Here is a 72089-nt window from a genome sequence, read left to right as displayed (position 1 = left end):
GAAGCTGTTAAAGATGTACCATTTCACTTCAAATCTAAGGTAGCGGAACATTCCTTTTCAGAAAAACATGATCTGACTACCGAGGATATAAAAATTCAACGTCAAACTTCTAATCCATGGAAATTGGATGTTGCTGAGAGCCTAGAAATTTTTAAACAACCCCCTTCGTCTTTACTCAATCGAGATCAAGGTAACGGATACACATGGCTTTTCCAAACATTACCCGTACGCAAATGATCATCTTCACACACCTAAGTTACCTAATTTTTACCTGCCTTTTCGGTACATAAAGCGGTACAGAGGGTATTTTCTTCATTCTGATACAATACACTGAAGAAGGCTGCAAGTCGTAGCCGAAATACGTATCTGTAACAGAAAAGTGCAATTTTGCATTTTGTTCATCATAGTGGAATTAAAACGGAAGACAACGGTTAACGGAAGATATGCGGAAGCCACGTTGCTAGGCACCGACTCGCTTGTTTACATTAGGAAAAACTGAAATCTGAAGTGAAAATTCAAACGCACAAATGAGAGTTTTCGAACATTTTCCTTTGGTCATCTGCACATTGGCAGAAAATTTGAAGTTTTGTTAGTAAACGATTAAAGTTTCGCGAGTGTTTTTGCAGTGGTGTGTGAAAAAAGTGCATTTGAAAAAGTGCAATGAAAACGAGAATAAGTGTTTCGAAAAGAAACCCCAAGTGAAGAGAGGCGATATTTTCGCACAAAATAGGAGCTACAGATGGCATTCCGTCAAAAACTCGGATTGATTGTATAGAAAAATATTCTAGCTTCCTTAAGTAGCAGTTTCGTGGCACACCAGCAAGGTTAGTGTGTTGAAAAACGTATTTTTATATTTGCTCATGTCAGATATATGGTTAGGCAGGAGAGGGGTGTGTTTGGCGCTGCAGCTATGTTGTGGCTCGCATGTATAATGTCCTTAAAGTGTTTAATATAACATTCCACTAAGTCGCTCAAAACAGTGCTTTTGTTAAAGTATTAGAAGAGAGTCAATTACGGTTTTAAACAGGACATTTCATTTTAACATTTTTCCTTTTTGCTCAGCATACCGAAAGGAAACATAAGAAATGGTTTTAAAAGCATGGCGGACATGTGGATCTAAAGCAGATATTAGGCTACGTTATGATGCTTATTGGTTACTTCACTAGGCAACTCGGCGACAAGATCGGAACTCTAGTGATAGAAGAACTCACTCTCTTCTAGTATCTGCTCGCGATCATTCAAGAGCACACGCTAATAGGCGGATAGATGTCTAAATCTTACAATGAATATCAATCACGGCCCGCTGCAATTGGACTTTAGACTATCAGCACCGGTGCGTAAGCAAATGCGTGCGTATTACGATAAACGATAATAGTAGACGTGCCCGTATTCATCTCATTAGTCAGTATGTCACATTATTTAATTGATAACTCGACTTATAGTGACTGGATTGTGCTTAAATAGGTATCATCATCTTTGCTACGTACCTAAGAAGAAGTACAGTTAAAAATTTTGCTTGTAAAATGTAAAATGCTCCCGTTTGAGCGAAGCGAACAGTCGAGTACAACGTGCCCTTATTCATCCTACCATTTAAGCTAATGCGTTGAATAGAGATAGCAGATACTGCTCTAACTAACGTGTTCAAATGGGTGAGATGAATAGAGGAGCTAAGATGAATTAGGGAGCAGTAACCCTAATATATTTGATCCCCGTTTTCGCACTGGTCGTTGGTAAATAGGTTACCAAAATAATAATCTGTTTTCACACCGGTAGTTGTTATTATAGCTGTTGGCGTTTATCTGCTAAAATCGATCGAAATAATCGAAAGCTTTGAGATTTCATTACTTAAATGTTAGCCTTCGTAGTAGCTTCCACAGCTAAAAATCTTCCGGCATTGGCAAATTCAGAACCAATAAAATTCCGCTTCTTGCTAGCATTTTTGCCCTTGGATTTCATTATTGGAAGATCCTGCTGGTTCGACAACGTCAATATTTCCAGTTCCATTAAAAAGCCTGCAAATTCAAAATATTGTGGAACGAATTGTGGTCATATCTGTTGCAGTTTCGCGAATGAACGACAAATCAGGCCGCGTTCCCTCATACATTACGTGTAGATTGGTTTTTTGATTTGTTCCATCAATCGGATCCTGGGGCACATCATGTTCAGCTTGTCATAATGCTACATCTTCCAATTCAATCCAAGCTGCTTCGATGCACTCATTTTTACTTCCACGCAGGAAACATACAGCATAATCAAAAGTATGTGTTACTGAATTCTAACAAATTGCAACAAACGTCAAAATAATTGGTGTGAATCGAGGCTTGAAAATATATTTTCATTAAAACAACAATAAACTTCTCATTTCAATAATTCTGTTTTAATTTCAGTAAACTTTGAATAAATGTTATTTGATTCGATCAATTAATTTTTTGTCTCCCAACCAAAAATTTTATTTTTTGAGCTCAATCCATAATTTTATTTAAAATAAAAATCTTCCACGAAATGAATCAAAATTCTCGCAGAACACTTCTACATAACATTTATCGCGAGACCCTATTTTTTACATTTTCCTTTACTTTGCTTCCTTTCTGCGAATAGCAACGTTGGCGTCGGTTGTAAGAAGTTATCAAATATACGCACTCGCAATTAACAGAAACGATAAATTTCCATTTCCCAACCTGTTTATCAACCGCCGGCGCGGTGTCGTGTTATGATGGCGGTTAGCAAATCGCTATTACCCACGCTCCGGTGCTGTTGGTCAAGCAGTGTTTTAGTGGGTGACATTTCTGGCGCGTCTGCACTTGTAGTGAGTGATTCTGACGGCGAGACTTTCCGAGACCCTAACTCTACAGCTCCAGTGGGACAAACGAACATAACACAGCATATCGTTGAAAAGATCATTTCGTCTTTTAAATTTTTAGTGTCGAAAGTCCCGAAAACTAGTTATTTTACTAAATATGGCTTTGTGTTGTATTTGACCATTTGGCCAGACCTGTAACTTTTAACCGATCACTTAAAAAGTGTATTCATTTTTTAGGCAGAATTTCGGTGCGTAAAGCGAATGTTGCGCCGCGTAATGCAGCATACTGAGGAGTTCGCCCGGTTCTTCCCAGGCTCCGTACTATGTTGAGAATATTTTAAACGCTCTCAACTATTTTAATCATAGTACGGGTCGAATGACACTATCGAATTGGGGTTCCCTATTTGGTCGGTTGAAACAACCACTACCGATACTACACAGTTTATCTAGGCTGCTGGGAGGAAGAAGCTGATATTGAAGGACAGCTTCCATAGATGGCCGAACAGCCGGCCAGGCGGCGTACACTATCACTCAAAATCTCCTGAACCAATCATTGGGATCATCCATAAATGACGTAGCATTATATGGGGGAGGGGGAGTTTTGCATTTTGTGATGATGTGTGACGACGGGGGGGGGGGTTAGGGGGTCATGTCAGGCTACGTAGCTTTTTTAAAGGGGAATAACTAACATCGTTTTTTATTTAAAAAAAAATACGGGGACAGGGGGGAGAGTTACCGTCAAGCTACGTAATTACCAGGGAGGTATTTAGAGGTTTGTAACGAAATGCTACGATGGGGGAGGGGGGTGTTAAAAATTACTCAATAAATGTTACGTCATTTATGGATGGTCCCATTCTATAATTTCGCAGTTTCCGGGGCAATGATGTGAAGAATCATTCCCCAGAGAAGCTTTTAACAAAAATTGTGTTACCTTTTAACATATTAACCGAAAAGCTTCAAAGTGCTATTGTGTTTAAAACGATTAGTCCAGCAGATTTTGAGTTAGGATGTACAACGCAAAACAAGTTTTCGACGAAGCGTCTCCGTAGATTCACTGTCACTCGCTCAATTTTCAGTATTATGCAAACGAAAATGACCGATTGCGACATTATTATAAGGAAATTTAATGACTATACTAACACTGTATCACCACACAAATTAAAAAAAAAAATAAAAACACTATCTTCACAACAAATTTTAAAAATGTGTCTTTTTTACCAGATTACCCTTTTATACTTTTATCTTCTCCCCCAAAAAAATATGAGTGATAGTGGTTTACTATCGATTTCCTATAATGTTTGGCCAATATTTATTTCATCATTTCGGTCCCACTCCACCTTCAACAAACCACTCCACATGGAAGCACAATATGCTGCACATGAAACATGATAAGAGGGAGCCTGTTTATACATACTATCGGGTTTGCTTTCATTCAATTTAACCTTACCACCTGAATTGATGATTGAACAAAGTGCTCAACACACAATAAAACAATCTCGAAGGCAACTCAAGTTACATATTAAAACGCTCTTCTTCCCCTATCCACAGGAGTCGGCAAATCATGCCTGTTGCTTCAATTCACCGATAAGCGCTTCCAACCGGTGCATGATCTGACGATCGGTGTTGAATTTGGAGCTCGGATGATCACCATCGATGGCAAGCAGATCAAGCTGCAGATCTGGGACACGGCCGGCCAGGAAGCGTTCCGCTCGATTACTCGTTCCTACTATCGGGGTGCCGCCGGAGCGCTGTTGGTGTACGATATCACCCGGCGTGAGACGTTCAATCATCTGACCACCTGGCTGGAGGATGCCCGGCAGCACTCGAACTCGAACATGGTGATCATGTTGATTGGAAATAAGAGGTAACAAAGAGCGACACTAAAGTGCAGTGAAGCATTTTAACAATATTTACTTTGTAGTGATTTGGAGTCTCGTCGTGATGTGAAAAAAGAGGAAGGCGAAGCCTTCGCCCGAGAGCATGGCCTAGTATTTATGGAAACTTCTGCTCGTACAGCGGCGAATGTGGAGGAAGCTTTCATCAATACCGCAAAGGAGATCTACGAGAAAATTCAGGAAGGTGTGTTTGATATCAACAATGAGGTAAGTTATTGTTAATTTTTCACTCATTTATTCATTTTCGACGTTACGTGTGAACTCTCGAATCGCTAATAATTGTTTAACTTTTCTCCTATAGGCAAACGGTATCAAGATTGGTCAGGCCCACTCGCCGACCAATCCTTCCCTAGGCAGTGGAAACAATTCTGGTGGCCAGACTAGCAGTGGTTGCTGTTAAAATATATTGGAGACATAAACATCACACACATTGCTGCATTGTTCAGTTCTGGCAGATTGGGTGCAATGGAAAGTGAAAAGTGATTAGGCAAAAATTTGTACCCGAGCACCGTGCAGGACTTTGTATAAACAAACAAACAAACAATGACGAAATTCGTAATGAGCTCCTAGAAACATACAGATAATATAATTCTTATGGAAGATTGGATCTGTGCAAGCGGGACGTGAGTTGTGAATGTTGTAAAATGAATTATACATTTTTTAATTTTATTAATGCCAACGCAAATCTGATAGACATAAAAGACCAGGCAGTGAGATAAACTGATCATTTCCGTTTTTGTTAACCATGTTCATAACGTAGAATGAAAAAATGCGGTAACAACTTTTTGATGCTAATAGCCCTTTATACGCTCATCTGTCATTGAATTGTCGCCTGGTATTTGGCATGAGAGCGTTTAATGGGTTTGAAAATAAACCAATTACCTTACTGCATGTTTAGTAATATCTTAAAGTTAAATCATATTATCAACTACGAACAACTACTGAATTTCTAGTGTAATCCTGAACCATTAATGCAAACTTTTATTGATCTACATAGATAAAAAATAGCTTTTACCAAATCGTGTTGATTGTCTTAGCCAAGACATTTTACAGATTCATATTCGAGTTTCAGCTTAAATCAAAACGATTACGATTGGGGCTACATGCATTCCACAGCTCTCCTCTTTCTATGGATAGGAAAAAAATCTTCCAAATTGTCGATTATTATTTTAATGTATGTCCAACCAGGAACTGTGTTTTGCTCTAATTCGATGTGATGTGCGATATGGAAACGTGCTTGTGGTGTGCATTTTTCAAAGAATGAAATTGAAGTCCCTCTATTGGTTTTAGCTATGATTTTAGAAATTACACATTTGTGTTAAAGAACCTAAACAAAACAGTGAAATGATTATGTGTCGTTTCACCCACGATTACTTTTCAGTTGTAATCAATTAAAGTTTAAAACAAATAACATAAACAATAAATAATTAGTTCTAACAACTTGCGTTTTTACTGCTCAAGATGATACCTAACAAGTGGGTAATACGGGAAACCAGTGAGGGTGGGCAACATTGACATCGCGATGAGGAAGCGTGACAGTGCACTACACCGGTGTAGTCAGTGCTACACTCATTCAAACTTGAGTGTAATCAGTCTATCTCTTTTTTTGCACTACACCGGTGTAGCACCAGAAAAAAACAAAAACGCTATAAGAAACACACGTCGAAGGACTATGTCGCGTTTTGGACCCGGCGCATTACGTGGTGCGGGTGTTGTAGAAGATGGAGCATTTCTCAGTCGTCCCCAAGAATACCGAAACGTGCGAAAATTGAAAAGGAACTGATCAATATAGCGACCAGAGGATTGAAGAATGTGGCAGCATTGTTTTTTCGGCAGCTATGGTCAAAGATTTGGCCAACTGCCGGCAGGCTGCTCTACAGGAAGTGGGGCATTTTGTGAATTAATACGGAATTTAATGAATGTTTCGTTTTTTTCATCCATCTGAAAACTGTCTCTTTTTAATTTTAAGCGTTTTCTTAGGCATAATGCATCAGACCTTGGGTTTATTTTCCGCTTTGCAAAGATCATTGGAAACGTATGTTTTCTTAGATCGCTTTATTGCTCATTGATTTGTTCAACGCTAGAATATTGCTCATCTGTTTGGAATCCGTACTACCACAACGGGGCGGTTCAAACATTTTACCTTTGATGTTTCCGTGGCGAAGTAGATCCCAGCTACCGAAAATAGTGGTCGGTTAATACACTTTGACAATCTCAGCATCCGGAGAGACTGCTATTGAGCGCTAACCTGGTAGAGTGGGTTGCTCTTCAATTCCAGAAAACCGGGATATTTTCAAGCCTGCATACAAGCACTACACAATAACTCTCGTGCGGCTACCTTTCATGAGAACTAACTACGGTCCCATAGGGCTGTTACTGGATTTCGCCGTGTTTTTTAGTTTGTCCACTATTGGATGTCAGTAAGAAATGAGGTGTTAGATATGATGCTTTGCTCAGAAAAAGTTGGGCTATTGGAAGGTTCTAATTGAAACTGAACCACCTCTATCAGATCATAGCATCATACCCTTTAATGTGACGTATTTTATAGAAAATTTACGAGCTAGGAAATCTTCACGGAAAATTTGTCGACTAAGCTTCATGGATATTTTCTAACAATTGGCCAACTAGACGACTTGGGTGAAGTCGTGGATACGACAAACTCGTCAATAGTACACTGAAATGAAAATATCTTGTATTTATTAGATTTGTCATATGAATCAGACCACAATTATTTATGTAGAATTTATATGAATACATATGAATGTTACACAAAGTTCATGTTAAACCACAGTGATATCCAATAAATTTGAATCCAGCGCGGTCAATATGAATATGATTAGAAAAGCATATTCAAGTTATATGAATAGCTAATGAGCTCAACCATCTCGTGGGTGTAAGTAGTGGGTTGTAAAACGAAGCCTGACAAGAAAAACAAAATGGCGGACCGAAAGCAAATGTTTTTGTTTGGTAAGGGTTTTTAACAAAATTAAAATGGTAAAGATACGTTCTAATGGAATTTTTTTTATTTCCACCAGGTAATGGTTTCGAATTACACGAGTTGATATTCTCTTGAACAACTAACCACAGAAAACAGACATCAATTTCAAGCTTTTAATTTGTTTGAAAAATAAAGATACATATTCAAAGGTAATTGAACTATCACCACCAAATGCGAAACTGTCGCAATTTCGTTAAGTAGGTGAGTGTTACTGAATTTAAAGGCTGGTCATATAGAAATTAAAAACGGCCAACATAGTTATGCACCGAGTTAGGATAGGCTGGTATGGCGTAGGGTTGGGAAAACCGTGGCTTATTTAAAAACCGGTAACCAAAAATAGAAAAAGGAAAACAAGTAGAATTTAAAACGCAGTCACAAACTATTGTTTCGAAAACTGACCTGAAGCAAAGATAAAATTGTCATTTCTTTGCCTGAAGTTGCCATTTTCTACTCATACAAATGCTTCGATATATATATATATATATATATATATATATATATATATATATATATATATATATATATATATATATATATATATATATATATATATATATATATATATATATATATATATATATATATATATATATATATATATATATATATATATATATATATATATATATATATATATATATATATATATATATATATATATATATATATATATATATATATATATATATATATATATATATATATATATATATATATATATATATATATATATATATATATATATATATATATATATATATATATATATATATATATATATATATATATATATATATATATATATATATATATATATATATATATATATATATATATATATATATATATATATATATATATATATATATATATATATATATATATATATATATATATATATATATATATATATATATATATATATGAAAAAAGTGGCAGCACTGCCGAATCTCACGGAAGTGATTTTGTGTACCTCCCATAGTTTACAAAATTTTGCAGTGAAATATAGTATATTTAATAGGAATTCGAAGTTAATCGCTCGGTAGGTCGTTTCTCCTGTTGTGTTATGTGTTGGTAGCCAAAAATATCGCTGGAATAGTGTAATTTGACGTAGTGATTTCATCGTCACATCACAATTATTTTGCTACGTATGTGCGCGACTCGAGCGAGCTACCAAAAATGTTTCCACTTAGCATCGACAGCGCCATCTGAACTTGACTAGTTGATGCAACGATTTCACTGATTCCCAGTAAAACTCATTCCGGAACCGGTTCGGATATCTGAATGGAGTCAGTACCCGGTCAAAAAAAATGCGGACGAAGATCGTCAGGCGATTTAAATAGTCTGACGTTTGACTCAACTCGCCTGTGCTAATTGCTCCTAGGAACAAATGCTATTTGTGAATGCGATTTAAAGGCAATTTCAATACTTAGACGACAAATTTTCTGGCGGCTGCAAGGGAATTGGTTGTTTTTGCATTTTTCAAACATGGCGGTTAGTGTTATCCACATTATCCATATTATTTATCTTATTAATTCAATAATTTTTTTTATTGTTTTATTCATGTTATTTGTTTCATTTGTTTTAATCATTTTATTGTTAGTTTTTCCCAGTTCATATATTGTTCAGTTTCTTCATTTTATTAATTCGGTTTAGTCAGTTCTTTTAGTTATTGTATGACAGTTAGTTAGCTTGAAACAATTTAGTTTACTCTCTTAATTTCATAACTTTTTTAATATTGTCTGATTTTCATTTGAGCTAATTTGATTTGTTTTATTAATTTGATTTATATGGATCATTCTATCCATTTTATGAATAACTTTTTTTGCTTCATAATTGTTTTGATTTTTGGTTTGTTTTGTTGTTTTTTAATTTATTCAGTTTATTATACGTGTTATACGTGCAGGACTCGAGGCTGTGCTTGTCTCACATATAGTTGCTTGCCAGTTTTGCGTGCGTTTGGCAATTTAATGAATAATACAACAGTTATATGTATGAGAGGTGTCTCATCCCACTGATGGGTGGATCGGTTTTATGTATACATGTGTGTGTATATATGTGTATGTGTTTATGTGTGTTTATGTACATATAAATGTTCAAAAAATGGTTGCATTATACACGGGATTGTTTTGTAGTGTACATATATAATCTATTAATGTGAAAAACTGATACTTCTGGATAGAAGTCAGATCTTCCTCCAATTACAGCTCCTTGGAGATCTCCAATGGAACAACTTACACAAGTCCAACAGGCAGTGACACCAGACTAGGAGAAACGGAAGCGCTGAGGAAAACACGGAGTCTATCGGTTCTTTTTTATTATTTCCCCTTTTCTTTCTTAAATAATCAGGAATTCAAGAAATGTGGATGAGAGTTAAAGGAGACATAAATGGGAGATAGGAATGAAGGTAGAAAACTGAAAAAAATGGTAAGTTCTAGTACACATGTGTTATATATATATATATATATATATATATATATATATATATATATATATATATATATATATATATATATATATATATATATATATATATATATATATATATATATATATATATATATATATATATATATATATATATATATATATATATATATATATCATATATATATATATATATATATATATATATATATATATATACAAATTGAACCGTTATAATAAATACGCGTCGATTTCCTGCTTAAATGGAATCGAAAGTTTTACTGTAATGTTACAATCCAATTGATATAAACATTACAGTAAGGCGGGGCTAGTTGATGGAACGATGACCTCGGAACATGTCTGGCACTGTACACGAAATGGGTCATCGGAAAGTCAATTGAGCTAACACCTTCCTAAATCCGTGAACCAAGTTATTTGCATGAATGTTTAAATACATGCAAACATCTTTTTTCTGTAAATCACTACCAGCTAGTGGGAGATAGGAAGGTTACACACACACACACATATATATATATATATATATATATATATATATATATATATATATATATATAATATATATATATATATATATATATATATATATATATATATATATATATATATATATATATTATATATATATATATATATATATATATATATATATATATATATATATATATATATATATATAAAGAAAATTGTATTCGACAGAAATTTGAGCCAAGTTCCAGCGCATCACAATCGTTTTAGATTTGCTATAGGTCAAATTTATCCCGGTTTAATTTGTTAATGGTATTCAAATCCATTGGAGCAGTCATACTCAATATATATATGAAACCTATCGTGTATTTGCTTTCTTTTCCAACTGAGCATGAGCATGACAATCGTAAAATTCGTAGAAGTAGCCTTCGTGATTGACCAGAACAAGCGAATGAACGATAATCAACGGATGGAGCCTGGGAGTAGCTATCCATCCTCTATGTGCACGTTTCGAAAGTTCTATACGCCACGTCTTTACAGTAATCTGGTAAGGAAATTAATGTTATTATAGCAAACGTGGTTATGGAGATTCTGTATATCTCTGCATCTCTACGTTTACTACGAGAAGGAGCTAGTGAGATGGGGTAAATAGTTACAAATCTGAATCCACCTTGATAAGCGATACGATCTATGTAACTCGGAGAAGAATTAGCGCGTGTTTTTTACTCTGGGCAGCTGGCTGTCGAGAATTTCAAATCAATTCGGAAATTCTGAGATAGTTGAAAATGCAACTTCAATCACGGATAACCGATGACCGGGAGTATAACTTAAATATGAAGTAAAAGAAACTGATTTACTGATTTAATATGGCAATGTGCTAAAATAGAAAATGCCATAAATGAAGAAATGATTCTAGTTTTTGTTGCCTCTTACGAAAACGTTATTTTGCTTCCTTTTAAATTTCTTTTAAACTTAACCCGTTGCAGTAACGCTACTAGATTGACATTTTATAAACAATATTTAATGTGACGACTGCGTAATTAAAACTGTAGAATTTATTTGTTTTTATTAAGTTTTATGATAGTTTTGAGCCGTATATAGATTAGAACAGTAAAGTAAAAAAAATGAACACAAGTATATTAAAAATTGATGTGCATATGAAGTCTTTTATGGGTTGGGTATTGGACAGCATTCCATTGCTAATATAGAAACATTAAAGTGTCTCAACACAGACATTCTTACTACAAGTAGGTGAAAAGGTGAAAAGTTTTTCGATAGCTCTATTATAAAAAAACAATGGAAGATTCTTTAAATAGTTTTTGCAAACAAAAATACCGAAAATACCGGTTTTTGATGGTTATAAAACCGGTATTTCGATATTGAATATTTGGACGGTTTTACCGGTTCTCGGTAACGGTAAAACCGGTACTCCCAACCCTAGTATGGCGGCTCAAAAGTGTTGACATCCCTCTAAGAACGGTTGGTTTCAAAATCGTCCAATGAAGGACGTTCGTTGGACCAATTTGGACAACGTCCAAATAACCGTTCAACGAACGTCCATCGTTGGACCCGTGTTGAACGATTTTGAAACAATTTTTTGGACGTCTCAGTGTGATATATTAGTTGAAACGTTTACACAAGTACTATAAACTTGTTCGAACATGGATCTACGTTCTTTGTAATAAAACTATCAACGGTCAATATTATCGTTGATAGCCTGTCAATTGAAACTTCTGCGATATCGTGTGCAAGGGGGGATTCCAGATAACCTACAGGTTCGCCGAAATGGTAATCGAAATGAAAAATGAAAGGGTTGTGTACAGAGTACGACCACGGTGACATGAAAAAATGTACACTTTGCTATACACCAAATATATTACAAAACCGACCGCTTCTATAAATCCCATATGAATCATAAATGTATGCCATTTGTAGATGCAAAGGCTTTAAATCTAATTAAACAATCATTCTACGATTAGCGTGCGCTGTGGAATGAAATGTCAAACGCGTCCATGAAGTAGAAGAGAAAGGTGAGCAAAATTGCCATTTCCTAATGTGTTGGTATTTTGTCTAAAACATTTGGTATGCTACCAGGCCTACCGAACCGAAATATCAATAGATGGACAAAATTACAGTTGGAGCTCAGTGTTTGTTTAGTTTTATTATTTCGGGAGTTTATCTGTGTAATTTGTTTGGCATAATCTGCGTTTTAGTGTTGCGAAATATTTTTTCATCAGTTTTCATCGTACAAGTGGCATACTTAATTTCAACTACAATATTGCTGGAACTCAGCTACAACGCGTTGATCACGTAAAGGACACATCGAAATGCGTAACACTAACTACGCTTCCAATAGTCCAATTATAGTGATGGTTCGTCGCTTCAACGAGTTTGTCGAGCACTTCGTCTTCGATACCAATTCATCACAATTCCGTTACCGTTTGCTGTTAAGTTAATTATTTTTAGTTTAGTTAATTAAGACTTATTGTCAGTTGAACACAAATTTTTAAATACAAATGTAATTTCCTTCTGCTGAAAAGGTAACACACTGCACATTGGTCCCAAAGAGAAAAAAAGGGGTTTTTTAGATTGCGTCAAAACTGTTGACTTTAGCAATGTGGTGTCTTTGAGAAAGTTTCTTGGAGTAGAACTCCCCTTCTTTTTGTTTTATCGGATTGATGATTAATCCCCCGAATAGTGAGTTACGAAATTTATTTTATTCAATAATTCAGATAGACAAATACTTCAGCAAAGTTGTAGAGAAACTAGTTGCAAACATTTTACCTGAAGACTTTAACCATAGAGAACAGACGTCCATCTTCAGCATTCAACTTGTGTAAAATCTCTAACGGTTTCGAAGGTAGTTGGGATATCCAAACCAGGTGCGCTACTGTCGTCATGTTTTTTTTGTGGCTGAGTTCAACTGAATTGACAGCGGTTATTCCTCTACCCAGTCAAACTAGTCCGGAACCGGTTCGGACTTCCAGCATGAATTCCAGCTCAAATGCATCAACCGATGGTGGCGCTAGTGTTTATCGTATATTAATTCAAATGTTTACACACGTTTTTTAAATATTTTTGTTCGATCATGGATGTCTGTTCTCTGTGCTTTAACTCTCTATTTTTTCATGAAAAACATGCAAACGGTTCAACATTTGTTCAGAAGCACGTCCTAGTTCTAATGATAATTTTAAAGACATTTAATTTCCAACGACATTTTGATCATGACTATCGGTGGAGAAATAACGGAGTAATTCGACTTTGCCTAAATTAGGAATTGCTCCCACGACTCTTAAGGGGTTTATGTGGCACTGCTACTATGATCAGCATCGCACCACAGCGGTTATTTCGAAAGAGAATTTTCCGCCTTAAGGGCTCATGCACGACAATTTCCAATTTGGGAACAATTGAATACGTTGCCATTTCCCAATCGATTTTAATAATCAAAATGTCGTTGGACACGAAATTAAATGTTCTTTCGAAGTATCATTAGAACTAGGCCTCTAGGAAAATGTTGAACCATTTGCATGTTTTTCAAGAAAAAACTCAAAAATTTGGCAATTTTAATATTGTTGTCCAAAAATGGCGCATTATTTCTTACAAAACAGCATCATATGGCTACCTTTGGAAAGGTATATTTTTCTTCTAACTAGAAATGTTGATAAATCGCAAATCGGCTGAAAACTGACAGCGCAATTAATTTATTGCAGAAAGTCCCAAAAAATGGTTTAATTTTGCTATAATTCAAGATTTTCTATACCCCATCTTTAAAATAATTTTTTAAAATGCATTTGAAGTGCTTTACAACCTGTACTAGGTCTCTTGAAAAGTTCAAAATTGCTGTAGCACCGTGTAATAAATTGAAGATTTTCCTTCCTAATTGAGAAATGTTGCCACATCTACTATAATGTATTGTAATGTACTGAGAACGAGAGCTTGAAAAAATTGATATCCCTGCGTGAACTTAAAAGAAAACAAAATTCAATTGATGCCCGCCACGATGAATGAAATGTATGGTTCGTTCCCCTTGTAATTCATTCTCCCGACCCAGCGCATTCAGGTTCGGGCATGTTCGGTTTTAGAAGCAAACTGAATTTTGTTTCTATGCCAGCTCTGAGAGGGATTATTGAGCAAAAGTGCACCAGATATAGATTCTGCAGTTCACTTATGCTCGAAAATGATAAACGGTACATTTTGAATTTTGAAGACGAGTAGTCTGCAAAAGCTTTAGAGCCTCAAAAAAATTGAAAAAAAAAAATTCCTTCAATCAAAAGTTCCATTTCACCACTGCACAGTGGTCCAGATCGCTAATTTAGGAGGAATTTTTACTTTCTGACAAACCTGTATAATTTAGCCGTATCATGTCTTAGGATGAATTTGTTAACAAAAAGTAAAAGATACGAAAGTAATACTAAAAAAACGTTTTTTTTCAGGAACACCCTAATCTTTTTTTTAATTTCTTGTATAACAAAAACTAAAAGAGATAGAGCTTTAATATATTCAACAAATTTATTCAAAATAAGTTACTTTACAACTTTGTGGAAGACTGTGGAGCTCTATCTTTCATCAGTAAAAAGTTTATTTTCGTATTTTAGATAAATTAGAACCACTCTAATAACTATTCCAATAAAAAGAAGCATCTTCTGATGTACACAAAATCATCCTAAGACATGATACGGCTAAATTATACAGGTTTGTCAGAAAGTAAAAATTCCTCCTAAATTAGCGATCTGGACCACTGTGCACTGGAACCAATGGTATACAAATATGTTCTGAATTAAAAACTATTAAATGTTTAATCTTTTATTAACATTACAGTTGTTTCACTACAGTCTAAGAATGACTGCATTATTTTAATTAAGAATAATAAGACGATCGGTATACTATGAATACCATAATTTTGGAGCACATCCGAAAACAATCAGTTCAGATTCATATAATAATTACGTAGAAAAAGCTCTCTATCTAAATAACTAACATTTCTTATAGATTTAATAAACCATCATATGCTTTAATACGTTAAATATTCCTTATACATTTATCAAATTGTCATATACATTTCATTGGACCACCCAATGTTTTTAATATGATAATTATCAGATAGTTATTATATGGTGCGCTGATAGATTTGGGTCTGACACTGGAATTTAAATGTTATATGGAAACCTGATATAATTGAATTTGTGAGGAATGCAACATTCAACATGATATCCATATAAGTTTGATATACTTTTGAAAGTCTACTGTAGCAATCATTGGAAATTCCAATAGTGCTGAGTTATATGAATATCATATAATATGGATGTAGCGATTCCGCTCAGTGTAGCATCCTATGAAAAAGCTCGTCCGCTTCGCACTGTTAAATCGACCAAGGAAACTCCCTGGTGGAGAGTTGAGCTGGAAAGAAGGAAGAAGGATATTAAAAAATCTGATGTGGACACGGGAGACCATCGTGTGTCCAACTATGAGCTGCGATAGTATTCGATCTTTCTATTTGTCCAGTTTTTCAAGCGATCGAAGTAGCCTTTGATGCGCTGATGGTGTCAGGTACTGCCGCGCCAGTGACACACGACAAAAGGTTTTTCTTGATCTCAACTGGTCCAAGATATCTGCGGCCGGAACAAATCGGGTGAGACGTCGATGTTGAAGTTAGCGGGGACCTAGCAAATTATGCTGAATGGATGACGGGGGGTTTCCTCGACTCAAGAGCGGAGATGACTTGCAGAGAGTTAGACAGCACACTGACGGGTGTACCTTCCGGTTTCTGAACCATAGCGAGTGCGATAGCAGACGCCTCAGCAGAGAACACCGAGCATAGTGCCAGTTTGCGGAAGGAGAACTCTTCCTCTATTTCAATCTCATCACCGATATTAAAGCCATCAGTGAATATCCGCGCGTGATTGCTATACCTGGGCGCTATCAGTTGGTTGTATTTAGTTCTGTTCTCACGGTCGCGCCTTGCCCGGTTACAAATTTGGAGTAGTCGGGCGATGGATGGAAGATCCACGTCTGTAGCAGCAAGCATTCCTTCCCGGCTGTACGCTTCGAAAATCCCAGTGCTCTTCTAGCGATGGTGAGTACAGCCGCCCAACAAAGGAGGAGAGTCCCGGCCTCCACGTTGATTGCTTCAGTAGGCGTGTTGGGAAGCAGGCTAGCAGTAGAACCGATTGTCCCGCAGTATAAGGGGTTTAGAAGGTTGATAAGATATTCCATATTGTAAGACGTCAGCTCTATCCCATAGAATATTTGGCTGGAGAAAGAAAGAGTTCATGGCCACCAGGAATAGTGTAACTACGAGGAGGACAGATCCTTGGGGGACCCGTTTTCCTCCGGAAAGGAGTAAGTTTGGACACCTCCGATTCTCGTGCGGACGGTACGATTAGACAGGTAGTCGCACAGGAAGCGGCCCATGCTTCCGGTGATCCCCCAGTTTACCAGCTGTTTCAGTATACCGTGACACCTTACAGTATTCGCCACGTCGAGTATAATGATGTCGGCATGCAGGCCGTCGTTTACAGATTGGCGTACCACCTTTCCAAATATGGCGAGACAGGCGCTGGATCCTGATTCACGTCGCAACGCGTACTGTCACTGATCCAAGGTTTATGCTCCTTCAGTAGGCCCACCTACTGTCTATTGACCATTCGCTTAATCGTCTTAGCGAAGCAGGGTAGTGGACGGATGGGGCGTAAATCATTTGTTTCTGGCCTTTCTGAAGTCATCAGGGGCCCTATTCTCACAGCCATGTCACCTAGTGACTAGAAGGAAGCCGACCTCTAGGCACCATCAGTGCACCGCCTGTCAGATATGGTTCCCATATGTGCTCATCTTAGATCGAACCTGGTCTCCTAATAGCGGGTCCGGTATGCCTCATCATAGAACACATACATTGTTACAGATGATTCTACCAGAGCCGTGTAGTGTTCGGCATAGAATAGCGCTACAGATCTCCCGTTCCGGTGAGCCCACCAAACGGGATAACCCCAATCCAAGGTATGAAGCGGTGTGCTTGATCGCTAACGAAGCCTGTGGGGTACCTGGGCACCCCCACAGTAAGCGTCTCTTACCACGTTATTGCAGAGCTCTGGCGTGGCGGATCTTTTTTTCTCGAGTTGAGTAGCGAAAATAAAAATAACAGTAAAGTGGGTAAGGTAGGAGATGATGCGGAAGCGAAGGTGATGAACCCCTTCGCCAAAGGGGGTTTGGCGAGGTCTCCTCACAGAGGGGGGGGGGGGGGGGGTTCAGCGGAGCGACGGTGGCTGCAACCAACAACACCAGTCTCTTCAGTGGTGGTAGCCCTATCAACACGCTCGACGGGCCACTACCCGCGATACGTGTGGTAGTCAAGCAACTCGAGTTTACAAGCGAAAAGCAGAACATCAGCAAGGAACTGAAACCGAACCTGTTGGTGCTCCACCAGGCTGTTCGAGTCGCAAGACTTATATCAGGCGGGTGGCGGGAAGAGAAAAGGCCGATAAAGGCGCCCAAACTGAGGCATTCTTCTTCCTTGGAGGAGCTACTATGGCCCAAGAGGCGATTGATTTCGCCTTAACGGTCAAAAAGAATTTAGTAGAGGGCAAGACTGCGCCTAACCTGAAGCGGCAGTCACCAGGCGAAGGTGCGCGAAGCAACGCTAAACGACGCACAACCACAAAGGCCAAACGTCGTTTGGACGGTGCAGACCGGGATGCAAAGGATCCCGAAGGGCGTCGACTCGAGAAGGTGACTTCTCGGCCCAAGAAGGCGAAAGGCCCAAACCGGGTGCAAAGTGCCGGGCCACAAGTGGGTACCAACAAGCCAGTGTCATCGGGAGCGATAATCCCTGGCAGCTGGTCAGCAGGGCTAAGCGGAAGTCGAACGCACCTCGACCCGCAAGGTCAAGGACATAGGAGAGGCTCTGTTGGTGAAAACCGACAAGGACAAGTATGTCGACGTCCTCAAATCGATGCGGGCGGCCGAAAACCTCTTGGCTCTAGGACAGGATGTGCGCAGCGTTAGACGTACCAAGACCGGCGAAATGATTTTGTTGCTGAAACGAGGTGCGCTATCTAGTGGGGCGGCGTACAAGAGAGCTTGGGTGACGGCGCTCAGGTGAGGTCGTTGGGTGCGTAAGTGACCCTCCAGCGCAAGCAACTGGATGAGGTTAGGAACGCAGACGATGTCGTCTCTGCCGTCATGGAGTAATGTGGCGCAGAGAGGACTCTTTGGCACGAAGGTAGCCTATTTCAAGCTCCCGTTTGTTGAAGCCAAAAAGGTCATCGAGAGAGGGAAGCTGAAGATCAGCTAGTCAGTATACCCAGTAAGCATACACCAGCCGCCTTCAGGGGACAGGTGCTATCGGTGCCTAGAGTCCGGCCATCAGTCCTACGAATGCAAGGGCCCAGATAGAAGTAAGTTGTGTCGTCGCCGTGGTGAGGAGGGACACAAGGCGCAGAAATGCGATAGGGTACCAAAATGCCTTATCTGCGCCAGTAAGAAGCAAGACCGTTACCATGTTATGGGTGGACCTTCGTGTCCCTTCGGTAAGGCCAGTAAGAAGAAGCCGTGCAAGTAACACAGCTAAATCTTATCCACTGTGCATCTGCCCTTCAGCTGCTGTGGCAGTCGGTCTAGGAGTCGAGGACAGATGTCGCCCTTCTATCCGACCCGTACAACGTCCCTGCCGATAACGGCAATTGGGTGGCGGGCGGTTCTAGGATGGCGGCAATTTGTTCAACGGGACGGTTCCCGGTCCAAGAGGTGGTACACTCTTCTGCGGAGGGGGTCGCGATTGCCAAGATCAATGGTGTGTTCTATTGTAGCTGTTATGCCCCACCAAGGTGGCCTATAGAACAGTTCAACCAGATGATCGACAGGCTCTCGTCCGACCTAGTGAATCGGAAGCCGTTCATCATAGCAGGAGATTTCAACGCTTGGGCAGTGGAGTGAGACAGCCGCTGTACAAATAGCAGGGGCCAAGCGCTGCTGGAGGCGCATGCGAAACTCGACACAGTGCTAGTCAAGGATGGTTCCACTAGCACATTCCATTGAAATGGGGTCCAGTCATGGATTGACGTGACGTTTGTCAGCCCGAGTCTGGTTCCAGACATGGACTGGAGGGTAGACGTGGCTACACCCAGAGTGACCACCTAGCAATTCGCTTTAGGATAAACTATGGTGTGCAGAGTCCGAGGGCGGGCGATCCCTGCCAGGTACGCGGGTGCAAGACCAACCACTTCGACAGTGAAGTTTTCACCGCGGCCCTGGGACTGGAAGCCAACAACGACAGTCTAAGTGGGGATGCGCTGGTAGCTGACCTATCACGCGCGTGCAACGCCACCATGACGAGGTATACTGGTGGAGTGCCGAGATTGCAGCCCTACGATCAGCCTACCTCAAAGCTAGACGAGACGCAACGAGCCCGCACCAAGGAGGTAAGGGCAGACCGCCGTGAAGTGTTACGAGCTGCGAAATGTACCCTGAATAAGGTCATTAAGAGCAGCATGAGAGCGTGTTTCGACAACCTGTGCGAGGGTGCCAACGCGAATCTGTGAGATGACACGTACAGGATCGTGATGGTTAAGACCAAAGGGGGCTCTTCACCTCTCGAACGGTAACCGGACCGGTTGGCGAGGATTATCCAAGTACTCTTCCCGTTTCGAGCCACAAGTCCCTGGCCTCCTGCGCCGCAAGGCATTGTGGGTACGGCCGAAATGGTGGCCCCGGTGATGAATGACGAGTTACTCGCAGTGGCTAATTCCCTAGCAACGATCAAAGCTCTAGTGCCTGATGGAATTCCAAACAGCGCTCTCAAGGCAGCAATCATAGCGAACCCGAACATGTTCAGGCTAGCTATGCAGAGAAGCCTTGACGAGTGCCGTTTTCCCGATAGATGGAAAAGGCAGAAGTTGGTACTGTTGCCGAAGGCCGGGAAGCCGCCGGGCGACCCATCGATGTACAGATCAATTTGCCTGATCGACACGACGGGCAAACTACTTGAGAGGATCATCCTTAATAGGCTCAGAAGCTACGGACGGCCTGTCAAGTAGTCGGTTTGGTTTTCGAAAGGGTAAGTCCACGGTGGACGCTATCAGCTCAGTGGTAAAGACCGCCGAGATAGCAATCCAACGGAAAAGGCAAGGTATTCGATGCTGTGCGTTAGTGACACTTGATGTGAAGAACGCATTCAACAGCGCAAGCTGGGATGCCATCGCGCTCTCGTTACTGGTTTCCGGTTGAGTCATTTTGTGTTCTTCTCAAAATGTATCAGGACTATAAAAGGCCAGCCGAACTAAGATCCATCGCGTTTTCTACGTTATACATAAGTTGGTCGACACTGTTTGTACATTGTGCATCCGTCTTTTGAATATAGCTAGTTAAGCTCAAATTTTTATTGTGTTCGTCAATTCGTCATTTCAAAGTCCAATAAACCGCAATTGTTGTTAATTATACGCGCGAGTTTTACTCCGCTGCGAACGAACAGTTTTTCGCCCACAAGAACATTCGACACCTACAACAGACGCATGAATGTGCGTAAACAACGAGTTTGTTTCGACGAAAACCTTATAGAAACTCCCACAGCGAAGGATCAATTCACCTACCAGCGTAATTGAAAATCAACCGTTTTACCAAACTACGTTGAAGTGGAGGGGGCTCGCCTATATGTTCGTTGGTTTATACCGCAGGTCATTAATTGCTCTAATCACCTACTGTAGCAATAAGCTGCGGTTCGGTAAGTGAGGTGCGAGCTATGCGGATGATGTCTGAAAGAAGGCTGCTGAAAAGTGTATTTACTGTGGGGGAATCCGCATACACTTTTGAAATGCTCAACGTGCAAACTGCGTATGGATAAATTGAAGCGATCCGCCAAAGATCGCTCCAGACGCTCCTATGCAAAAATGCTTAAAAGAGCTGCCTCACTTTCCCCTAAAACCCGTATGTACTCTTGTCATTTGACAACTCTTGCGAGAGGCATTCCTTGGTTTCGCTTGGAAACTCCAGGAAAAGATCAAAGTGGGACTCTCCCGAGCTTCCTCGTAAGGATCCAAGATTGTCCCAAACGGAAGCACAAAATAAAAACCATACGCGGAAACAAACCCGAAGATAATACATACAGATACAGATACAATCAAGACTTTTCAGCACTTCCCGGGGCACCAAAAATCACAAGTGCTGTTATTTTCCAGTCAGAAACTTAATTCAAAATGGTACTTCTCAAATTTTCTGACATTGTGGACTGGATAATCAATATTATAATCGATCCTCTGAAAAGATTGCTGGTTGCTATTCTACCAACACTGAGAACATTCTTAAAGCAGTTGACTGAACAATGACCCCTTCGATGGCTAACGAAATCACGGATCTGATCACTGTTTTACAGCGGAATTGCAGAAGTATTATCCCCTAAATTGATTCATTAATACATTTGCTAGATTATAATTACTGTGATGCTTTCTCTTTATGCGAAACATGGCTTACTTCTAACCTTAACCTCAACTTCCACAATTTTAACATTATTCGTCTGGATCGAGAAGACCTCTGCATTGCTAATATTTACATTCCTTCAAGGGTCATGATGGGGTACCGAAGTCTATCCAGCGTGATTGAACTTCTTCTCTCACAACTGCTGCTTCTTAGAGGCTTCATCTCCCGCGATATAGGATGGGCTGCCTGTACGACGATAATCGCTCTTCGACAATTCGACGGTTAGATTGCAATTGGAAGGCATCTGATCCTCACGTTAGTGACCATCTGCCGATCGTTATTGCAATCACTATTGGTTCAACATCATCGGAATCAATTAATGTCTCGTATGATCTCACACGGAACATTGACCGGAGAAGCTATTCGAAACTTTTGACTCGATAAAGGTACTGATTCCGAAGGAAGAGTACATGTTTCTGTCCGACTTGAATTCGATAACGTGATTCAATTTCAGACGAAACGAGTACCAAGCGCGAACACCCAAAAACGTTCTCCCTATCCGTGGTGCGACGAGCAGTGATGGCATTTCACCCTAGTGATGCACTGGCGCGTAAGTGTGATGCCTACACAGAGGATACAATGATCACACACCACAGAAAAAAGCAGAACGCTCTTTCTTTCGGAGCTGTAAAGACCGATTTCAAGTGTGCGCTGGTGTTGAGGTAGTTGGGTGCGAGATAACCGTGCTCTCTTGCTCTTTAAATTCTCTGTGGCGCGCTCAGATAAAGTCACCACCGCGCGCGCCCCAGAGTCGCTGTGGTGTATTCACTGGCGTGGTTTCACTGGCGTGTATTCACTGGCGTGTGATCTTTGGTTTGTTTTCGTCTTACAAGCGGCATTGCGAGTGAGATTGATTTGATTTGCACAGGTTGTTGCATTGTGTTGTGTGGATGGTGGTGGCTTATTTCAAGTTTATATTATTTTCTACTGAAGATTTCATACAAGTTGCTTAGTAAAGCGAACGAGTTTATAAAGTATTGTTACACTACCTGCAAAACTAAAAGTACTCGGTCCTCGGTGCAAATTGGGAAAACTTTTTACGTATCATCGTATAGAGAGTTTTATAATGACCAGAGGCACCTGATATGCAAACTCGTGTTATAAGTATTAATAGTTTTATTATAACTTAATCCTACAAGTTTAAAACGAAATCTTAGATTTCGTCGACAGGCTTGACATATTCAGTAAAATTAGGTATACGCTTGTGACGATAATTAATTTACATACAACATCACAATTGAGCGTACACCCGTTATTCATTTGTTTATTTGTCTATTATTTTGCGTGGAAATCGTTTAAACAGCAGGCGAAAGCGAATGTTTCAAGAGCATGGGAGCTAGGACCGGGATTCTGCGCGTCAATGAGCGAAATAAATTGGCTCAGTTTCGGGGTCAAGAAAAAAGGCCACTAGTGTTCACGCTTATTTTAAATGAACAATGAATCTTGTGTTCCATAAAAGGATGTTATAAATGGGTCAGCAGCAACAATGTTTATTATACGTATTCTAGATTTTTGCGTCAGTTAGTATTTTAGACCGTAATTATAATGCACGGATTCATTGCACGTAATATCAACAGCAAAACAAAGTATTAGGTATCTGGTAGTATCTGTCGGAATCTCTGTCAATCTCTATGAAATTTTCGTATTTTCAAGTAACAAGTAAGGTGTTTCCTCAAGTTTAAACAAGCGATTTTTATGTGATAAATTATTCCTCATTATAACTTTCTTGAATGAGGTGTTTTATCAAAAAGTTAGTGTTGGGAAAATATCAAAATATCAATGTTCACAACAGAATCTTTTCATCGCCGATTTTCTAATAAAAAGTTCACTGATATAAAATATCACTACGGAAAAAATCGTCAGTGAACTTCAAGAGTGCCGATGTTTGGGAACATTATTCGGTTCAAGCAAATATCGGAAGAAGAAAAGATCGCTTGCGAACTTTTATATCAATGAAAATATAGAAAAAAGTTCGCCTTATGAAAACATCTTGCACGATCTTCGAACAGGGGATTTCCGAGGAATTTCCAAAGATTCCAAAAACCTGTAGATAAACATGATATAAAAAACTACGTTCTATAATATTACGGCGATAGCTCAATAGGATAAAGCGTAAGGCTACTTTAGTGTCAACGAAGCTTTCTTCAGAAGCCATCGTGTAAAAAAAAAAATCATCAATCGACAGAATTAAAATGGGAAAGAATTAAAATGGTGCTTGAATGGTATGTTGTCAAAATATATATATGGAAAAAAGCAAATTCTGGTATGGTGACCGGTTCTTAACAACCCGTTGTTTGTATGACCGAGTATGAAAGTTATATATAGTTGAGCTAATGTATATATAGTTGCATGTCCCATAGGAGTCGTAATTAGCAATGGCTATATTAATGATACATGGTAGTGGTAATGGTACAAGAAGTTTCACATACATAAATTGGTTAATAAACAATCTTAACATTTTTTTTTATCATTTTTGGTATTAAATGCTTTCGTTTAATATATTGACATCGCCCATAGAACTTTTCATCGATTTTTTAGCAGGATTTTCACTCAAATATTCTAGTTCTCTGCACACATACCAAAGATACGTTGAACGACTTCCCATATTTGCAATTAAAATTCTAGGGCAGTTCATAAGACACGTAGAACAACTTTCAACATTCTGCTTTTATTGCACTATATTATTAGTCTAACTAATGCTATCGTTGTAATGCAGTACAAGTGTAGATTTTCAAAAAAAATTATATTAGAATTAGAACGAAATATTTTTTTGTATCGCTTCGTCGCTCGAGAATAGCCAAAAAGCGTAAAATATTTGGCTTTTACTGACCCAAGTATGACTAAAATGCGACTCACACCTTAAGTGCGGAACTATTAAACTATTATGTATTTACTTTGTTAGCATTACTAGAGCATTCGAAATTGATAAATTTAGAGAAGAAAATGGAATATGTTGAGGATAATTAGTATTGTCTGATATAATATTACTAAATATCCATAAAAACTTATTTCATCAGGAATCAAATCCTATATTTCTGTTTATCAGAAAATTTTAATCACCTAATTGGACTAAGAATAAATATCACGGAAGTGTACTCGATTCGAAGTGTATGCATGAATACTTACAGGTGAATTGATTAATATATGTATAGAATACGAAGTTTACGTTAATTTTTGGGATAAACGTAGATCGTATTCCTTTTTCGGATCGAAATGAAAACAAAAGCACATCCTCACGTCACGAAATCAACTATAGGTTCAAGGTTTACACAAGAAGATTTTTATTCGGTGAGGTCATAATCATCCTCTGATACATAAACTTATTATTATAAGTTTTACAAATTATAAAATCACGGTAAACAGATAAACGTTCTTTGGAACAATTTAGTCTGTACTGCAAAGACGGTGGATTTGCCATTTTGAACTTCTTTGCTATACTCGTACCCGAACATGTTAGGTTTTAATTTTAATTCTCTCTCTTATTATTCCATCGCATGGAAATTTGAGAGAAAACCAGCTAATTTATTTAAATGATGGCACAGAAGAAAAATGCCGTCAAAAGATTCCAGAACTAATTATTGAGGGGTTACACCACTATAGAGCACGAAAAATAGGCATATTTCGGGAATTTATCTTGACGCAATAATGAGATGAATCGAGATCTTGTTTAACTTTCCGGCAGTGCACGCTGCTCTGAAAATCTAGCGAACCCGTCTTAAAGCATTAGCGGCTGCTCGTTCAGTGGGCCATAAGCGCGACTTCCAGAGGGTTAATGAGATATATAACATTACTTCATTGCAAAAAAATGATTTATTCGAGTAATTTCGTCACAAGATGGCGGCTGTGCAGCGCTTTCCCGTCGGGGAGTTTTTTTTGGAAGGGGTCTACGGCCGGAACTCTATGTCCCGTAATTTTTGATCCAGAGCCAAAAACCAAAGCTTTTTAAACTTCTTAGAACGACAGCAAGCAGCATACGTAAGATTTTTTCTATGTCTTGATTTTTCACGAAATGGTACATTTTTTAGTCGAAAAACGCTGAAAATGTGTTAAAAATCGACACAAAATTTGCTTATTAAAAAATTATGCAATGAAAAAATTAAATCCCACGTACATCGCTGGAGAAAGTAATCTTGAACATGCTGTAAAAAAATTAGGCTGATCAAAAATCATTTGTTCGAGTTACATTTCCGGCCAGATCAAAAAAAAAATTATTTAGAGAAAAACACGGTTAACGTTTTCAGTATACTCGAGGTATACATAAGAGGCGTTGCGAAAAAAGTTGAATATTTATTTATTGTTTTCGCGATTCATTTTTTGGAATATCATTTTCAGCATCCTAAAGCACCAGTAAGCAAAATTCAACCAATAAAGAAAAATTAAATGTTTTAAAAAATCTACAGTGCTGTAACCTCTTGAAAGCACTGTACCGGTCAAATAGAAGCGCTTCTAATTGGCACGTCATTATTTTTAATAACGCGCTACAGAAAAAAAAGCAACAATGTGAATTCTCGTGAACGTTATCTTGTTTTATGAGGACTTTATCTCGGAAAAGTTGGACATCGGATAAGCCTCTTCTCGCGTGAGTGAGAGAGAATTACAATGCCTGCGTATAATAATAATCGATAACGTGTGTAATACCAGGACATTACTTGTAATGGTTCACTTTACTTTTTGGCGTCGCCAAATTCGCAATCAAAATAAGTTAACTTACCATTGAGTTATTCAGTCGAACAAAAAATAGCGCAGTTCCTAATGTGGATGTACAAATCCCGTCTTACATCTGTTATACGATTAATCTAATACTACAGATCATTATAAAACTTTGTTTATACCAGCCGATACATTGATACGTAAAACGTTTTCCTTGTTTGCCCCTAGGCTTCCCACGGTAGTGTAACAACACTCTATAAACTCGCAAACTTTACCGAGCAACTATGCAATCTTCAGTAGAAAATAATATAAGCTTGAAATAAGCCACCGCCATCCAGACAACACAACGCAACAACCTGTGCAAATTAAATTAATCTCACCCGCAATGCCGCTTGTAAGACGAAAACAAATCAAAGATCACACGCCAGTGAATACACGCCAGTGAATACACCACAGCGACTCTGGGGCGCGCGCGGTGGCGAATTTATCTGAGCGCGCCACAGAGAATTTCAAGAGCTCTTCTCCACACTCTAGATCGTTCCAGTGTTGGGTGTATGAAAATTTACCTCTGCCATCAACGTGCGCTTACACATATCAAATACGGTGGTGTATATGAACGAAAGAGAAGCGCTCTCGTTTTGCTTGCCAGAGTGTGGGGAGTAATCTCAATTTCTCTTTACTGCACAGAGGATAGGGACATCACTGGCGACGAGGGGTGCTCAGACGAATACGCGAAGAAGGCCGCCGCATAAAAAGCCTTCCGGGAGGACGGGTTAGCCACTAGCTATCGACAGTACGCGACGTAAGAAACGCGAATCAAGAGTTTGATGAAAGCCAAGAAACGTAGTTACTGGCGCCGGTTTGTCGATGGGATAACGAGAGAAACGTCGATGAGCACTCTTTGGGGCCCAGCTCAATGTATGCGAAACCGAAACAGTACTAACGAGAATAATGGAATAATTCTGATTTGGCCAAGATTGTCCGGATTCCGCCCAGGCACAGAAGATCTACCGCGCCGTGTCCCCTCACAACACCTTCTCGATGGTGTAGTTGCTCTCTTGTCATGTAACAATAAAGCCCCAGAACCAGACAGAATCAAATTCAACTGGTTGAAGAATCTGCCAAGCTTATTTGGATACCGTATACATCACTTTACACAGTGTCCATTTACGACATATGCTGGGACCTTATTCTGATTCGAAACACCTAGTGACTCGAATAAAATTTCTTTCTAATCACGGTATGTGACGTGCTGTGAGAATAGCGCCCCTGATGTAAGAATTTGGCGTGAACAGAGGAAATAGATACTATTCAGTTAAAGCACCGTCCGACGCAATTCAGCCAAAAATGGAAAAAAATAGCTGTTTTAGTCGTTTCAAACGTTTATTACCGTTAATAAATACGTAAGTTCATTTTAAATAGTTCAAGTAATCAAACAGTAGCCTTCGTGGCAAAAAAAACTAAAACTAGTCAGTAACATCACAAATCAATTTTATGTTCGATGCCGCAGCATGAAGCTCTAGGATGAATTCTGTGCTTGGCAATTGTGACACAGATTGCGCCGGGTGTAAACCGAATAACGCGCGTAGTCACGAATCATTGTCATCTGATTCCAATACTGGGTGGACCAGTTGGCATAGGTGCGATGGTAGAGATTCGTACGATTCTGTGAACGCCTGTTGGATTTATGCTTGCGATTCGCTTGATGTCGCTGCTCGTCGACGGTCGGATTTGCTTCGGTCATCTTCTCCGGGTCCCACTCGCGTTGATCGAAGAAGGACGAATTCGACGACTCGCTGTTGTACTCCGATGAGTACGAACTCGCGTCTTCGACATCTTCGGTCGCAGCAGTAGCATCCGTTCTTGGAGGTGCACTAAGAGGATCCTGCTCGATTTGATCGATCTGTTGGTTTGCTCTGGCTGCTGCTACTCCGTTTGATGGAAGATCTAGAGAAAGATCATCCTGCTGGAAGCGAATCCGTTTCGGTGGTTGATCCTGCGGAACGACGGCTTCTTCTTCGTGTTCAAACACAGAGCCATCGTTGGAACCGCATGTGTTTGAATTGAGATCGAATCCAACGGCAACCCGTTCATCAATTGATGACGGTGGCCGATTCTGTAGACGCGATGGATCCAGAGTAATTCCACAGGGGACAACATCGGGGACGGATCCCTTGCGGGAATTGATATCCCGATCGCTTACAGGATCATCATGGACTTCCAAACTGCAGCCATCGATGGAGAATTGGAATGGACGCTGTTGCTGGTCGGCCTCCATTTCTTTCTGCTCCATAATTTTGGCGAAAAGAGCATCGTTGTTGACCTCTAGCGGAAGACAGTTCTGATCGCGAACCGGGACAGCTGGATCCGAGGTGTGACTCAGCTCGGATGAATTGTCCGAAGTTGATGAGCTAACTTGGTGAGCTGGGGCAGCACCGCGAATCTCCTGTACCCGGGAGTTTGGTGTAGTAAAATTTGAACCGACTTCGACTTGTTTGGTTGTATTCGAGCTAAAGGAACTGTCAGTAAAACAGGATTCCGGTGTGGAACAGCTTACTTCTGACGTGGGCGTTGCTGTTGATGGAATCGGATTTGGAATGGATTCCTCCTCAAAATCTAACTTGCTCATCGCCGCATAAAACAAGTCATCAGCACTTGCTGGTGCTTTTCCGCTTTTATCGTTCTCTGAATCCAATTTGGCCATGGTGGACAATAACAGTCGTTCAGTCGAAAGCTGATTGTTTCCCTCTCCTAAGGGCAAATTTTTAGAACTTTCTTCCGATACATCTTCAGTGGTGAGCAAATTATCCTGTTCTAATTTATTTATCGCATCTAGGAATATTTGGTCGACCTTCGATTGGGTTTGATCAACACTTTTTCGTTCAATCGGACACTGATCAACCTCCAGCTGTAGTTTTTCCATTGCTGCTAAAAACATTTGGTCAACCTTGGAAGACGCTTGGTCACCATCCGAGGCCGAGATAACCTTTTGCAGTTCATCGTCTCCAAACTGTAGCGTTTTGTTAGTATCGCCGTCCTCGGTTGCATTTTCTGCTGGTTCCTGTAAAGAGTTTGGATCCATTCAGTTAATTTGGCTTTGGAATCATTGCAATAAGGCTGAAAGTGTTATAAATAATGTGTAGAAAAGAGAAAAGTAAATAAGATAACGATTTTGAAGAGTAACAATTGATAGTTCGATATTAATGTATGAAAAACAAAAACTTGAAGCTCACCATAATTCCATTTGACTTTACATCCAGGTCTTCAACCAGTAATTCGTTGAAAGATGTGTCATTCTGAGCCGGATCATTTTCAACTTCTTCGTTTTCATCATCAGAAAAATCATCAATGTATGCGCGAAAAAGTACCTCACGGGACTCAGGATTTTTCCAGTAAGCTTCTACTGCGTCAACGACAGACGGCATGTTTGAAACTTCAAGTTGCATTTCAGAAATCTTGGTTTCAGTTTGTGAAAATTTCGCTTCTTCGGTTGTGATGGGTTTTTCAGTCTTATTACCATTAAGTAAGGTATCGTTTTCATTTTTTCCTGCTGCAGCAGCATCAGCTAATCCCCGTGGAATGTCTTCAGCTTCTGCAATCTTTTCGACATTATCCATGCTATGAACATCACTCAGCATGTTTTCGATACCTTCCGTTTTGATCGTATCATCAGTCGCGTTATCTCCCAGCATAATAATTCTCTCCAATCGCTCTTCTGGTTCACTCTCCAGCAGTCCATTGGACGACTTAGATTTTTCGAATAACATCTGCTCAATTGAGTCCGCTTCTAAAATAGATTCCCCAGTTTGTTTCTTTGGTTCTTCCAAACTATCCTCGAGGTTTTCCGACGATTTACGGTCCAGTTCCGTTTTTGAATCTACCTCTTGAATCGTTTCTAGGAGCGATTTGTCAGCACCCTGTTCCCGAATTTCTTGCTCTAATTTTGATGCGCAAAATTTTCCATATTTTTCGCCGTACTGATCAAAGTTCCAGATTTCCTCTACGGCCATTGTTGGAAGCTGATAAACAAACATATCCGAGCCTCCAATATCGTACAATATCTTACGAAATCTCTCGGAGTCCTTCGCCGAGGAAAGCAGCGTGATGGAGATAGCTTGCGTTCCAAACCTTCCCGCTCGTCCAATGCGATGAAGGTAGACCGAATTGTCTTTCGGAACATCGACGTTTATAACGAGATTTACATTTTCTGCATCAATTCCACGGGCCAGAACATCGGTAGCAGTTAAAATGCGGCAGCGAAAGTCTTTCAAGTTCTCCACTGTCTTGAGTCGAACCCGCTGATCCTGGCCACCCCGGATTACATCCACGGCCCAACCTGCTCGGCTCAAATAACTGCGGTAAGTGTCCGCTTTGGTTTGTGTGTTAGTAAACACCAAACACTGATTGTAAGGAACTTTCTTCAAAATTTGATTCAATTCGGCAATCTTTGCCATTACTTCCTTTATGTTATCCTTAGTCTCAGGCATCTCTCGTACAAACTGTCGAATTCCATGTAAAACTGGAACCTCTTTTTTCGGTGTAACACCGATAAATTTCTCATTTAAATACTTGAGTAGCAGCCGATCTCGATTGTGATAGAATGTGGCACTGCAAACCACTGTTTGCCGCTTCTGCGGAAGCGATTTGATAATGTGATCCACATCCGATTGTAAGGTCCCCGTAATGAGCGAATCTGCTTCATCCAGCACCAGTATCTTAATATGGCTGGTGTTCAAAACATTGCTCTTGATCAGATGATAAATCCTACCGGGGGTTCCGATAACTGCCGAACAGCTTTGCAGATTCTTCCGATCCTGACTGACATCCAGTCCGCCAATAAAGCTTTGTGCTCGAAAATTTGGCACCGAATAGGCGATTCGGTTCAATACTTTTTCAATTTGTACTGCAATCTCCCGTGTAGGCACAATCGTCAGCGACTGTGGGAATGTGATGTCCGGGTTGTGAGATTCTGCAATCAGCACAGCAAACACCAGCGTTTTACCGGTTCCGGATTTCGCTTGCACCAATAAATCTGCGAAAAAAATAATCATTAGTTTAAATCGTTTCAAATTGAAATAAACCGTACCTATTCCGAGCTTCCCGAGTGGGATCGCACGTGCCTGAATGGGCGACGGGTGAATGAAGTTGTTCCGGGACAAACCGTGAACAACCGGATCCGACAGAAACATGGAATTAAATTGCAGGCTGCGATCGAATTCAACATCCACCGAACGTTGTCGCTCGTCGTTCACATTATGACCGGCCATTGCGTATGATTTTGAGGCTGGAACGCCACTTTATCAATATAACTTGCAACTTTTTTATGGAGAAAAGAACTTTTTTGTTTCCTTTCGTTACCTCGATACTTTCGTTTCTAGAATGAGAAAGAAAAACGCACGGTAATCGTTTCACCTCGAGTAGTACCGCACTAAAATTTGGACATGTTTTTTTTAACAATAATGGGCAGAGTGGCCAGAATATATTTTAAAACATCGGTTGATTTGCTGAAAGTTGCACACAATATTGTTCTACCGAATCTCAGCTTCTTTCGCAATTTTAATGAGTACTACACGGCTTAGTAATCAGCAAACGAACCTTTTGTCGAAATCTTAGCCAAGTGACGTTTGATTTGCTGAAACTCGAAAAATATATCGCCGAAAATCAGTGAATTATTGTCACTTTGTGGAGATATTAGTTAAAAAAATTTGACTGAAATTATAAAACAATCGAGCGTGCGATGTGTGTACCGCATTTTTGTCTCAGAAATCTTGAAGTTGACAAAGAATTTCAAATCAAGAAAACGATAAAAAAGTGCACGTAGTAATTGGAACCTGCAATAGTTATTACCAAATAAAATAATGCAAACCCTAATAAACATCTTATGATCCAAGACCCTAACGACCTGTTCAGGGTATAATAATTCAAACAATATGTGGAATTGTTGGATTATATAGGTTAAAGTTCGAGTATAATTTTTTTATTAGGGAATACCCTAGAACAGTAAAAATGAGAAATTTTATGTACTTTGATCCTGATCGTCTGTGAATCTGTTTGAATATTGAAAATCGGTAAAACTACGAATAAATTGGTAGTACTGGCCACCCTGACCAAGAGAAACTTTGTCGAATATCAGCGGGCGAAAATATCGAATGTTTTGCGAGGGGAAGAACACTGTGCACGATCATTCAAAATAACTCGAAAACAACCCGAGTAGAAATGCACAACAGTATTACAGCATTTTTTATTGTTACATTACAACGAAAAACAATGTTATTCTGGAAAATTTACAATGGAAATATAATCACATTTGTTGTTTCTACATCCAATTTTATTGTAAACCTGATTTTTACATGGAAAAAGGGGGGTCGTTAAGGGATGTAACAATGAAAAAATTGATTCCCATGCATTCTGAAATCAAAGACATCGATTTACATTGTTTTTCCGTTGTAGATTTTGGAGGCATTAAGGACTGGATCATAAGTACATTGATGTTACAAGAAAAGTTGTTGTTAACAAATAAAACTATTGTAAATTCAACGTTTCTACGATCAATTTTGATATTACTTTCTGTTCGGGTTTTTGAAATTTAGCAGCACTGCTGGTCACTAGTGCTGCTAAATTTCAAAATCAGTTACCTATTTTGGCATTTACCGAAAACAACATTCAGATTCACCGCCTCCCTCATTCATTAACTTTTCAACTGACTGAAATTTCATAGCATAATCGAATACTGGAATGCAGAGAAAATATAAATTTTTGGTTCGTTTCCCTCATCATTCTTTCTCCCGACGCAACGCATTCAGGTTCGGACCAAAGGCGTTGTGTATGCTATAAAGGCTCGCACAGAGTGAAGTCGGTCAGTCATATCGTGCAAAGTAAACAAACATTCTTGTGGAGAACATGCAACAAAAATATGTGTTGAGAAAAATAATGTCATGGCGAAATATTTCAAACGTCTAAACAAGACACTGAATTCAGTTTATTATACTTTTTTGAAACAATATAGAATAAATTACATGGAATAGTATTATGAATAAAGTGCTATAAGCCATGAAACAGTGACTTTCAATTCACTCCAGTTTAATTAATTAAGTCATTAAAAGCTACAGCAAAAACAATGGGTGCCAGGAACAATGAAGATAGCATCATTTTAGGCAGTGTTGCGCATTCCTCTGTACGGAATTCTATAATACCACAGATTCTAGTTCGGACATCTTCGGTTTCAGAAGCAAACTGAATTTTGTTTCTATGCTAGAAGATGCCAACTTCTGCCTTCAAACCGTCCACATAATAACAAATAAATGCTTTGGTTGGAATAGGAGGACAAATAAAAGCTTCCAACCTGTCATCCTCAACGTGTTGAGATAATCTGGGGCTCTGATGGTAGTGCACCGGTGTAGTGGAGTGTACTGGTTTTGCACTTTCTAGCAGAAGTGTCAATGGAACATACCCAGTTTTCTGCACTTCTGCTAGAAAGTGCAAATAAGTGTAAAACCAGCGCACTCCACTACACCGGTGCACATCAATCGAAAAGCTTATTAAAAAACCTGTGTGCAGCGAAAGCAAGAAGTCAAATACCAAACAATATAGTTCCTGGATAATGTTGAGCAATCATCAATAAGCAGAATGTATATGCCGTGTTGGAATTCTGTAGTGCTTTGAAAAGCGTCTGCAAGTTTTCTGCATCGATTGTAATGAAGTTTTGACGCCTCAGTGGCGCCATCATAATGTATACGGCCCCAACCCTAACTAAACATACATTTAAAATGGCCTTTACGGCGACGAAGAATGGGTCAACAAATGTCTGTTAGTCTGTATTTTCAGTTCGAAGAAATAAATGTAAATTTCGAAAATCAGCCGTTCAAAACCAGGGTTTCATCCAGGTGAAGAAATTTACCATAAGAGATTTAAAGGAATGCTATAATGGGAATTATCTAGCATCCACATCATAGCTATCTAGCGATTCTTTGGTTCTTTCAAATATAGATAAAACCTGACGATGGTACCTACAGGTAGAGTACTTGTGGCGCATTTTAAAATATCACAGAAATTAATGCATTTCTTCCTATCAAAGCAGATTTCAGAATGTATTTTGCGTTGTGTGCTCCATATCTGCCATTTTTAACTGCCTTTACCATTAAACGTCCAACAAACGGCATTTTTCGACCGAACTGTTTTTTTTTCGAGAGAATGTAAAGTTAATGCAAAAAATAGATTTTTTTAAATATAAAAAAACTATATTTGCTTCATTTGAAATTTTTTTTCATTTGTATAATCAATTTGACTTAACCTAAAATATTGATCGAGCAATAAATTTTCATAATTTTAGGAAGCGTAGTTAGCTTCCTGCAAAACTGTCGGTCCAATATCTATTAAATCTGGCTGTTCCGTCTTCACTACTAGTTCTGCAGCGTTGATTATTTCGGTGCAGGTCGGTATCAGCGACGATTGCGCAGAAATCGCAAAACTTACTGGCGGCAGCTCGTTTGTTACTTTAACCTTTTTGGGACGTCCCCTTTTCTTGGGTTGTAAAGGGATCAACAAATCCTCATTGTTTGACGGTGCTTCGTCCAATGCATCATCCACTGTATCTGTAGTCGCTGTGACAATTTTTTTAGGGCGTCCCCGTTTCTTAGGTTGCAAGGGAACTGCGAGCTCTGAGTTGCTGGAAGATTTGTCTGTACTGGAAATATCGTCCGGTAATCTACCGTTGATATCTATATTTGGCTTTTTTCTAACTCGTCGCTGTCTCGATACTGGTGTTATGAATTCCTTCAAATGACGCTTCGGATTGCGATGGCACTTGGTGTGATTAGCTAAACTTTGATGGTGAAAAAATGCCTTTTCACAGAAAGAACATTTGTACGCTTTCTCGTTTGGGTGCGTTTCGCGATGAGCTTTCAACTCTGCTGGAACTGTAAAGGTGAGTGGGCAGTGCATGCAAAAGTAACGACCGTCGCGCATATGCATTAACTCAATATGTCGCGTCATGTTGGAGTCTTGAGAAAACGATTTAGCGCAGATTTCGCATCTTATGGGATAGTAGGAATTAGCATTTGTATTGTTACAAAGCAGAAATCATAACTTACCTTGAATGTTCTTCAACCCTATGAGAGCGCATATGTTTACGGAGGCGCGCATGCGTGTGAAATTTTTTAGGGCAAAATTTACAATTAAATCGTCGTTCACCATGCGTTAACCAATGATCTTTCAATCTCGCTCTACAGTCGAAAGAAGCACTACAAAGCGCACAAATGAAGGACCTTTTAGTTACTTCGCTAGGATGTACCGTTTTGACATGAGCACGTTTCTCTTCCAACAGTGAGAAATCTAGTTTGCAAACCGAACACGAGAAACGTTTAATGGTGTGAACGACCATGTGACCTGAAACGATTTAAAACATACATGCAATAACAGGAAAATAATTACTATAATAATACCACAAGAATAATTACTCTGTAAATCTTTTTTCTGAGGGTAGGTTTTATCACAAACATCACATTTGAATGGACGGTCTTTTGTATGAACTTGTTTCTTATGTTTTGCCAAATTTCCACTCTCGGCAAATGATTTTTCTAAAAGGACAAAGCTAATGCATTATTGTTTTCGATATTTAATTACAAGAACGCACCACAAATTTCGCATTTGAATTTCTTTTCCTTGGAATGGGTTCGCAGATGGCGTAATAGTCGCCAATTTTCTATAAATGTTTTACTACATGTTTCACACTCATACAACTGGGAATCGCTATGTTTTTCCATTCTATGTTTGGTGAGCTCCCATGGCTAAAATTCAAGAATTCAATTACAGACGATGTTATATAAAATTGCAGTAGTTACCTTGAAAAAATGTTCCGAACATTTATCGCATGGCAGTGGTTTTCCATGAGTTAGTTCGTGCTGGAAGAAATCCGCACTCTTGCGGTACCGCTTGCCACACAGTTTACATTCGTAGCTTAGTTCTTTCTTTATGGAATCCAGCGTCACAACTGGATTTTTCTTGCCCCGTGGTCGTGGTGCACTGTTTAGCATCGGGTCTGGCATATTCCGCAAAGAGTCCATCAAGGCAGCCCCGAGGTCATCATCATATGGGGCAGGATCAATTGCTTTGTATGCTGAGGCGTACTCCTGATTTAACGGTAGGGGATTGCCAGATGAGTTGTCTGCAATCGCGGTATCCATTACTGCTGCTGTAATGATATTGTAAGCTAAAATTTACTATGAATTAATTTTTTAAGCCGGATGATGAGATCCTACTCGTTCAAAAATGACAAAAACCGTGAGAAGTTCAACATTATAAACTTTCTTTGTACATATTTAGCTGTTTTATGTATTGTATATCAAAATATGTGCGACAATCATAACGGGAAATATATATTTGAAGAGTCTTATGCGACCCGCGGATTAATTACCTTTATTTTTGTCGTGACTAACGACTTAACTTTCAATATAGGATTTCAATCTTCAAAATTTTAAAAAGCAAGCTATGAAACGATGGAAACGCCTATATCTTTTGCTGTACTGCATAGATTTAATCTGGGAAATATTTATGAGGGTTACACTGCCGTTATCCGCTTAGTTGTCCCATGTATATAGGGAATGAACATGGGACAAATATGCATATAACGGCAGTACATGACTGGTGGATGAATCAGTTTGTGTCGTTACCTACTACCGGCAGAGGCAATTATTTTAATTTATGATGGGTAGAAAGTAGCATACACAACAAAAAACAAGGTTTTGAAACAACCGACCGAAGCCAGTTCGTGATTAGTTACCGCTAATTTCAGTCACCGAGCCGCAAATCTTGAACAAGATTTGTGATTTTAGTCGGTTTCTATTAGTCAACCTTGTTGGATGATCGGAGACTACATTTCAACATCGAGAGAAGGTGATTATCAAGATTCAGTTGACTCCGTGGACTGACTGTAATAATTAGTTTGTGCAACTCCGTACTAGTAACGGAGGCCAATTGAAACGAAAATCTCCACCCAGTGAATGTTTTTTTGGAAAGCAAATTAGCCCTTATCAGCGCTATCAAACCATCAACCAAGAATTAGCTTTGAAAACCTTTTCCTTTACCAACTATTATTTTTATATCCAACCGATCGAAATTAGCATAGCACAACCGATTTTTAATAATCTGATTGAAGCTCATTACTGACATGCACCAAGCCGCAAATCTTGAATAGTTTTTGTTTGAAGCTTCACCTCTTTTATGATTGAAGTAAACTGATTCCATTCGATGGGTAGCCTTTTTGGCTTCGAACGTAAACTGAACAGAGTACAAAACCGTCTGCAGTTTCCTGTCGGGCGAATCCATCGTCTGCTGAGAAAGGGCTACCACGCCAGGCGTATCAGTGCCGGAGCATCTGTCTAGTTGGCGGTTGTAGATGACAAGAAACGCAGTGCGTAGAAACAAAAAGACCAGGGGTCACATTATGCAACCAATTCGAATTGACTTTTTCGTACAAGCTTGTATACAAAAAAACCTTTCTTTTCGCAATGCCACCCCAGGATTATCCTCCGTCAGCTACAGCTACGCAATTCGAAATGACGAAGAGCTGAACAAATTGCTCTCCGACGTGACCATTGTCTAGGACGCGTGTTGCCTACACATCAAAACTTGGTTGTCAATTTCAGCAAAATTTTGCTGAATTTTCATCAGCTGAAAATTTCAGCAATGCAAGATGCCGAAAAATCGGCAATTTCAATTGAAACTGATTGACAGATTCGCTTTGCTGAAAATTCTGTAAGTCAAATTGACAGCGCAATTACCGGGTTTACAGCAATCCCGCCCGAAATACTGAGAATCTGGCAATTGCGTTGTCAATTTGACAATTTGAATTACTGAATTTTCAGCAAAACGAATCTGTCAAACAGGTTCAATTAAAATTGCTGATTTTTCGGTATCTGGTATTGCTGAAACATTCAGCTGATGAAAATTCAGAAAAAATTTGCAGGCATTCGGTTAAAAAAATTGGTGTGTAACATCCATAGTATTCTGCTGTTAAAGAAGACAAAAGATTTTTTCTTTGTTGGCAGGTGAAACGATGCCGAAAAATAACCGAACCTGGCCAGACACTCATATTAGCAAGATTGAAAGGAAGCGTGAAAAGTTTGAAGTCAACTAGACAATTACTGAGTAATACCGCTACAAAATCGGTTGATAGAAATATCACATTAATTCACCACTGGTTGCAAGAATAAATTACAAACCGATAAATACCGATTTTTTTATTTAGTTTTACCAATATTGTATGAAACCATTTGACATTGCTGTTATACGACCTGATCAGAAGTTATTCGAGAAATGATTTTTTATTCGGGTATTTGCTACATTCTTATCCCCCAGATAAGCACTGAAGATCGTCTTGCATTTTTCACAACGCGAAAATGGACGTAACGCCATAGCCTTTTTGCTTTCAAACGATGCTACACCGGTGTAGTGTAAAAAAAATATTAAACAAAAGTTTCAAGGAGTGTCACACCGGTGTACTGCAAAGTCAAAAACGAAAATGCCATAACTTTGCGCTATAATTATCTGTTTATTACTACTCCAAAATATGCCACTTACCAGTTTGAAGTCAATTCAAAGCTATTTCCACGGGGCTATTGAAACTTTCACTACGCAAGTCGGTATCAAAACTCCTCATGAAATCAATCTCAATTCTTACGAAACGTCAACAAACGACTTCTGACATCTGTCGCCGAAAAGAGCAGTCGATACTTTCGCCCGTAGCATATTTCGCCGCACCGGTGCGTTTCATTTCGACGTGGTAGTTTATTTTGTTTTGTTCTTCCTGCAGTGCATTGATGTATTTTTTCATCCTTTTCATCACAAATAATCGCGAAGGAAAACAAAACTCTCTTGGTTTTTTGCTTGCTCGTTCCTTGAGGAAAATCGGAAAAATCGATCGGCAACTAGCGGAAACGTCAGCGGCTTATTTGCAGAAGTAGACGTGAAGTAGGAAGCAAGGTGTTCTCGTGTGAAAGGCTAGCTTCCGACGAAGAAGTGTTTATCGGGATGAGACCGGATTTCCGTTATTGAAGGAGTACTCTGAGGAAAGTCAGATTATTTTTAGAGTATTAGAATTTTCTCCAGAGAACGTAATTTTATTTACAAGTTTGATCGGAAAAAAATGTGGTTTAATGGTACAAAGGAAGAGTAATCGATTCACGCAAAAATTAGTGCAGCAAATAAGGATAACTGCAAAAATGAATCTTTTTGCAATTAGGGGAATTTATTGTCCCATAGGAATCGTATAATCATACTGACTAGGAATAACAACTACCGATGACCATCATACTGCGGAACGGCTTCAGCGCTCCAACTCATCAGCATAAAGTAAGTACTTGTTTTACATCTGCTGCCACTCTGGCGGGGCGTGCGGGGAAAAGAAAATAATATTTTTATTTATATTCCGCATACAATCTGTGGCGATCAATCATATGTGGGAGTGTTTTGAAATGCGGCTTTCGACTGAGCATCCCCGAGTTCGGGGTTCTATTTATAGCAAATGGAGGAGGAAATTGGCGAATTCTGGTCAATCGGACGCGGCCAGTTCAGGGTGGAAATTGGTGTTTTCCGACCGTAGATTTTAGTGATGCGTTCGAATTGCTGATAATGATATCAGCATCTTTCTTCTTTTTTCGCTGTCGTCATCGTTGCATGTAGAAAACGCCCCTCTGTCGCTGCGCTTCACTGCGGTATTTAGCTTAGGTAAGGTGTTTTATTCAGGTAACACAGGTAAAATAGCAAAAAACCGTGCAACGATGATTCGACGAGAGCGAACTAACTATACAGCAGAAATCTGACTAATTTGTATCCAATATGACCAGTATGACATATATTATTCATGTTTTTAATTTACAGTAGGTATCCATGAGAGCATTTTTCTATTTTTCTTCGCCTCCTTGATTTATTTATGCTGTTGTGATCCAGCACGGATGGCTGGACAATGGTGGGAGGTTCAGAAGAGAAAAAAATGACATCGATGTTGATTAATGAAACTGCGACGGATCGAATTTGTTGTTTTGCTACCGCTTCTGCTTTTTATGGGAACATGTTCCCTGCTAGCACGTTTCAGTTTGTTAATTATGGTTGTCCCTGTTTGCAATACATGTTACAAATTGTCCGAATCGATTTTAGTTGGGACGATTGCTGTTTGTTTATCCACATGTGTTGCCTCAGCCGGGTACTACATAGTTTTATATAGCTAAGGATACGTTTGGGACAAGTATGCCGTACATCGCTAGGCTTCATAAGATGCTTTGAAGAAAATAGTGCTGCATAATTGCACAGAATATAATAATTAGTTTTGGAATTTGCGTTTCCACTTCGTCTCATCTGAATCCGACATTAACTTAGTAACAGGACTAAGCTTGCGCTAGGTTGACCGCATTTTATTGCGGGACATCAAGCAGAACTACGGGATTGCTCAGAGCGATTTCGTTTTTTTGGGAGCTAGTGTCAATCCGGCGCTAGCTTGAAAATCGGCTCAGCCATCTCTGAGGAAAGTGAGTGATATCTTTGACCGCATACACTTACACACATAAATTGAAGGGAGCAGGGACAGGCGTTCAGGGGCCCCCTCCTCCGAACTTCCGAAGATTTGGGCTCTGCTAAACCTCAAAAAGGCATAATTCCGAAAAGAACATCGACGAAACGAGCCTGTACAGCTTCTGCTAAGATTCTAAGATTGCAGTAATCAAAGATCTTAGCAATAAAAGCACCCTAGCCCAGCCAGAGTGTCAACACGCACACCAGGATCGACGCCAGTAACATCTGATTACGGCATACTAGTCATGACGAATGTAAACGGACAGGGCACGGATCACCAATTAGACGGCGACTTTGGGCTGACAAGCGTGCTGATCTACTTCCTGAGTAAGGAAAGATGATACCGACTTGAAACGGTGAGTAGACCAACGGAGCGACCGGCTCCGTATCGGTAAAACATTAGCAGGCCTCCAGGTATGTTCGAAACTGTGGTAGTAGGTTCAGCTGTAACATTCCTGATTAACACTGATCCGGCTCAGGACTCGATCTTCATGAAGGATCGTGTTCAACCCTCGATTGCCATCACTGCTTGCATAGATAACCAATGGATTACAATTAACGACTACATACAACGAGTTGAGTTAGTGACCTGGAGTTGGGACCCACAGCATGGAGAAGTCTAAAAAATAAATATGATTGGAGAGGCACGCGAAGCAAAGGAGGACGCGATTGTGTTTGCAAGGAGTGGTAAGCTGCAGTGATCACCGGTTACGTAACCGGTAGCCACTGGGAGTACCAGCACTCTGGGAGGACTCAGAGCTGAAGGAACTGGGTGAGAACGTCGTTAAAACGAGACGCACTCAGAAGGGCGAGATGATCTTCGAACTGAAGAAGGATCCTTCCGTCAAGACCTACCGCGAGCTCGTTGTTAAATCCTTGGGCAGCGAAGCGAACGTGAGAGCCCTGCCGCAAGAAGCCGTAGTCGAGTGCAAGGGTCTAGACGAGATAACGACCATAGAAGAACTGAGGGGTGCACTGATCGAGCAGTACAAAAAAGATGTAACGGCGGCGATTCGACTACCGATGGTCAGTGTCAGCAAGCTGACGGAGACCGGCAAGATAAATGTCGGCTGGTCGGTGTGCTCGTTGAGAGTAGCTCCGCGAGTCACCAAGCAGAGGAGCGATGCTTCACTTGCTTGGGCCTTTCAGGCGAGGAACTGCAAGAGCCCGGACAGGTCTGCACTGTGTAGAAAATGCGGTGGAAAGGGACACGAAGCTACCATGGCGCGTGATCTGCAAACAGGAGAACGGAAACGACCATACTACGGGCGGCTTCAAATGCCCTGCATACATAAAGGCGAAGGCAGGCCAACAGTGATGAAGATAACCCAGCTTAATCTCAATCATTGCGCAGAAAATGTTGTGACAGTCGACAACAGAAACGAAGGTGGATTGTGCAGGAATGCTGGCATTCCAAGTGATGGGCGGCTTCCCTGTCCAAGAGGTGGTAGACAGCAGACACGAAGGCTTCGTGATTGCCAGGATCAACGGCGTATTCGTCTGTAGCTACTATGCTCCTCCAAAATGGGCACCAGGGCAGCACCATGCTGGACGCACTAACCAACTCGTTAGTCGGACGAACGCTGGTTGTTATAGGAAACTTTAACTCATAGGCCGTGGAGGGTGGTAGCAGGCTAACCAATATAAGAGGTTACAGCTTTTTGGAAACCCTGGCTAGCTGGACAGTGACTGTGTAGCGAAGGTTCCGCTAGCACATTCCGTAAAGATGGTCAGAAATTTATCATCGACATGACATTCTGCAGTCCCTCGCTGATGGATAACATGAATTGGTGAGTTAGTGAGCAGTACACAAATAGCGACCACCAGGCGATCCACTACACCATTGGTCGGCAGAATTGTACGGTAACGCCGATAGTAAGGACTGGCGAGCGGAAATGGAAAATAAAGGACTTCGATAAGGAACTTTTTGCGGATGCACTTGGTGCTGACAGCGCTACTCCAATTCCGAGTACCGAGGAGCTGTCGGAAACAGTGGCGAAGGCATGTGATGTAACATGCCAAGGAAAATGGAGCAGAGGAACTACCGGCCTTCGGCGTACTGGTGGAACGAAAGGCACAACATTCTCCGGGCTGCCTTCCTAAAAGCCAAAAGACGCGTGCAGAGCAAGATTGGAGGCAGCCAGAGAAGAGTGTAACGCAACATTTCGGGCGGCCAGGGCCACTTTGAAACGCGAGATAGTGGGGCAATGCTTACCGTGTCGTGTTGGCCAGGGTCAAAGGCCCATGGATGGTAGTCGAAATGTGCGCTGTAAAAATGAAGATTATCGTGGAGGGCTTTTCCCGAAGCACGAGCCAACCACATGGCTACCTACATCGTACGTCGATGAAGATGGTGGAAATACTGGCCACAATTGAGTCTCCAATGACGAGCTCCTTACAGTGCCAAAAGGGCTGAAATCGAAGAAAGCTCCCGATCCTGACGGTATCCCTAACGTAATACTTCAGACCGGGATCCTAGCGTTTCCAGAAAGTTCAGTATAGTCCTACAGAAATACCTGGACGATGGCTACTTCCCGGATAGATGGAAGATCCAGAAGCTAGCGTTGCTTCCAAAACCAGAGAAATCACCAGGAGATCCAGCATCGTAGCGCTGGATACTCTTGGTAAACTTCTGGAAAAGGTCATCCTTAACAGGCTGACGACCTACGCTGAAAGTGAGACTGTCACAAAGGCAGTTCGGGTTCCGGAAAGGGATATCGACGGTGGACGCCATCCACACAGTCATCGCGCCTCTGTAACGATAGACGTGAAGAACGCGTTCAACAGTGGTGGCTGGGGGCGTAGCGTGGTACAGCAGGCGGTTTCCGGACTATCTGTGCAATATAATGTACAACGGAGTGTTAATCCTAGAGCTGCCCGGGGGAGTTAAGATCGTCGGCATTGCAGATGATGTCCTGACGATAACCGGCGAGACTCTTGAGGAGGTGGAAATGCTGACGGCAGAGACAATAGGCATCGTGGAACCCTAAATGGCTGACGTGAAGTTGCAGCTGGCCACCGAGGTATTATTGGTCAGCAATCGTAGAAATTCCAGCGTGTCGTGATCAGAGTCGGGGGAAAATCCATCCCATCGATGAGTGCGCTGAGTGTGATGGTCGGGGATCGGTTAAGTTACGACAGCCATGTTGACTATGCAGGTGAGAAGGCTGCGAGGGCAACTAACGCATTGGCAAGGATCATGCCAAATAACGGAGGAGCAAGATGCAGCACAAGACGTTTCTTGGCGAGTGTCTCATCCTCAATACTGAGGTATGGCGTACCGGCCTGGGCTACTGCGCCGAACTCAAAGCGGAATCGGACGAAATAGACAAGCACGTTTTGCCTAATGGCTGTTCGTGTCGCGAGTGCGTACAGAACGATATCGTTGGGGGCGGTATGCGCAATTGCCGAGATGATCCCTATCTGCATCACTCTGGCTGAGGACGTAGAATGCTACCAGCGAAGAAATGCACGTAATGCAAGAAGACGCGCTGACTAAGTGGCAGCAAGGGTAGTACAATGCTTCCCGAAGTACCTGCATCGGTTTAGACACGCTTCGTTACTCCGTTGCCCGGAGTGTGAGAACGTGCAGGAGACACTGGAACACGTGGCCTTCGAATGTCCTAGGTTCGAAGAAGTTCGTAAGGGTATGCCTGGTGAGACAGTTGCTAATTTCGTCGAAGAGATGTGCCAAGACAAGCATATTTGGGACGCTGTCAACAGAGTGGTTACCAGTGTATACTCTCCGAGCTGCAGAGGAAGTGGCGAAGGGACCAACAAAGTAGCGTCACTGGCTAGAACGTCACCGTGAAACCACAAATCGGGTTTCGGGAGAATTTCCACCGCCGGGAAACTATCCGTCGGTGTAGACTAGGCCCATGGCCGGGGAGCAGTTGAATAGTCGCGACGTAGCATCGGGCTCGGGTCGTCGGGGCGCCAGTGAACCGGACGTCAGGTTTCACCAGATTCGACAGACTGACCTAGACACCCTACCGGGTAGCTCGTGAGCAGATTAGATCCACCGTTGGGGATTAGAGTGATTAGTGTCGAAAAACACCCGGAATTGCTGGCCAGACCCTAGCATCCATTGGCTGACCCGTTTAGTAGACTAGATCCACCGACGGGGACTAGATCGAGTAGATCGGGAGCTAAATGGTTTACGGAAACGAACATCGGTATCGGGAGAAATCTACCGCCGGAGAATTCACAGCAGGGTAGATTTGCCCCCGTGGACTATCCTACAAAATCATGATGAAAATGGGAGCTAATTGGCTCACGAAACAAGCACCGGTATCGAGAGAAATTCCGTTGCCGAGAAACTCTCAGTCGGATTAGGGTAGTTCGCCGTCGGTTAACATTCGAGTAGATACCGACAAAGCTAGGAGCTAAATGGCTCAAGGAAGCGGGTATCGATGCCGGTAGAAACTCCTTCGTCGGGGAACTATCGGTTAGAGTAGGGTGAGTTCACCATCGGCGACCATTTGAAAATATCAGCAAATATTATAGTTATTAAATTTCGATCAGGATGCGCACCAAGCGAAATAGTATACCAAAGAAGTGCGCTATGAATTGGGATACATCTTAGATGTCCAACTATATTTCTATTTTTTATTTTTTTAATAAATCGCTTTTCCAACTTGTTTAATTTCAGACAAGATTTTTTCTTGTAATGATGCGTCTCAACCTGAAGTTTCTGCTGATCTGTCTGTGCTTCGCCGTAGTTCTGATCACGTTCACCCTGTGGACGAATTGCGGTGGAGATTTGCCGTTCGCACGTGGACTGGTGCCCAAATGGAATCGCCGTTACGATAGAAGTAAGTTCTCAAGAAGTTTTAACCTCCCAAAACTAATCATTATGTTTTATGGTATCGTAGCAGACAACCAGCTGGAACTGACGGAGGAGATCGACTGCGTCGTCAATCAGGAGTATACGATAGGGTGCCGACGAGAAGGAGATGAGGTGTACCTTCCGTTCTCCTTCCTCAGCAAGTACTTTGAGGTGTACGGTTCGCTCAATACGGTGGACGGAGCAAAGCGGTTCGATTGGTCCCACAGCTATGGAAAGGTTAACAATCCGAAGGGGACCTATGATCCGAAAGGGATTTTCATGTACTTCGAAAATTACAACGTGGAAATGCGGGACCGGGTTAAATGTATTAGCGCTGTGGAGGGGGTTCCGATTTCTACGCAATGGGAGAGCCAGGGGTATTTTTATGCAACACAGATCGCCCAATTCGGGCTCTCACATTACAGTAAGAATTTAACAGAACCGGAACCAAGGCGGAAAATTGTGGAGGACGGTGATAAGGAGCTGGCAGATTGGAGAGTCCCGAAAAACAGCTCTCTGAGTAGAGTGTATGTGAAGGGTAAAGATACGACAGTGGTGAATTTCTCAACGGGAAAGCACTTCGACAGCGCGATATCACTACCGATGGATCACGTGCTGGATCTGGTGTTGAGTGTAAATCTGTTGCTCAGGCCGAATTCAAGTTTCACGGTGACCCTACAAAATCGTGAAACTCAAAAGCTGTACAATGTTATCTACATTCTAGCGGATTTGATGATCAGCGTCCAGGATGATAATATTTACTATGGGCTTGGCTACAACAGTACATCGAATTGGAGGAGACTAACGCGGGATTTGTTTGTAGACCTTCAGAAGGGTTTGCCCCAGTATATCACTACAGAAAAACGACGTAAGATGCGTCGAACTGAACTGAAGGTCGTTGAGGTTTCATTTCTTGGGAATGGAAGTTTCGACAATTTAACTTTGTCGACCAGCGAACATATCAGTCATTTTTACGATGCGGCCGAGTGGTTGATCCGGCATCAAGATCAAAGCACTGGTGGTTGGCCTATTCCCGTGCGGAGGAAGCTGGGTTCAGGCTTCGGGGAGCTTTCCCGTGGATGGTATTCGGCTATGTCCCAAGGGCATGCGATTTCACTACTCGCTAGAGCGTATTTTCACTCGAGGGGTGACAAGCGGTATCTAAAAGCGGCGCTCGATGGTTTGAAGTTATTTCGGATACCATCCTACCAGGGAGGAGTGTTGGCGACTTTTCTTGGCAAGTACGCTTGGTACGAAGAGTATCCCACGACTCCGCCTTCGTTTGTACTGAATGGGTTTATCTATTCGTTGTTGGGGTTGTATGATCTCAACTCAACGGCACCAGCGAATCAGTCACATGAAGCTGCCGCTCTGTTAGAGCAGGGAATGGTCTCGTTGAAAAAAATGCTGTTACTGTTCGATACCGGATCGGGTACCAGCTACGATCTAAGGCACTTCACATTGGGTAAGTTGAAGGGATGCATGTTACGTTCAGTGAAATGAGTAATTTGATTTGTTTTAGGTATTGCCCCTAATCTGGCCCGGTGGGACTATCACGCGACCCACGTGAATCAGCTGCTGCTGCTGGCCACTATTGATCCGGATCCAATAATATCACAAACTGCTGAACGATGGAAAAACTACATGCTCGGAAAACGGGCTCAGCACAATTAGCGCGTTCAATGTGTAAGTAAGCAGCAAAACAATGGCTCTTCCTCTTCCTTCTAATGCCTTACACACACATACACACATTAACAAGAATAAACAATACCAATACAGAACAAAAGGACAAAATTTGATACAACACAAACTTTATTTAACATATAAAAAAAGTTTCATTTCTGTGGTAGGAAACTAAAATCTTTTGAATGTAAAGACAAATTTCCAACAACCTTTTTCTTGTCGTGTCCTCGATAGAAAGTAGTCAAAATCACATTTTTTATCATCACGAAAAAGGACCACAGGAGAAATTACTAGATTTAGTTGATGGAGTGAGTCGTAGCTTGTAGAATGGTACATCTCTGCACAAACGACACACCTACAATATATTATCGGACAAACATACTAGCGGAGTAGATAGCCTACAGACAGGAATAGAGTATTAGACTAGAGAAAAAAAAAAACACACTGGAAATGATAGTGATTGTGATCGTTACTAGAAGATATGTATGCACTTTTTTAAGCGGGGAATTTGTGTAAATATGAACGGTTACTGTTAGGCAGTGGATTGGAACTAGGTATATGAAATGGTGGTTTAAGTCAGCTGTCAGGCAACTAATAAAGCATTGGTTTAGGATGGCATCCATCAGCTCTTGTGTATTGAAGGGGGAAAAAAACCACATGGAGACTAATTTTCTTGCCGTCGTATGTTAATTTGTTAAATTATTTTTTGTTGTAAACGTAACAACGACCAATGCAAAGCTATGGAATAGTTTGTACATTATACGCTCATATCACTATTTTTTAAGCCGGTTGTAGGAAAAATTTGTTGAGCAATGACTTATTTATTATCTAATTGTATAGATAACTTAGTGAGGTAGGTTTAATTTATGCTGAACAATATTGTTTGTTAGTTCTATCCGAAGACTTATTCTGCCTGCCAGGTTCGTGCAGCAATTTGAACTGCTGATTACAGATAAAACATTTGGAGAGCTTCTAAAAACAATACATGCATCTTATTCTGAGTTAATAATATAAAAGGCACGCGTTGTAGTATTATATGTATTCCCTACAAAGATGTTATTTTATTTCGGAAGTTCGAAGTAATAGTGTTTAACGCTAGAGTTCGAGTGGGTCGGTATATGGTAACAATTTTATTGGAGGATGCGTCGTCGTGTACATTTTGATCGCGGCCAAAGGAGAAGTTCCCAACATTTCGAAGGAACTAGTATAATTAATCATTCCTATGACATACTTTCAGACAAGTTAAATGGTTCTGTAGCTTATTCTTGTAGTAAATAATATCAACATTTGTAAAAAGCATCCCTTAGTTTAATTATCTTTTCTATTATTTATATAAATCACTGTAGGAGATAAGCCGAGAAGAAATAAAATAAATTATTATAAATAAATTGAATTACATATACTACTTTAATAATTGAAGAAATCTATTTCCGTAATTTGTTTCAGTGTACTCTGCATAAATCTTGCACATCGTACATACTTGTATTGGTGCTGTATAGTGTTGAAAGAGAAGAGCAAAAATGTATTCATGGAAATTACAGTTATGAGAAGTGTTATGTGTGAGCGAAGTAGACTGCCCGCTAGACACATAACAGTAACATGAAAAAGGAGAGCGAAACAGTAAACAATGACAACAGTTAAGATTTTGGGTGATACGAGGAACACGATGTGTGAGCGAAGTAAATTCTCCATGGTTACTTAAACAACAATCCAAAAGTGCCCCCTTTCTAGTTACTGTTATGTGGCTCGCAGAGAATCTACTTCGCTCACACATCGTGTTCCTCGTATCACCCAAAATCTTAACTGTTGTCATTGTTTACTGTTTCGCTCTCCTTTTTCATGTTACTGTTATGTGTCTAGCGGGCAGTCTACTTCGCTCACACATAACACTTCTCATAACTGTAATTTCCATGAATACATTTTTGCTCTTCTCTTTCAACACTATACAGCACCAATACAAGTATGTACGATGTGCAAGATTTATGCAGAGTACACTGAAACAAATTACGGAAATAGATTTCTTCAATTATTAAAGTAGTATATGTAATTCAATTTATTTATAATAATTTATTTTATTTCTTCTCGGCTTATCTCCTACAATCACCACATTACATTCAATGGACAATGGACTAGAAAGTGAAGTATATTTTTCAATATTAAGAGCCATAGTACTCAAGGGAGAGCAAAAAGTTGAAGGAAGAACGTTCAGAAAAGCGTGGAAGAGGGTCATATGAGCAAGGTTAGAGTTCACCGGCGACTTAACCCTTTGTCTGCTACCGCAGGAGTCTGGATCTTTTGGTATTAGAAATGCGAATCATCTGAGTTTTTGCTATTTTTGCTTTCGACAAACTTTCTGTATCCAAAACAGCTATAACTTTGGTATTTGAAAATTAACTTCATAAAAGCTGTGTTGAACATGAATTTGTTCTTCGTGCCTTCCCCTTTTTAAGGTGATACTATCATAAAAATCCGTTGACCGTTTGCGTGTATCATCGTAGCCCTTATAACTAGCGTTGCGCATATTTTATTTGGAACGAGTTTTTAAAACCATTTTCAAAAAAAAAACTGATTGTGGTTGATTTCAGCAAGGGGACTTAGAGTTGGTATTAATTACCACTCTGGAAGTAGCGTTGTGCACTGCACAACTTTCTACAAAATGTCGTCTAAGCGTAGATGATTACGACATTGTCGGGGGGTTAACAGGGATTTACTGGATATGGTGACCTGTGAGACGCCTATATAGATATACCGAGCGCAGTTTGGGTGTCACAAGATGGTAAACCTCGATCGACACAATTGGTCATAAATTATTCTGTTTCCTTTTTTCAATTTGCAGAATTTTGTTCTCACTGTAGGAGATGATACAGACGCGGAACAAGTTTTAGGCATGAATGATAACGCGGAGATTACTGTCGCCGCTTTATTGTTTCAGTCGCTGAGTTAGTGTCGGATTCTGATGAGACGAAACCGAAATGCAAATTCCGTAGCTAATTTATGTTCCAGTAGAGTTATCCAAAGATTGGCCAGACAGTTATCTGTCACGTTTCGGATTTGGCAATCGATCTACTGGAACCGGGGTAAAATAGCGTAATTTCACGATACCAAGCGTATGCTGATAAAACTGACGAATGCTTGCGTTCTGGGAGATATGCAGATAACATTTGTTTATTTGTTCGTATGTACACCATGCTTGGTGGTTAATTAGACTACTTCTCCTGAAGTAATTATAATTGTAATAATATTGAATACGGTATTCTGACGGTTTACACCTAGTATCAGGGCAAGGAAATATGCTTTGAATATAAGTTACTTGATCAGAGCAAGTACAATTTGAGATGCAATGTAACATAAGTTTAGTTTAGCCTTATTATTGCACGTTTATTGCATGTAGCCAGGAAGGGACTTTTCATACGCCTGTTTCACGAGAAAACTGCCACAAGAGGCCTCTCAACTCTCTACTTAGCGAATTTATTTTCCTGTTCACATTCGGTTCGTAGTAAAACGATCGCATATCTCTGGTATTAAACCCTTAAATACATACTGTTGCCATTCGGCAACATACCGGATTCCGTGATATAAAGCCTTAACAAGAGGTATAAGTTGTCTGGATCTAAGCACCAGGTCTGGGTCTGGTTCAGGTCCGGACTTGGTAAGGGGAAAAGGGGATGGGCTGGATCCGGGTACTGGTCCGGATCCGGGTACTGGTCCAGATCCGGGAGCTGGTTCGGATCTGGGCACGTGTCTGGATCCGGGAGGTCTGGATTTGGGGACTGGTCCGGATCTGGCAGCTAGGCCGGATCCGGAAACCGCTTAAACTTTTTATTCTACTATCCAACCTACCCAGTAAAAAATCCGTAATTCTGGCTGATTTCTGCCAATACTAGGGCAGATTCCAGCCTGAATTTGGTCAGAGATCCGCCAGGATTCCGGTTGGTTTGACTCGGTACTAATACTATCATAGCAATCGACCGAATTATCCTACATCCGAACAGAGCCGAGGTTGACACATACTGAAAAAGTGTTTGATTGTGTGATGCGCATACATGAACAGCAACCGAAATTCGTCATTCCACCGTTTACTACCTTTGCGGGAATATGAGTTTAATACCGCAATGCGCAATTGCGTGGTCTGTTACCGAAAACACAATATAATCTTACCCAAAAGTAATAGAAACATACCCGTCGGATTTTGGGTGTAGAGATTTGGCTGAAATGTCTCTTGTTGTCGCGAAGGGGTTCTTGTTTTTGATATTGACGTGGTTAAAATTGAGAAGAATTCAATATCAATTTTTCAAAAGGGCTAATGAGATTTTATAAACAAACTTATTTCGCTCATTACTCCGCTGTCGAGTCGAATTTCATGAAAGATACATATGAATCAAAATCTTTACCCTTGGTAGAATCAATTTCAAATGTCTTCTGGGTTGAAAATAGAACAAATTAAGCGAAATCAGCAAAACAAAAGTTTGTTTACAAATCTTATTAGCCCTATTCTAATGTTGATATGGAATTATCACTCGACCGAGATGCTGTGGTCACGTCTTCCTTCGGAAGGGAAGTAATACCATTGGTCCCCGGTCCATAAGCTGATTGGTCGGTATCTAGTCCAGATTGCGGAGTCACCTCTCTGGTGTCGGTCTTTGGCTTCGTAGCGGAAATAGGCTAATTGGAAAATAACTAGAACATGAAGAAGAATCGCACCTCTATACTGCCGCTCTACGCATAATTGTCCCATAGTTATTTATTTATCATCGGACAATAATTTGGGTAGGAAAAAGTCCGTTTGAGTTGGCCTCCTCCTACTCAAACGCCACGCCAGTGGCGTATAAACCACTATGTTTCTGTAGGGTCAAATGTAAGATGTACAAAATCAAGTCAAATTACATGTCAGGTTGCATATTGCTAATACACATAATAATCACAGTCAGCTATTCTGCTTGCAAATATTTTCGAGGAGTCACCAAACCCAAAAGCACTGTCTGCATGAGAAAAGGTCCGAATCATTGAAGACAGTGGCTCGTGGAATCTCGGCAATAATATTGATGTATCTCGTGTTCTTCTCGCTACTTGGAAATTTAAACGGGAGAGTGATTCGGGCTTATCACATTCTCCGTTTAAAATTTTCACCACAGATACTACGATGACATGATGAAGCACGAAACAATGGCGAATTTTGCGGATCATGCCCAGGCAAGTTCCAAAGAATCGAGATGGACCGAACACGTTCTTATTCGAATGACAGCGCAAAAAAAAGTTCCTAAGAGCTAAGCGTATGAACCTTTTCTGTACTCTTTCCAATTTTAAACATCAATACTCAAGGATTTGTCTGTATAGAGATTTTAGATAGTACGGATTTATAAAATCCAGTGAAATGAACTCAAACTGCCGATTTGCTTTCGCAATTATGTTGGTTATATGAGAATTCAAGGACAGTTTGTGGTCAAGAATTACACCCAGATCCTAGATTTCATTGAGTTTCTGTAGCGTAACCCCATCGATGCTCTAATCGAAGATAAACAAATCCTCACAAAGCCGATTCCATAGTGCTTGCAGCCGGCGGCAGTCCTCGACTGACTGAATGACTAAGTACAGCTTAAGATCGTCGGCAAATATGAGCTTGCACCTGGAACACCACATCATTAAAAAAAGCAGTGGGCCCAGATTGCTGCCCTGCGGTACTCCCGATCTATTGAAAATGGAGCCGATGCAGAAGAGCCCAATTTCACACAAAGCGTTCTGTGCGTAAGCTGATATAACCTGACGTAATTTCGGATGAAACCAAGAAGGTACTTGAATCAGTGATCTTTTGGAACAGTTATTAATCGGTTCCCTGATCATACGCTGTACAGGGAGCAAAGACGCAAGCAAAATGATTGGCAAACAATTCACAAGCTATTGCAGTGAAATACGCTGCCTTTTCATCGAGGTAAACATCGGAAGGAATGCAGGAATTTCCTTTTAGAATTTACAAAGTAAGCCTACATGAACTCGTTGTACGTACGACCAATACAGGACAGCGTTGAGATTCTGGTATGCGCCACTGGCAACGTGAAAGTCGAGACTCGTGGCCGGCGATCGCTTGCGGCGAAGTTTGCGTTGGCATGCATTTCGTTTTCGGCGAAGGGCTCGCAGCATCGACGTACTCCACGCCGGCTAAACAAGCTGTCGTTTTACTATCAAATTATTCTATAACTAGTCCTGAATTATTCTGCAGAAGTTTATAGTCATTGCATCCGCATTGGTGTTTCCTAGGTGTGTAGACCATTCCAGATGGAGCCAATAGTCGCACAAGTCGGAAACATTAATCCTGTGATAAAACAGCGTTAGCACTGGATTAGCTCGAAGCTACCGGCATTATCGGGCATCTAGGGGATTGTGTCATGACAACTAACGGTAGGTGGTGTGTGTCGACGGGTAGAAGGGATGATACTGACTTCACGACCGGTCTGCCAAGCAGAAAACTAGGTCAAGGACTCGTCCGATCTGATTGGCATGTGTATTAAACTGGGTAAGATTTAAAAAAATCCATTTCCTCTATTCAGCCGTTACTGGTCGGCGGTAACAGGGCAGCATTTGCAACTCGAATGACGTCATGCGACAACCAAATCAAGCGTGGTTGATTGTAATCTCCACAAACCAAGACGGTGTCCGCAGTTGATTCCTAGTCGCAAAGCTCACGTTATGCTATATGTATTCAATCATACAGACATCTCTATTGCACAAAGAAAAAAACTTGCGTCCATTGATGGATGCTGAGATGCAAACTTGTTACAAATTAAAACCGTGGCTAATGCTCACACGTGAACTAGCTTTTTGGTATGTAATAGCGAGCAGAACACCTCCGAAGTTTTTGTTACTGTCGCAACGGAATACACCAGTGGTTCCTAACCTTTTTCGTCCTGTGGACCCCTTCCCCAAGCAACCAGAAGTTCGGATAATCCTTAAAAAGCACCCTTTGAAGTCCACATAAAGTTCTTAGCGAACTTTCCAGCTGCTTAAGCTTTACTGGAACTTGAAAGCTGCTTAGGCCGCTATTAGAACACAAAACGTATTGCCAAATTACTTAAAACGAGAAGCTTGTCCAGCTCTCTTATATGAACTTTTGGTTGCTTGGGTCGTAAGTACTCAGGGTTGTTGCGGACATCCATTTTGTGTACTATCCAAATATTATGTTCAGTCTGTTACAAAAGGTCATTCCGAGTTAAATAATTAAACCACTGTTAACTACTTCGCGGCCCCCTGGGGTTCCGTGGACCATAGGTTGAGAACCACTGGAATACACTATAGAAACTGGCGAAAATTTGGAGAGGCTCGATCCGATCATCTAGACCAATTTCTGTCCCAATAATAATAAAATCGAAGTTACAATCATGTACAGCAAGTAAAGCAGCATCAATTTTGGTTCACAGACCACGTATATTCTGATAATAGAGCCTGATAACGTTAAGGTTGTCATGTGAAACAAAGTGTGGGTTGTGTCAAACCTGGCGTCGGGAAGACATATACGCTCTTTATTTTTACCTGGCGAACCAGGGTTGGCACTAGTTTCCAAATTATTTCCCGAGACTATAGTTGGCGACCCAATTAGTTTGGCGAGTGTGAAACGTCTGTAATTGTGATGTTCCTGAGCTCATTGTGATTGCAGTATCAATCCTAGCTTCGTGATAGACATATACTCAATTTTTACCTGGCGAACCCGGGTCGGCGCTGGTTTCCTTTCCGAACAACTGCTACAAGTAATCAATCCTCGCTCAATCTATCTAGCTAGGCGGCCTAAATAAAGTGTGGGCAATCCAAACTCCACGCGGCGTGCCTCACGTTCGTTTTCTCGGTGGCAGACTGTGCAGTTGCATTCATTTGAACACAGTCAACACACTTTGCGCAGTCCTTGGCTTTGTGTCTCCCGCATATTTTGGACAATATGCTGCCTTGGAGCAGGCATGTATTTCGTGGCCATATTTAGAGTAATCGAAAAAATCAACACTTTTTCGATCTTTCGCACAGTTTTAGACTTCGGATGTGGCATTTTATTTTCACATTCAGTAAAAATCGGTCGGTCACGCTACATTCTGCAGAACATTGAGCTCGTTATCACGGACAACTCGGCGTCAACATTTCATAAGGCGTCAAATACAAGAGAGAGAGAGAAAATGGTGTCCTCGTACTTTATATTCCCATTTATGAACTGGAGCTCAATATAAGGACCATACAACGTAATGCCGTGTTAATCATTTTTCCCGAATAATATACCAGACTTATTAAAAAATGTATTTTGAACGTTTTTTCAGATAAATGTTTTGGTCCCTTTTGAAACATCGCACAGAGGAGTAACTAGAACAAATTCTTGGCCAATAACCAAAAAAAATTTTTTTCGATTTTTTATTTTGTTATATTTTTTTAGATACCTAAAAGCGTACTGTATATTGTAGCAAAATAAAGAGTTTGCCAAAAATTGCTAAAGATTTTTTGCATGGATGCAAAATGTCGATATTTTAAGGGGTTTTTAATCATTTTTTATTATATATTCAGCAAAATCGCTTTCTAATGATGATGACTGTATTAAATAAGACAATATTATAACAAACGTAATTGAACACAACTATTTGTGTAATTTCAGCTTAAAAATAACCGAAAATAGTAGTGTTTCTGTGAATTGGACCAGCTTTAGAAACACCCTTTTTAAACTTTTTATTCCAAATTTGAATGATAAAGAAGTTACATTATACGGCAAGATCCGGCAAAGTTGCTGAAACAACATTACAAAACAAGATTCCGGCTATCTGAAAAACATTCAATCTTTTCCGATTTTTTCCGATCCACAAATTCCAAGTGATTTGAAAATATTCACAAAGATGACCTCGAAAATACTAGTATTCGGGAGAATCTAGAAGAATGACCTCTGCACTGGTAGGTGGATAGATGCCAAATTGTCCCAAAAACTAGTTATTTACTATTTTTAGTTCATATTAAGGCATAATAACAGCAATAGCCGCAATAAATAGTTTTGGCCAGGATTCGACCCCAGTTACTCCTCTGTGCATCGCACTGGTTTTGTGCCCTTTATCTATTCTATTTCATTCTATTCTAACCCTTACACAGCCAGTATTGAAAAGCATCCTGGAAAACACTGCAGTTATACTTTAGTGTTTTTCTTGTCTACAATAATATTTGAAGCATATTATAATATGTCGCAAATATTAAAACGGCCAGGCTTACTGTGCAGAGTTGGGTTTGAAGATGTTTCAATATTATCCGGCAATTGAATTATTCATGTAATGAACAATTTAACCAACGCATCGTTTTGAAACTTGAATGCGGATGAAACGAGGACAACCGTACCGACCGTTTCAGATTAGATGGGGTTGGGTTAAATCGTTGGGAGTGACTTGGCTAAGAAAATTCAGATGATGCAAGAAATGAAGTATCCCATCATCTCCCATGACATGGAAGCAGGAATTCATTGCATCAGCGGATTGCAGCCGTCCGATATTTTACATCATTTAAGCTGACGTTATTAAGCCATTAGTGAAGTTTTTAAATAAATAAAAACACAGTAAAACTCAATTGACCATCAAAGAAATATACAAAATGGAACATAAAATATAACCGGAACAGGCTCACCGGAAACAGACTTGGGGTCCAAAACTATTCAAACCAGGCGGCTTCATACTCTTCTTCACTCCTATATCCTGATATCTTGCTTGGGCCTTCCTTTTATGTTGCGGAACGCCTGTCGTATTGGATCGCTTGCCTCTTCAGCTCTTCCGGAAAGTCCCTCCACTTCTTTCGAGAATAAACAGCCAATCACTACCGATATTAAAATCTCAAAACCGGTGTTACTAAGAAAAAACTATCAAAATCGTAGAAAATATCGCGAGAAAAATTGTCGACAGAAAAAATGAACTGTCTCGAATCAGATCTCGCCTACTAATCATCATCGCACTGGTTTTGTGCCCTCTCCCATAAACCCTCACTTTTCTTGATAGTTCACTAGTACTGTTTACATGGACTTAGAAAAATTTGTGGACGACTAGATTCGCTCGAAGCAAATCGTAAAGAATAATTTAATTATTTTTCTAAGTCCATGTAAACAGTACAAGCGAACTGTCAAAAATGACCATTGAGTTCATTTGTGACGTCAGTGTAAAGTATTCAATAGTCTTTTTCACAAAGGGGGGGGGGGTGTTAAAGGGTTTCAGAGTGAAAAAAAACAAAAAAAAAATTGCGTGAAGCAACTTTATCAAAACTTATGTACTTTATAGTGTATCATTTCAACATGCTGTAATTTTTCTTTGCAAAAATATCGACAAACGACTCGGTGACGAAGCTTTTTGCAGAACGTCTGTGGAAAAACACGATTTGCGGTGTTCCATTCAAAAACAAAATTTGAAAGAAATCGGTTAAGTATTCTTTCAAACTTTGCATACACATTCTATGTAAAAAATACCTAACCCCTACGTTGAGTTTTTGAGACCAATTTTCATTTAAGGGGTTTTTTACTTTAGTTCAGACAACATTCGGGGGAGCATGGGATATTTCGGCCTCACAAATACCAGCTATAGTGGCCCCCACCCATCATACACGCACAACATCGCTCAACACTTGCATTTACTCGCTAATATCAACGCATCTCTTCTGCGCGTCACTATGGCTGAGTTGTTGTTTGTGACACTCCGAACACACGTACTTTAAAGTTACGTTGTCATGCATAGCATTGGCCGCGGAAATGTCATAATTGGAATATTTTAATGTGCAGAATTTGCATGTATTCACCAAAATAATAAACCCAATCAGAGTCGGTAAAAATCTGCTACGAACACACATTACATAGCGCGGACGACATGGTCTTCTGTGTTTGAGCCCGGATAAAAGTAAAAATTAACGATCTATTCCAAAGTCCTTCTAAACAAAATCTCGACAAACATATGATTACGGCCTAAAATCCAACTGTCAAAATTCACTTTGAGTGGAAATTCCGGACAAACCGTTGCTCGCCAATCCCAAATGTTGGTAGTAAATAAAAGAGAAAAATTTTCTGTTTCATTAACTGCTGTGAATTATGTTTGGCCATTAACCGTTTGTCCGTAATTTCCTTTCAAAGAGAATTTGGCAGTTGGCTTTTCGGTCGTAATCATATGTTTGTCGAGAAATCTCAGAATGCGTCAAAACTGTTAGTGGTAGTGAACAGAGACAGTCTATAAAACGTGGTATTGATGACGTAGACATTACCATTCGCCGTAGAAACTGTTACATATACGAGCACAGAGGCATGTTCGCATGCTAACACCTTCCTATATAAGCACTTTGGGTTTATTCAAATCTAATTGGGATATCACCACCTTTGTGCGCTACTGAGTTTGATCGAATTGATAGTTGATCTACACGGACAAATAAAACAACCCGCAGAATAAGTTCATTTAACTTAAATTTAGGTAGTTTTGAGTCTTGCGTCGCTCTCGCAATTATTAGTGTTGTCAAAAACAAAGAGAGAGATTCGACTCAGTCGAGGCCTTCCATAGAATAAGGTACTTTTGAGTTGTTTCAGGTATACCCAAAATTAGGTAGATTCAACTTAAATTTAGGCATATCTAACTCAATGTTGAGTATAAAAAACCTGTCAATGAGTTGTGGTTTTGGTCATGGTTAAAGGGAAACTACCTTCAACATGGTTTACCCAATTTTACCTTATTCCACGATAGCCCGAGATTGAGTCAAAAGAGCTCAACTTTTGGTAGTTTTTCGTATCCGTGTACATAGAGATTTCAAAATGTCCGACACAGCTATACCTCTAGTTAGAATATGCTGGTAAGGAGTGTTTCACCGGGTATTCGTTCAAATGCTCACACAAGTATTACACACAAAGGTAGATTTGACAAGAATAATTGAGTAAATTTCTTTAACCATAAAAGCACATCTCGAAATAATCGTAGTAATTAATACGTTATGTGAAACGATTTTCGCAATTAAAAAAGATGACATCCTTTTTTTATTATGGTGGAATATTTTTCAAAATCACTCGTCCGTGTCATCAAAATGTTATGTAACACGACTTAAAAAATCTAAGACTGTATTATACTACTCATTTTTTATACATGGCTCTAAGAAAATACCTAAATTGAAATTTCCTGTTCCTAAACCACACCCACTCAAAGCGTATGGCGCAGTTTTTTTTCTATAACACGCTAGAACTGTTACCCATCCGTGGTAGCGTATTTTATAAAGACAATAACAATGTTGTAAAAAATGAATACAGATTAGAACATAAAATGTGTCGAAAAAGCCCCATTTCCACTAGTGAAAAAATAAATAAAACCACATATGCGAAAGCTAGCTGAATATTATGTAGTTTTCCTATAGTTTCGTTAACTTTAAAGCTGAATATGAAATTCACGAAGCAGCTCCACTAGATATATCTAAATGAACGTGGTGTACACGTTAGCGATCGAATTTTAATTGAACACGCAGCAAACAGGCAAATTACATATTCACCCAACCACACAGGTATAACAAATCTATGTAATCGATGACTACAGCATGTAGTGTATAAAATTACTAACAAGTTAGTAATACAATTTTCAATTGAAAATTATGAATTTCTTATAAAATCGCTGATTGACAAAACTGAAAAGTAGAAAAGGGCGCAAGTTATACCAGTTCCTCGAAAAACAAGCATTCATACTGTTTTCTACCGTCGATGAACCATTTTCCACAATTGATTTTTCACATGTTTACAGGACATCTACTAAAGAAAAGCAAACCACCTCGATTCCAATACTGAAAAATCAAATTAGTTTTTATTCCAATTTTTTTAACTGAAACTCAGAAATGCACGTTTTAGAGTATGTAGTCAATTGGATTAAACTAGTGTCTGGCACATATTTTGTAACAACAAATCCATAGGCAAATAAGTTTCGAAATAGTTATTCGAGAACAAAACTCCGACACATACGCACTCACACAATTATATTACGTGAAAATACGTAATTTTATCACATTGTATAACAGATATGTACGAAACAGATTGTACTTTAAATTCATACACTGCGGTGAATCCAAATGTTCAAAGCCACTACCAAAACCGAACGCATGTCAATACAAAAAAAACACAGAAAATAACACAAATTAATTGTGATTGATTACTGAATACTGTTTTATTGGCCATGTCCGAAATCCTGTACCTCGGTAGCGGGATTTTAATATTAATGTTTCAATTCTGATAACCCTTTATCGTTTCTATTCCTGATTTTATCCGTCGCAATTTGGATAATTTGTAGAGGTAATATTTTAAGGTATTGTTGGTACATTGAAACACTAAACAACTACTGACTTTTGAAAAGATATCAGAAAAGAAAACCAATTTCATGGGGTTGCCAAATCGGGATAGCGTGTTCGGTTAATGATATTACTGTTCCAGGTCACCACTAAAGAGACGTCAGTTATTCAAGTTTTTGTAAAAACAACTTTTTGACATTTTTAGCAGTTTTAATAAGCTGTACCTTTTATAGTGACTTATCGAAGAAAGAATTCCAACACGAATAAAATTAATTTTCATAGGCCATAACACAACAGATCTTTTTCGCCTAGGAGGCCTTGCTTTTCCATGCAACTTTTTTTCGTTATTTGACGTATTCAATTGGTTCAAGTATATTATTACTATTTGTGATCAAATTGCGAGTATTCTAAGCTAAGAAAACTCATTATTCGTGACCAAAGCCGAGTATGTAATTACATCAGTAGAAGCAATAGCTCCTAAAGCAAAGCTGCAGAAGGATAGCATTGTTTGTATTTTGAGAAAAATGCTTTTGTGTGATAATCTACCAGCAATGATGGATGTTATAAATTATTTCCGGTGCACGCGAAATATCACTCGAGCATCAACTCGAAGACTCTACGATATTATTGCTTGTGGCACTAAAAACTGGATTCTAACAGCACTGCACACTTACTATTCTTCTGTTAAATTCTTCTCATAGATTGGTTAGTTCGACGCGATTTTACAGCTCGCAGTTTTCAGTAGCAGTTTGATCACTCGCACATTGAAAGTGCGGAGTCCGGGTTGGTGGGAAGTGTGCAATATTGCTCCCGAAATTATCCGTGTTTGGAATACGATTAGGCTTCCTCACAAAAATAAAGGAATTGTTGTACGTTGTATAAAAAACTTGAAAACAACGCGGTTGCAGAAGGATTCAAACATATCCCCCTTATAAAATGGTTTTACGTGTTCAAGAGCTGATTAAAACTTATCAATATTTTGTTGTAAATCGTACAGCTAGAAAAACGTACTCGAAATTCAATAATCATTCATGGTATTTATCGGAGCAGAATATCAGAATTTATCGGAGCAGAATATCCGTCAGACAGCTGTTGTTTTAATATTTGAAAAATTCTAGATACCCAGTTTTGAAGAAATGCTAATGAGCAATGTAGGGTACACCCTAACGTATTTGGCAGTTTTGAGATTCGTGAAGTACATCTATTCTATTATTATTTTCTATTATTCATCTATTCATTCCCTTACGAAATACTTGCTGTTTGACACATATCGTCTATTACTATGAGCTAAACACTTAATTTTGTTCTACTGAATCCCAGCTTTTTTCAACTTTACACAGCCGAAAGCTCAGCTAACAAAGCTTTTACCGAGATCACAGTAGAAGTAACGTTTGTTTTGCTGAAACTCGGAAAATATATTGCTTAAAACCACATTGCTGAGCTATAAGTTGAAAAAAATTGCTGACTGTTCAGCAATGTGGAAATTACTGAACTGAGTTGAGTGTGTATGAGAGTCGAGATGGGATCTGTAATTGGTAAGTACTGCGAGCGCATTAAAATTCCTTTGTGTGCAGGCTATTTTTATTTTAATTTGGATTTGATATACACTGGATCCTCGTTTTACACGGTAGATGCGTCCGCGTAAAATGTTTGTCTCCAGCAAGAGAGTTTCGTTGGATCGAGAGTGACGGAACAGATCAGGTAGAAAAAACACGTAACATACAATCACGTAAAACGAGGATTCGTTAATGTATTTATCTATCATGGGAAACTGATCACGCGAAAACGAACGATCAAAGGAGGTCAATTGGAAGGTACAACATGTTTAGAAATCTAGCCTAACTAATCGATTAATTGGCTCCGACTGGAGTTGTCAAATATGACAAATTGTATTAGACATGCGAGCTTCTTGCACGGCTTACCTTTTGAGCTTAGCTGGCAGTGCATTTTGTGCGACGATTGCAAAAGCCGACCTCCAGGGAATTCGAAGTGCATAGTAGGTTACGTGGGGCAAGCAGTCAGTCGATCGCATCGTTCAAAGCAGGATCAACATCTCTATACATACTAATCTTATGTGTCTAAATGGCTAAATAAGGCTTCAGTCACGTGTGTGAAAGGCAAACGACAGTCGGTGGCTGATGCCAGATCAGAGTGCTTGGAATGGATCACCGTAGACGACGGATTGGAAAGATTTTTTTCCCAGCTGTGTGGTATGCAACACGGTTTCTGTCATAACCGTTCAGTTACGAAATGCTATATAGATTGCTGGAAACAGCGAAATGTTTGAAATGTCTTGAAACATAATCTGAAATGATTTCAACTGCAGTCACAACTGGGTGGAAGAAACTTTAAATGTGAAGTGAGAATGCATTTTACAGAATGGGTGTTTTAGTTTAGTCTCTGCAATAGTTTTCATTTATACCCATAAACTCATTTGATTTTAATTTTTTGATTGAGAGATTATTATTATATGATGCTCACAATAAACGAGAAAAAAATATATTCGGGAACGGTTCTTGTCCTTGCGTTTGTCTCGGAAATTCATACATGATTTTTTCTCAAGCACTCGGAAATTATGAAATACTCTGTAGTTTCTGTAGTTGGAATTGAAGTATGATTATAAAATTTAGTTATGAATTAAATAAATAATATAATAATAAACAATTAAAACATAGTCCGTTTTTCTATTTCGAACGGAATGTTAAGCAAGGTAAATTTTCGCAAAGTCGAAACGCAAAATTCATAACTAATTTAGTTGTAGGTTTTGTGCTCTTCACGCGCAAAGATGTTATTACACAATTTTCTCCTCAGTGGAGAACAAATAGTTTTTACCTAAATTTTCTCTACTAAGGAGAAATAGAGCATAGTTTAAACACGCTTGTTTACGTGCAAAGTGGAAATTAAAGAAGTGGAATCCATTACGGAGAACACATGTAGAAACTATTTTACAGGTATTTTAAATGGGATTTTTGTGGTGAGTATACGGTTACATTTCTTCCTACCTTACCAAAAGGTACGAATCACACGAATGGCAGGAGGCCGAAATAAACTTTTTTGCATTTTTAACAGTTCTAAGTAATCTATGTATACTGTCATATGAGAAATTTGAACTTATTTTTTCGATTTTTTGCTATTAGCAGTCAAAGTTGACCATTGAAGTTACCCTCAGTACTGGCTGGTGTCCAAAAGAGGGTAACCTCACATTGTGTTTTATGGAAATTCGAGATTTCTCGATCGTTTGTATTCCGATCAAAGGTCGAATCGTGTACACAACGTAGGGCCTAACCACCAGACGAAATATTGTTTTTCTCGTTAATCCGTCGACGAGCCGGTGTCAATAACCGCGTTTTTCAGCTTCATAAAGTTTTTCATTTGCGTTTCCAACGTCGCGTATATTCGTTAAAAATCGGGCGATCCAACATCCAGAAAGGCCCTGGCGAATTATGTTAAAATTGTGGAAGATCTACGACGGAAGTTTACTAGATTTTACATAATGCAAATGCATTGTGTAAAACCTAAGAAAATAATAGGACTGACGCGCTTACGTCGGTTTTGTAACAGCACCCATCAAGGGACATTCTCAAGCCTTTACGAGGAAGCTTAGGAGAGGAAATGATACTCCTCTTTCGAATATTTATAGGCACCTTAGAAGCTGTTCCCAAAATGGAGACAGGGACGAGGTGACCACAGAGTGAATGTCCCCTCAAATAAAACTATCCATCCTTCCCACAATGGGATTGTCAGAATTTTGCCGTGGCCGGTGGCGTAGCCTATTTTAGCATTTCCTCTCGGAAGGTTCCTCAAACGAATGCTTCAGTTTTCCCTGTATAATTTATATGTGGGATATGTCGACAGTTCATGAGAAGTCTCTACACAGAAGCAAAACTTTTCAGAATTCTCTCCGCATTTTCCTCACCGTGTTTTGTTTCTACTCTATGGCTCCATTGTTTGCAACGACGCGCGGCACAAAAAGGCGAAAAGGTAGATCAGTTCCGTTAAAAAAACAAAGTTTGGAAGAAAAGATCTGGCGAAGGCTGAACGCAATTGCTTGCATACTGACTGACTAAAGCGACTGAAAGGAGCCAACGCCATGTTTCGCAATTAAAGCCCCTCTCGAAGACTACACCATTAATCTCTACCTCCCGGGCAGGCACGTAGATAAAATACTCCTTCGAACACGCCCGTCTGTTTTTAGATAAATCACCCGATATATTGATGATGATCCAGGGGCCGGTTGTATTAAATGGGTATGGTTGGTATTGAAAAGGATTTTTTTGCCATCAAAGCTCATTAATCCTGGAAGGATGCTGATCGACGGAGCTACCTTTCCATTAGTCCCCACCAGGCATTGCATTTATCACTCCTATGAGTAAATGAGTCCGAATAATTTGGCATTGCGACAATAAAAACTCACATTTTCACACGAAAAGTTATTGGCACTCACATAACTTCACCGGATAAATACGACGTATTATTTCTCCGGAGAAATAAATCCGCGGTGGAATAAGCGAATGAGTTTATCGCGGTATACTTTTTGCGCGCTCAGTCTTGCTACCACTATTCCAAACCACGAAAGAACAAGTCTATCGTAATTCTTTGAAATGAAGTGTATATTTTGACACTTTTATTGATTTCCAAAAAAATAACATATTAAAACCTTCTCCGGCGAGAAGGAAAAATAGATAAATTTTATAGGGATAATTATTCTCGCGCTATTTGTGGAGAATTTTGCAACTCATCTTACTTGGAAAAATTGGACATCGGATAAGCTTCTTCTCGCGCGAGTGGGTGAGAATTACAATGCCTGGTCCACACTATCATGTTGGCTGTAGTACCCACCAAAGTGCAAATTTTAATACAAATATGGTTTGATCAGAAATTCTGAAAGAAATTAAGGTGGGTTACTGGTTATTACCTGATTGGCAGTAAATGTCCCCTAGATTCTGAGGATAAGTTGAAAAATAAGACCACAGATTACAGACGTTCATTCATTCTTTGCAATTTTTATTACTCATACACCAAATTTTCGGATTAAAAATAGTTGTTTTCACAATTTGCATCACCAATTTATAGGGTCTAGAGTATTTTTTCCAAAATGGAGCTAATTTTATTATCCAAAAGGAAATCGACGTATTGATTTAAAAAAAACTCTTCACCAATATGACATTTTTCACTGTATCTCAATATAAAGTAATAAGAAGAGTTGCCGTAACAAGTAGATTTCACAAGATTGGAACACTCCTCACTTCATATTCCTGCGTTATGGACGAAACGAAAAGGTGACAATATAGTTGCCACTGCCTTATAAAGGGTTAATTGTACTGCTTACATTAAATCTTCACACATGTCACAAAACCAGCCATATAACTATTATATTTATTTACTAATACTATAAAAATATAGACTGGTGTTCAAGGTGCGATTTTCTGTGGTGTGATTAACATTAACGGTAGGTAGTACAGAATAGTAAATATAAAAAATGTATCTTTTTCGACTTATTGTCACTTGGTCAAGTTTCCCCAACAATAGTTCTTACTTTCAATGTAGGGTGACCATATGAGGAGAGTAAAAAACCAGGACAGTCGAAAGGGAACTTCCTCCTCCCGTTACCTATCAATAGACTGTGCCATCTCCACAGGTTTTCGGCAGTTACAAAGATCTTGGGTCGGGTAGGCAGAGCTTCGGCAGTAAAAAAGTTTTGTGGGCCTGGGAGGAAGAGCTCTACCAGAAAATTTTTCGTGGGAATTCGATCACCGTGCTTTTTAGGATTTACACCAGCGAAAGTTTCATGCTGTTGTTGGAGAAATCAGAAATCCTGAATTGAGCAAATGAGACGAATTATTATGAGATCGTCTGCGCAGGAACAGGCGAGAGTTTTCAGCACTAAATACACGTCATTGAAGCAAAGCAGAAACATCAACGGTCCCAAGTAGCCATGCCCATGCGCGAAGCCATGTAAATCACTTAGTCCGCTTTTACTCGGTTTATCATTTTCGTCCATGGGTTTTCACGATTTTCTGGTATGAATTGTTTGTGGGACCAATGGGTCACGATCGTGTATCCGTATTTTTTGTCATTTACTTTATTGTCGGGGGTGCTGGCAGTTGATTGGTAAGTAGCATCATAATGATCGGACACGCTGTGTGTAGATTCTGTTGTTCCAGCATTCGTTGGTGGCTGAGTTGCATCTCCGGTTGTTGGGGATTTAGTTAATGTTGTTGGGTTTGCTCGCAGTTGATGTTGTTTCATTAGAGACTTTCGCACATGGCTTGGCACGTAGGGATCTGTCCTTCGTATGTGCACAGCGTAATTTGAGATTTGCTTACACCTTCTATTTCGTATTGAATGTTCAGGTATGAAGGAATAGGTTACGTAACTCGCATTCTCATGATACGAACATGGATATACCTGGAAGAAAGTTTCTCCAGGTTTCAAACTTTCACCGTTACGTACTTCGACATCCGATCCGATTGAAATGGAAAAGTAGACTGATTAGGAACTGGTATTGATCCAAGAGGGTTTCCATAATTACCAGCTCGAGAGAACGCTCAATAAGGTTATTCCACGACAGTTATTGATGTTTTGCCATTTTCCTTTTTATGAAATGGATTTCCAGTAAAACGAAAAACTGCCACTTGCAAGAGAACTCGAAGCAGAATCGCCAAAACATCAATGTGTCTTCTTAGAGGTAGGTACTAAAGTAAATTTTTCGGATCCCGGAGTCATTGTTTCATCGACATTGATAGCGGCCAGAGTTTGGTTCACAATTGGAATCGGTTCGATTTGTTCGATTGCCAAATGTTGCAAACAGACTACAGCTCATTCATATGGTACGTACATACGAACGCCTCTTTCTCTTTTCAATTTCTATGTAAAAAAGTAAGTTGGAAAAAGAAATAACGAGGTACAATCGAGAGATTAAAAAAGGCATCAGATGGTACAATTGAGAGATTCAAGTGTTTTAAGTTTTGTTTATCGTACTCTGGAGCAGAGTGAATAAAGCGAAAACTCAATAATTAGAAATATAACTGGTGTTCAATAAAAAATAAGAATGATTTCAATACCTTTTTGTAATTAAAGAAAAGAGCGTAAATTCTTTTCTCTCCAAGAGAATTGCTCTCTGGACTCCCTATAAATGGGAGACATGTTTCTTTTCGCTCGGGTGCAGTCAGTTCAATCGAAGATGGCGTCGAAACGACGAAGAAGAAGAAGGAAGCGTTGAAAAAGCTGTTCGACAACAAGGACCAAACGAGTTTGCGTGATGCTGGCCTTGATTAACCGAGCCCTCAAGATGGAGGACATCATCTGTCGGAAGAAGACTCGGTCCCCCGATGACACGGACGAGCAGATAGCGATCGTGAAATCGCAGTGCCGGTGGATGACGAACAACTATCGCGAGACGTCCTTCGTGCTGCTTTCGAACACCCACATTCCAGGACATGACAGCTACTATTCCAGCGACAAGTCGGCCACACACCCCTAAGTAAAATATAAGTTTAAGCATAAATTTAAAAGAAATGTTATGCTGTGCATCGCCATATCGGACAGGAGGATTTCAAAACCGTGGTTTAAGCCGAGCGGTCTGGCCATCAAGCAACAAGTGTACAAGGAGGAGTGTCTTGAGAAAATTCTTAAAGGAGCATCATACGGTTGGGAAGTACGTCTTCTGGACGGACACGACGTCTTCCCATTACGCCAAGAAGACGCTGAGCAGAAAAAGATACCGCACGTTCCGAAAGAAAGAAACCCGACTAGCTTGCCCCACTGCCGTCCCATTGGGATTTTTTCGGCTCCTTCAATGCTTTAGTGTATAAAAATGATTGGCGAGTCAAGGATACGAAGCATTTTACCATCAGGATCCGGAATTGTACCCGGAAGAAGGACGTCAGTGTCGTCCAGTGCTCTTGTAAGAGCATTGCGACTAAGTTGCGTCGTACGGTTGACCTTTGACGTTTTTTTGAAGAATGTATTATGTATTTAATAATGAAGAATGTAATATGTATTTAATAAAAAATATTCTGAATTCGATGAAGATTTTTTTTTTTGGTTTTCAACTATACATGACTGAAAAAACTATCATTTTTATTGAACACTTGTTGTTAGGCTTACAGGAGAAAAACTAGGACAAATCAAGCTTTTGCCTCGACTTCCCAGGACACCAGGACAGTCAGTGAAAATCCAGGACATGTCCTGGAAAACAGGACGTATGGTTACCCTAGTTCAATGTCGTGCAAAATTTAGAAATAACTACGCACCAAAAAATAATGAAATTTAAATGCCATGTAAACAATACGAATGTAAATATACAAAGCTTGAATAAAAAATTTAATTGAAATTAAGTTGAATTGGATACACTTAATGGAAGCATCAAAAAGAGTATGATTTTACACTTTCGTGTGATATTATATGTCATTTATTTTACAGCAATATTGGATTAAAAATACATTAAAGTGCATTGGTATCCCGTTTAATGAAGCTGTAATTTTCAATCAACGTGTAAAATTAATTGTAATTTAAAATTACACAATATTTTGTTATGCGTATTCCAATTTGTCGATGTATGTAAATTTATAACAATACTTCATGAGGAATAACAAGATATATAATTGGTTACTCGAGTAGAGTGTTCATACAAAGTTTGGTAAAAAAATTACATCATTTAACGCAAATTTATGAATTACGGAATATTTTCTATGAGGAAAAGATTTTTCATTCCAAACTACACAGAAAAAAATATTTTGTAATTTTAAATTTATTTTCATGCACATATTTGGAGCATGAATATAAATGTAAAATTAAGCTCCACCACAAATACCACTTGTCGTGCTTTATTCAACGAATTTTAATTAATTTTACACGTTGACTGAAAATTACAGCTTCATTAAACGGGATACCAATGCACTTTTATGTAATTTTACTTCAATATTGCTGTAAAATAAGTGACATGTAATATCACACGAACGAAAGTATAAAATCATATGCTTTTTGATGCTCCCATTAAGTGCATCGAATTCAACTTAATTTTCAATCAAATTTTTGATTCAAGCTATGTATGTTTACATTCGTATTGATTTACATGTCGTTTAAATATCATTACTTTTTTGTGTGTAGGTATTAGAATTACCGGGTGGGATCGAAACATGCATAAATATATTTTTTTAACGATTCCTTTTTTATGCATAAATTTTTGTTTTGTGGATGAGAATTTTTTAATACAATTTTTTGAGCTTAATACAGCGATTTTTAGGAAAAACGTTCCCGAATGTAGGGACAAAATATTATTTATTCAACTAATCGTTAAGGTATGAGGATTACTCATATACTAATGGAATTTTTTGAGTTGTGGGATTTTAGTTGAACTATTAGTCTTCAATCGTGATCACCGAAAACCTCTTAAAGAAAATAGGGTTTCGGGAAAAAGTCATAACTCCGCTAATTATCAATTTATTTTTAAAAAACTCATGCTTGTTTATTTCACTGAAAAATGTACTACCAAATTACTATAAGTTTGATGTAATGAAATAATTGCTTTATGCCTTTACGTAAAATCAAACTTTCAAGACATTTTTCTTACCAAAAGGTATGTAACCTCCTAACGCGGATGGTTAATGGTAAATTTCTCCAGTTTGCTATTCGTGACCGATGCTTTGGCTGATTCAATCAAAGTATTTGAGTAAATCATATGCAGGCATCGAAAAATAACATAATATTTCACCAACTTCATGCTCATTATAAATTGGGTCATTAAATGAAGAATAAAATTTTTTTTACGACATAATCCTATAAAGCTTACCTTTCTAAATATAGTAGTATATGTGTTCAGCCCATAAAACTTGAGAACGATTTTTAATTAATTTTCTATGAAACTGTAAAATTCTTCCTTACTTGACACTATCGGTCTTTCTTGACAATTAATTTAGCAAAATGGGTTAGCAATTTTGACCGTTATCCCGGTAGTTCAATGGAAGACATGGTCGTAATAATTCAATTCCATGAAATATTTTGTTTTATATTTTGTCTACAATAAGGCGAAAAATGTTCGATGACGATATCTTTAACGCCAACTGAATCGGAAAACAGCACTCCAAGGCTTGGCACTTACAAGCATGTCAGCAGTGCGGTAGCTCTAGACTAATCATCCAGCAATATCATTTATTTGACCACTAAACGACCTCTTCCTGTAGTCTCATGAACCAGCACTATAGGTTCACACGGAGCAGTAACAACACACATATTAAAATATTCCATTACAGCAGCGCGCCAGAAAGTGTGATGCGAATTTTATCCAGCGCGCACCCGCAAAGCGAATCATAATTGTGAGTAATAATAGGCCAATTGCTGCCACGATTTTCAATGATGCTGCGGTTAGGCTTTATCTCGCGCACCGTTCGCTGACGGCTGGAGAATGGACCATTAAAATCCGCAACGGTGACGACGACGCGCGTGCCTTCCAGTGAGCATCGCCGCAGTCAGTAGCAGCAGTAGTACATATATGGGTTCTCATACAGGCTGCATGCCTAGCCAGATTGCCCTATACGGACGGGAGCAGCAAATCAAATTCATAATGGCCAACGGTTCATGCTAACCGTCGCTGTTTTATTAAGCTATAAATCATGAATTAAGTGGCTTCTATAAAGTGTAGATTATATTGATACACTTGATCACGTGCTCTGGGACACAGTGCCTAGTCAGGCTGATTGGGGTTTTCGTTGTGTCTTTCCTTTCTGCGCTCAGGGACGGATCTGATTTCAGACTGCAAACTAATAATCACGATCAACGTCCATCAGGAATGTGTTTCGATCACAAATTAACATTTTCCGCCTCTCACTGCCTCATAAAAAATGGCAAAAACGGTATATCCCAAATAAGATCCATACTACCTAATATCTCGCTAGGATAATTACCATAGAAATACAATTTCAATTTCTCTACCATCGACCCTGGTCGTAACTATAGGTTTCACTCATAACATCCAATGACCAAAGAACAATCAAGATCGTTCGGATTGGCCTCCTGCTGAGTCAA

At 39.7% G+C, this 72089-nt stretch overlaps 4 protein-coding genes across 8 annotated transcripts; 2 read left to right on the top strand and 2 right to left on the bottom strand.

Annotated features, from left to right (window-relative positions):
• Positions 1-4332: 4332 nt before the first annotated feature.
• On the top strand, positions 4333-6135 carry LOC131688189 (ras-related protein Rab-2A-like; the record flags this gene model as incomplete). The annotated part of the gene is made up of 3 exons (XM_058972359.1): positions 4333-4664; positions 4722-4902; positions 4997-6135. Coding segments are annotated over 3 exons (612 nt in total), but the record flags the coding sequence as incomplete, so codon positions are not given.
• A 21948-nt stretch (positions 6136-28083) lies between these two features.
• Positions 28084-32122, bottom strand: LOC131691590 (probable ATP-dependent RNA helicase DDX20). The gene is made up of 3 exons (XM_058978112.1): positions 31806-32122; positions 29953-31751; positions 28084-29780 (listed from the first exon to the last, which is right to left on the bottom strand). The coding sequence occupies exons 1-3, from the start codon at positions 31984-31986 to the stop codon at positions 28239-28241; spliced, it is 3522 nt and encodes a 1173-aa protein (XP_058834095.1). The 5' UTR covers positions 31987-32122; the 3' UTR covers positions 28084-28238.
• A 2846-nt stretch (positions 32123-34968) lies between these two features.
• LOC131691594 (zinc finger protein ZFP2-like) lies at positions 34969-39438 on the bottom strand. 2 transcript variants are annotated; one of them, XM_058978121.1, is made up of 6 exons: positions 39296-39438; positions 36559-36908; positions 36351-36504; positions 36175-36294; positions 35809-36103; positions 34969-35750 (listed from the first exon to the last, which is right to left on the bottom strand). In XM_058978121.1, exons 2-6 carry the CDS (start codon positions 36898-36900, stop codon positions 35045-35047), a joined length of 1617 nt encoding a protein of 538 aa, XP_058834104.1. In that variant the 5' UTR covers positions 36901-36908; positions 39296-39438; the 3' UTR covers positions 34969-35044. The 2 variants fall into 2 exon arrangements, with proteins under 2 accessions (XP_058834104.1, XP_058834105.1); XM_058978122.1 differs by having other exon boundaries at positions 36559-36926; positions 39296-39407.
• An 85-nt stretch (positions 39439-39523) lies between these two features.
• Positions 39524-60936, top strand: LOC131691591 (D-glucuronyl C5-epimerase B-like). Of its 4 annotated transcripts, none has more exons than XM_058978115.1 (5): positions 39525-40066; positions 45933-46095; positions 46156-47574; positions 47632-47795; positions 48066-60936. In XM_058978115.1, the coding sequence occupies exons 1-4, from the start codon at positions 40016-40018 to the stop codon at positions 47781-47783; spliced, it is 1785 nt and encodes a 594-aa protein (XP_058834098.1). In that variant the 5' UTR covers positions 39525-40015; the 3' UTR covers positions 47784-47795; positions 48066-60936. The 4 variants fall into 4 exon arrangements, with proteins under 4 accessions (XP_058834099.1, XP_058834098.1, XP_058834097.1 ...); XM_058978114.1 differs by having other exon boundaries at positions 48027-60936; XM_058978116.1 differs by having other exon boundaries at positions 39524-40066; positions 46159-47574; positions 47632-60936.
• The last annotated feature ends 11153 nt before the right edge of the window (positions 60937-72089 follow it).

Source organism: Topomyia yanbarensis, chromosome 3, assembly GCF_030247195.1.
Source record: "Topomyia yanbarensis strain Yona2022 chromosome 3, ASM3024719v1, whole genome shotgun sequence".
NCBI classification, from domain to species: domain Eukaryota; kingdom Metazoa; phylum Arthropoda; class Insecta; order Diptera; family Culicidae; genus Topomyia; species Topomyia yanbarensis.
The sequence above is the reverse complement of the archived record's forward strand: the minus strand, read 5'-3'. Positions and strand labels throughout refer to the sequence as shown.

What these genes read in the sequence shown, in the direction of transcription:
- LOC131691591 (XM_058978115.1), top strand. Translation starts at nt 40,016, where the DNA reads ATGACCATCATACTGCGGAACGGCTTCAGCGCTCCAACTCATCAGCAT. An exon ending in CTCCAACTCATCAGCATAAA is followed by an intron (nt 40,067 to 45,932) that starts GTAAGTACTTGT and finishes GTTTAATTTCAG; the next exon opens with ACAAGATTTTTTCTTGTAAT. An exon ending in TCTAAGGCACTTCACATTGG is followed by an intron (nt 47,575 to 47,631) that starts GTAAGTTGAAGG and finishes GATTTGTTTTAG; the next exon opens with GTATTGCCCCTAATCTGGCC.
- LOC131691590 (XM_058978112.1), bottom strand. Translation starts at nt 31,986, where the DNA reads ATGGCCGGTCATAATGTGAACGACGAGCGACAACGTTCGGTGGATGTT. An exon ending in ACTCGGGAAGCTCGGAATAG is followed by an intron (nt 31,752 to 31,805) that starts GTACGGTTTATT and finishes TTTTTTTCGCAG; the next exon opens with ATTTATTGGTGCAAGCGAAA. An exon ending in TAAAGTCAAATGGAATTATG is followed by an intron (nt 29,781 to 29,952) that starts GTGAGCTTCAAG and finishes AACTCTTTACAG; the next exon opens with GAACCAGCAGAAAATGCAAC.
- LOC131691594 (XM_058978121.1), bottom strand. Translation starts at nt 36,900, where the DNA reads ATGGATACCGCGATTGCAGACAACTCATCTGGCAATCCCCTACCGTTA. An exon ending in GTTCGGAACATTTTTTCAAG is followed by an intron (nt 36,505 to 36,558) that starts GTAACTACTGCA and finishes CTTGAATTTTAG; the next exon opens with CCATGGGAGCTCACCAAACA. An exon ending in ATTCAAATGCGAAATTTGTG is followed by an intron (nt 36,295 to 36,350) that starts GTGCGTTCTTGT and finishes TTGTCCTTTTAG; the next exon opens with AAAAATCATTTGCCGAGAGT.